At 55.8% G+C, this 67644-nt stretch overlaps 5 protein-coding genes across 14 annotated transcripts; 4 read left to right on the top strand and 1 right to left on the bottom strand.

Annotated features, from left to right (window-relative positions):
* The first annotated feature begins 9773 nt into the window (after positions 1–9773).
* Positions 9774–18048, top strand: LOC508879 (aldehyde dehydrogenase family 3 member B1-like). Of its 3 annotated transcripts, none has more exons than XM_002699367.6 (10): positions 9774–9941; positions 11954–12116; positions 12590–12700; positions 12885–13005; positions 13254–13339; positions 13433–13514; positions 13775–14161; positions 15168–15334; positions 15913–16012; positions 16329–18048. In XM_002699367.6, exons 1-10 carry the CDS (start codon positions 9883–9885, stop codon positions 16511–16513), a joined length of 1461 nt encoding a protein of 486 aa, XP_002699413.1. In that variant the 5' UTR covers positions 9774–9882; the 3' UTR covers positions 16514–18048. The 3 variants fall into 3 exon arrangements, with proteins under 3 accessions (XP_002699413.1, XP_010819484.1, XP_015316799.1); XM_010821182.4 differs by having other exon boundaries at positions 11951–12116; XM_015461313.3 differs by having other exon boundaries at positions 11951–12116; positions 15913–16061.
* Positions 18049–20252: 2204 nt separating this feature from the next.
* On the top strand, positions 20253–32422 carry TBX10 (T-box transcription factor 10). The gene is made up of 8 exons (XM_015461300.2): positions 20253–20448; positions 23247–23344; positions 28543–29087; positions 29428–29599; positions 30523–30678; positions 30981–31048; positions 31305–31399; positions 31860–32422. The coding sequence occupies exons 1-8, from the start codon at positions 20253–20255 to the stop codon at positions 32138–32140; spliced, it is 1611 nt and encodes a 536-aa protein (XP_015316786.1). The 3' UTR covers positions 32141–32422.
* Positions 32423–33583: 1161 nt separating this feature from the next.
* On the top strand, positions 33584–36122 carry NUDT8 (nudix hydrolase 8). The gene is given in 4 exon segments (NM_001101255.1): positions 33584–33870; positions 34845–34977; positions 35522–35599; positions 35703–36122. Coding segments are annotated over 4 exon segments (633 nt in total). The 5' UTR covers positions 33584–33676; the 3' UTR covers positions 35931–36122.
* Positions 36060–44651, top strand: DOC2G (double C2 domain gamma). 7 transcript variants are annotated; one of them, XM_059883038.1, is made up of 12 exons: positions 36060–36178; positions 40830–40891; positions 41103–41186; positions 41346–41425; positions 41504–41617; positions 41771–41880; positions 41971–42106; positions 42207–42257; positions 43657–43814; positions 43918–43999; positions 44157–44253; positions 44328–44651. In XM_059883038.1, exons 1-12 carry the CDS (start codon positions 36060–36062, stop codon positions 44456–44458), a joined length of 1224 nt encoding a protein of 407 aa, XP_059739021.1. In that variant the 3' UTR covers positions 44459–44651.
* A 542-nt stretch (positions 44652–45193) lies between these two features.
* NDUFV1 (NADH:ubiquinone oxidoreductase core subunit V1) lies at positions 45194–51413 on the bottom strand. Of its 2 annotated transcripts, none has more exons than XM_010821048.3 (10): positions 51156–51413; positions 49874–49956; positions 49347–49517; positions 48443–48626; positions 47484–47673; positions 46531–46743; positions 46240–46406; positions 45855–45936; positions 45455–45600; positions 45194–45342 (listed from the first exon to the last, which is right to left on the bottom strand). In XM_010821048.3, the coding sequence occupies exons 1-10, from the start codon at positions 51396–51398 to the stop codon at positions 45256–45258; spliced, it is 1566 nt and encodes a 521-aa protein (XP_010819350.1). In that variant the 5' UTR covers positions 51399–51413; the 3' UTR covers positions 45194–45255.
* Between the last annotated feature and the right edge of the window lie 16231 nt (positions 51414–67644).

Below are 67644 nucleotides of genomic sequence, written 5' to 3'. Positions count from 1 at the left end.
TCTAGAGTCATCTAGAGATGCTGAATCAGAAGCAAACTGGGTTTGGGGACGTCCCTGGCAGTCCAGTCGTTAAGATTCTGTGCTTTCTAGGGCGTGTAGGTTCAATCTCTAGTCGGGGAACTAAGATCCCACATGCCATGGCATCCCATATGGCATGGCCAAAAAATAAAATTTGATAAATTCTGCAACTGAGGTAGGTCTACATTGGCAGGATACAAAAGTAAAGGTTGCTCTTTAGAGGGTTTTAGAGTTTATATTCAGAAAAGTGAAAGTCGCTCAGTCATGTCCAATTCTTTGGGACCCATGGACTATACAGTCCATGGAATTCTCCAAGCCAGACTACTGGCATAGTCCTTCCCTTCTCCAGGGGATCTTCCCAACCCAGGGATCGAACCCAGGTCTCCCACATTGTGGGCGGATTCTTTATCAGCTGAGGCCTCAGGGAAGCCCAAGAATACTGGAGTGGGGAGCCTATCCCTTCTCCAGCAGATCTTCCCAACTCAGGAATTGAAGCAGGGTCTCCTGCATTGCAGAGGGTCAATCTAAATGCAAGTTTGCAAATGTGGACATTCTCCCGAGTATCTTGTTCAAGAGATGAGCCTTTTTTTATGAGAAGGCGGGATCTTATGAGAGTTGTTGAAGCTGGACGATTTGGCACAGGCTGAATCCCTTTGTGTTACATGTTACTGGTCATGAGGCAATACACGTCGTGGTTTTGTTTTTACAGTTGGCAAACCCAGCAGCACAGCTCTGGGATCAGGAGCAGTGTGGCTGTGGTCCTGGCTGGTCAGGGTCCTGCTCTGGTGCTGATGGTAGCGCCCACTTCGGCTGGCTGAGAGGCCCGTGTTGCTCAGGGAGGGCCCAGGAGGGGTGGAACTGCTGCTCTCAGTGAAGCCGTCTTGTTTACTCTTATCCTGTGTTATCGCTCAGTCATGTTCGACTCTTTGCAACCCCGTGGTCTGTGGCCCACCAGGTTCCTCTGTCCATGGGATTCACCAGGCAAGCATATTGGAGTGGGTTGCTGTTGTTTAGGGGACCCCAAACTGGTAATGACTCTGAAACAAGAATGGCCTCCCAGAGCATCACGGTCCTGGGAAGGGACCAAGGCTGAGGGTGGAGGTGGGGAGGGGTTGAGACTACGCCAGAAGACCCAGGTCTGACTTCACACTAGAGATGTCATCTTTACTGTAGCAAGGAGGCTTCTGTGGCCCACTTTCCTGGCCCAAGACATAAGTGCAGGGAATTTCCTCGGCGGCCCAGCGGTTAGGACACCAAGTTTTCACTGCTGAGGGCCTGGGTTCAATCCCTGGTCGGGGAACTAAGATTCCACAAGCCATGTGGCACAACCGAAAAAAAAAAAAAAGCCATTTGGACATTTATGTGGAAAGTGCTGTCAATAAAATATCACACCTGGGTTCTGGGGATCACTACCTGTGACTGAGGGCCTGTGGGCACAGGTTACCTGGGGAGCTCAGCTGGAGCTCACGATTTGTTGTTGTTCAGTGGCTCAGCCCTGTCTGACCCTCTGCGACCCCATGGACTGCAGCACGCCAGGCTCCCCTGTCCTTCATAATCTCCCGGAGTTTGCTCATACGAATGTCCGTTTAATCCGTGATGCTGTCCAACCACAGAGTAGGACTTACTTCAGAAAGACCTGTAGGGGCACCTTTCATCACACGCACTGAACTTCAGCGAGAGTCACAGAATTCCCACAAGGTTTATGACAAAGTTCGCCAGCTTGGACTGAAAGGACACAGACAATGCAAAAACAAAAAAGGCCATCAGAATGCCCCCTCCCAGTCCGTCGGATTCTACCGGCAGGAAGCAGACTGAGGAAACCACTCGGCTGCAAACACATGCTCGCTTTTATGAGAAAGGAAAGACTCAGATGACCAGGACCCAGAGATCAGAGCCGTGAGCCTTGCAGCATTCTTTCCAAACCTTGGAATCCGGTCAAAGAACTTCCCACGTGTTCCTGGCTGGATTTCAGAACTGCTTTGGACCAGCCCGGCCCACTGTGCCTCCCTTTTTCTTGCTCTTTGAGCAGGAATGCCTGTGGCAGCTATCCTGTACTGAGATTATAAGACTACAGCCAAGGCATCGGCCAGATTTCAGTCATCTCAGGGCTCTGATGGGAAAGGACCCACTTCCAAGCTCCCTCCCCTGGCCATTGGCTGGCTGTGGTTCCTTGAAGGCGGTTAGGTTGAGGGTCTCAGCTCCTCACTGGCTATTGACGGAGGCTGCCTACAGTTTCTGCCGTGTGGGCCTTTCCATAGGCAGCTGGCTTCATCAGAGTAAACAAGAGAAGAACCAAAAAGAGCATGAGCAGGTGGAATAATAACCTTTACTTTTGTGGAAGTGAAATTCGAATAACACAAAACTCACCATGTTATAGTTCAGTGGCATTTTCTGCACTTGGCATATTATGTAATCAACACCTCTCTCTCTCTAGTTTCAAAGCTTTTTCATCACCACAAGATGAAACATGTACCTGTATCCACAAAGCAATCATTCCCCATTTTTCCTGCCCCCAGACCTTGGCAGCCACCAGTCTGCTTCTTGTCTCTATGGATTTGCCTCTTCTAGACATTTCATGTAAAACAAATCATTCAACGTGTTCCCTTTGATGTCGGTTTCTCTTTTTCCACTTAACCTAATGTTTTCAAGTTCCATCCATATTGTAGCACATGTATAAGGAACTTCATTTTTTAAAAAATAGACTATTTGTTAGAGTTGTTTTAGGTTCACATTCCTTTCTAAGGTGGAATAATATTCCACTGTATGGATATACCCTATCCGTTTATCCATTCATCTACTGATGGACATTTGGGTTGTCTCCACATTTTGGCTGTTGTGAATAATCCTTCTGTGAACATTCATGAACAAATATTTGTTTGAACACCTGTTTTCAATTTGGGGAAGTATTTACACCTGCTGCTGCTGCGGCTAAGTCACTTCGGTCGTGTCCGACTCTGTGTGACCCCATAGACGGCAGCTCACCAGGCCCCACCATCCCTGGGATTCTCCAGGCAAGAACAGGAGTGGGTTGCCATTTCCTCCTCCAATGCATGAAAGTGAAAAGTGAAAGTGAAGTCGCTCAGTCATGTCTGACTCTTAGCGACCCCATGGACTGCAGCCTACCAGGCTCCTCCGTCCATGGGATTTTCCAGGCAAGAGTACTGGAGTGGGGTGCCATTGCCTTCTCCAGTCACGTGGTACCTATGCTAAACTTTTTGAGTAACTGCCAAACTCATTTCCAAAGCAGAGGCGTCATCTGACAGTCTCACCAGCAGTGTACGGAAATTCTAATGTCTGCACACTCTTACCAAGACTTGTTATTTTCTGGTTTTATGGGTTTTTTGGAGTTGTCATTTCATTATAGCTACCCTAGTGGATATAAAGTGGTACCTTATTGTGGTTTTGACTTGAAATTCCATAATGGTCAGTGAGACTGGACATCTTTTCATGTGCTTTTTGATCATTTGTCTATCTTCTTTGGAGATAGGTACTTTGCTATTCAGGTACTTTGCTCATATTTAAATTGGGTTTTTTGCTTCTTGTTGCTGAGTTGTGAGACTTCTTTATATATTCTAGATACATAACCCTTACCAGATTATATTGCAAATATTTTCTCACATTCTGTAGGTTGTCTTTTTACTTTCTTAATAATGTCTTTGATGCGTGAAAGTTGTAGATTTCTGTAAACCCCGATTTATCTATTTGCTCTCTTGTTGTTCATGCTTTCGGTGTCATATTTAAGAATCCATCGTGAAATCCAAGGACGTGAAGATTCACTCCTACTTTTTCTAAGAGTTTTATTTGTTTTAGCTCCTATACTGGGTTGTATAACACACTGAGTTAAGTTTTGAATATGGACTGAAGTAGGTATTCAACTTATTTGGTATGTGGTTAGCCTGGTGTCCACACACCATTTGTTGAAGAGGCTATTCTTTCCATAGCTTCCCTAGTGGCTCAGTTGATAAAGAATCTTCCTGCAATGCAGGAGACCCAGGCTTGATCCTGGGATGGGGAAGATTCCCTGGAAGAGGGAATGGAAGCCCATTCCAGTCCTCTTGCCTTCTTTCTTTCCATACTGGATGATCTTGGCATCCTTGTTAGAAATCAACTGGCCGTTGATATTTGGGTTTGTTTCTACACTCTCAATGCTATGTTATTGGTCTATCTGTCAGTCCTTAAGCAAAATGTCTTTGATTACTATAGTTTGTAATAAGTTCACACATCAGGAAATGTAAGGCCTCCAACTTTGTTTTTCTTTTTACATACATTTTTGGCTATTTAAAAAATGAGAGTTGGAATATACAATTACATATGAAGATGGGCTTTTCCATTTATACAAAACATTAGAGTTTTAATAGAGATTACATTGTATCATAGATCACTTTGAGGAGCATTGCCATATTAAACATTATTCCGTTTTTCATCTCTCAGGCCTTCACTTCCAAGGTGACCAAGAAAAAAATAAGAACAATAGTCGTGCCAAAAAGGGCTGTGGCCACGTGCAGCATACCCATGGCGCCAGCTGTGCCCAGTGTGTGCTCAAGGACAAGGCCATTAAGAAGTTCATCATTCAAAACACAACAGAGGCTGCGGCCATCAAGGACATTTCTGAAGCAAATGTCTTCAATACCTGTGTGCCTCCCAAGCTGTATGTGAAACTACAATACTGTGTGAGTTGTACCATTCATAGCAAAGTAGTTAGGAACCCTTCTCGTGAAGCCTGGAAGGACTGAACACCCCCACCCCAATTTAGAATGGGGGGTGCCACCCAATGCTGCTAAGTCACTTCAGTGGTGTCCGACTCTGTGCGACCCCATAGACGGCAGCCCACCAGGCTCCCCCATCCCTGGGATTCTCCAGGCAAGAACACTGGAGAGGGTTGCCATTTCCTTCTCCAATGCATGAAAGTGAAAAGTGAAAGTGAAATTACTCAGTCAAGTCCGACTCTTAGCGACCCCATGGACTGCAGCCTACCAGGCTCCTCCTTCCATGGGATTTTCCAGGCCCTATGACCTTTGCCAAATACCAAGTGGGGAGCTAAATCCTTAATGACCAAAGAAAAACTTCCCTCTGGAAAAAAGTAAAGTTAAAATTATATTTTTAAAAATATTAAGTTTTCCAATCCATGAACATGGGCTATCTTTCCACTCATTTATATATTCTTTAATTTCTTTCTGCAGTGTTTTGCAGTTCAGTGTAAAAAAATTTCCCCTTCCTTGGTTAAATTTATTCCTAGGTATTTTATTCTTTTGGATGATATTGTAAACAGAATTGTTTTTTAAATTTCCTTTTCAGATTGTTCACTGCTAGTGTATAGAAACACAGCTGATTTTTGAGTGTTGATTTTATATCCTGTAACTTTGCCAAATGTTTATTAGCTCTAGTAGTATGTGTGTGTGTGTTCTTTGGGTTTTTTTTTTTTTTTTTAACCATACCACATGGGTTGTGGGATTTTAGTTCCCTGACCAGGGATCAAACCCAGGCTCTTGGCAGTGAGAGAGTGGAGCCCTAATCACTGGATCACCAGGGAATTCACCTTCTTTGGAATTTGTTTATATATACAATCATATCATCAGCAAATACAAATTGTATTACTTTTTAAAAAAAATTTATTTAGGCTGCACTAGGTCTTCATTGCTGTGAGAAGGCTTTCCTAAGCTGTGGCAAGCAGGGCTACTGTTTTTTGTGGTGCTCGGGCTTCTTTTTGCGGTGGCCTCTCGTGCTGCAGCGCATGGCTCTAGGCACACTCTAGGCACACTCTAGGCTTCAGTAGTTGTGGCTCGTGGGTTTAGCTGCTCCACAGCGTGTGGGATCTTCCCAGACCGGGGATTGAACCAGTGTCCCCCGCATTGCAGGCAGATTCTTTACCATCTGAGCCACCAACTCTATGAAACGTTCAATGACAGTAGAGGACGCCGCTGCTCACAAAGTTATAAACACACAGCAAACGTTACGATCTGATGAGGCTGGGTGGTGTGTGTGTGTGAATGGTCGTGTGTTATCCTGTGTATTTTCTGTATGCTAGACATATTACATAAGGTATAAAGAAAAAAAGAAGACCGTTTGCACCCCAGATGCTAGAGTTCTCCATATCCTGAAGTTTAGCGTGGTTAAGAGCTTGAGCTCTCAAGACCACGCATTTCTCTGGGTCAAGGTTCTCGAACAGTTTTCGCAAACTATGATTCAAGCCCGCCCTGGGACCATAGCCCCCAGCTGTCCCTTCCACCGTGACGTGAAGGGCAGGCAGGCGCCTCTGGCCCCGCCTCTGCTCCCTGCCACACCTCGCTTGCCCCCACCCCTCAGGCCTCTCACTGCCCGCAGTGCTTTGAAGTTTCTGGAAGCATCCAACCCGCTCCCATAATGACCTTCCAGTGACCTCGTGAGATGGGTGTCACCGTTGGCTGCTCTCTCCCCATTCTGTGGATGGGGAGACTGAGACTCTGGGCATTCTGGACAGGGTTGGTTCCCAGCTGGGGAGCTTCCCTGCAGAAAAGCCAGAAGGGAGGCTGCCAGGGGCCCAGGATCTGTCACAAAACTTACTGGGTAGCTTTTCCCAGGAATGACCAGGGAGGTACCATTTGTTCCCTCCAGGGAACCCAGTGCCACTTTCGAAATCCATCTGAAATTCGCAATCATTTGGAAACTAGTCAAGGTGCTGATGCCAGGGCCCATCCCACACCTGCGGGGGCAGAAGCCCAGAGCAGGACCCTGGCATCTTCAGGTCCCCAGGGCAAGTTTGAGGGTCCCCAAATTAACCTGTTGAGTCCCACTGAGACTGGAGTCCTGGAGTCCTGGGCACTGCTATTTCTTTCCTCCCCAAGGAGGACCCTTTGCACAGGGCACCCAGCCACTCGGCCCTCTCCCCTTCCTGCCTAAGGGCTTCCCAGGTGACTCAGTGGCAAAGAAACCCACCTGCCAATGCAGCAGATGTGAGTTCAATCTCAGGGTCAGGAAGATCCCCTGGAGGAGGGCATGGCAACCCACTCCAATATTCTTGCCTGGAGAATTCCATGGACAGAGGAGCCTGGCGAGCTACAGTCCATGGGGTCACACAGACTTGGACGCGACTGAGCACGCATGCACACAGGTATGAGTTCGGGGAGACACCACTCAGACAGAAGTCTGGGAGGTCTCACTGGAAGATCGTTGTCTGGAGTCTGCTGCTCTGTCCTGAGGTTTGTCACATCCAGTCCCTCCTTCCCCTCCCCTAGCTGGTAGTCACTTCCTGGAAAACACAGGAACTACACTGCCCCCCACCCAAACTCTGCAAGACCCCACCCCCCATCCACATGGGTCACCCCCTGTGACATTCTCATCAGGGGGATCATTCCTGTAAGCACCCAGTGTAACCCCAGACTTCCCCCTCTCTACCCCACCCCACCCCTCAACCATCACCGATTCTTTGCTTCCCTGGAGCAGCAGAATTTCTTTTAAGCCTTTCTTCCCCCTGAGAACTATTTTTTTACATTCTTTGACCATTTTAAAAAAATTAATATTTTCTGTGCCATGCCGCACAGCATGCAGGAATCTTAGTTCCCTGACCAGGGATCGAACCTGCCCCCTGCTTGCACTGGAAGCACGGATCTTAACCCCGGGACCACCAGGGAAGTCACAGAACTGTTTTCAAGAATCATTTAGTGGGGTGGCTCTGAACTAGGGACAATGTCATTCCCCTAGGGACACTTGGCAGAGTCTGGCGACATTCTGGTTTGTCATAACTACGGAGGTGTAGAGCCGGGGAAGGCCAGCAGTTGCAAAAGCTAGACCCGGGAGTGGAGGACACCCCTTCCCTGGAGCCCCACCAACACATGGGTTTCGAACTTCCGTCCTCCAGCACTGGGAGATTGTAACCCTGCTGTCTCCACCCACCGCCGTTGCTGTGGTGGTTGGTCAGTGCAGCCCCAGGAAACTGATCCGAGGCATTTGCAGAGCATCTCGCCATTGTTGCACTTTGCATTTCTCAGTTGCTGTGGAGGCCGAACATGCTTTCATTTGCTTGTGGGCTATGCAGGCTTCTTGTTGGTTCAGTTCAATGTGGTTTAGTTCATTTAGTTTTTTGTTGCTTGTTTTTGGCTGTGTGGCTTGTGGGAACTTAGTTGCCCAGCCAGGGATTGAACCCGCACCCCTGGCCATGATAGCGTGGAGTCCTAGCCACCAATCGTCAGGGAATTCCTTGGTTTGTCTCGCTTTAACAGCTTTGAGGTGAATTGCACAATCCAGTGGTTCCCAGGAGGCGGGCTGTACCCCCACCCCACCATACCCCACCCCCCGGCTCTTCGATTCTTCTTGCCAGCCCTGACTTCCCTTCTGGTGTCTTGCGTGGCTCCCACTGGCCTGGTTCCCATCACAGCCAAGGAGCACCTCACACGCCTGCCTGGGGTGCAAGCTGGTTCTCACGCTGTGCCTGGACCTGCTCTCCATAGCCCTCGGCCATGGAGTGGTCTTGATCTCTTGGGACAGGCTTGGGAGTGAAGGGCAGACAGGGGCAAATCACACAAGACGGATTAGCAGTGGGGCCTGAGTGCATTCTCCTGCTTCCTAGGACCTAGCAGGTGCTCTGGAAAGACTGGGGGAAACGTTAATAACCAATACTTACGAGCACTGATTTCGCGTCAGGAGCCGTGGTATCTATATCTATTCTTTCATCTTATCATGAGATCCTCTAATTGCAGTTGTTGCCCCAGGGAGGCTCAGGGAGGTTAAGCAACTTGCCTGTGCTGTGTGTATACTCACTCACTTTGTCTTTCTAACCCCATGACTTTAGCCCACCAGGCTCCTCTGTCCATGGAATTCTCCAGGCAAGAATACTGGAGTGGGTTGCCATGCCCTTCTCCAGGGGATCTTTCCCACCCAAGGATCAAACACAGGTCTCCCGCATTGTAGGGGGAATCTTTACCATCTGAGCCAGCAGGGAAGCCCAAGTAACTTGCCTAGGATCACACAGTAAATAGGAGAATAAGAGGAACAAGGAACAAGATGTGACACCCTGTGGCCACAGGGGCCCCTGGCCCATCCACGCTCTCTCTGCAGCTGCCAGGGCCCTTTCCTCTGCCCCGAGGATACCAGTCGGGCACATGAGGAGATCGCAAATGAAGGAGCCCTTCGGGGTGGGAATGAAGGCACAGACATGAGGGTCTGGTGCGGGGACCTGGGTGACTCGAAGAGCTCTGCTGGCTGAGGGCATCCTGGAGGAGGCTGCCAGGGTCCCACTGACAAAGTTTGAAATGCTTTCAAACTGTGGTGCTGGAGAAGACTCTTGAGAGTCCCTTGGACTGCAAGGAGATTCAACCAGTCAATCCTAAAGGAAGTCAACCCTGAATATTCACTGGAAGGACTGATGCTGAAGCTCCAATACTTTGGCCACCTGATGCAAAGAGCTGACTCATTGGAAAAGACCCTGATGCTGGGAGAGATTGAGGGCAGGAGGAGAAGGGGACGGCAGAGGATGAGATGGCTGGATGGCATCACCAACTCAATGGACATGAGTTTGAGCAAACTCCAGGAGATAGTGGAGGACAAAAGAGCCTGAGGGGTTGCAGTCCACAGGGTCGCAAAGAGTTGGACTCTTAGTGACTTAGCAACCTTATCTTTTGCTCCTTAATTAGGTAACTTTCTTTTTTTTTTTTTAATCAGGTGACTTTCTGCCTGTCCTTCCCAGAAATCACAGCATCACCTGGAGTCACCTGGAGTTGCCAAACCTGTTCCGGGGGCCAGCTGTGTGTGAATCAGCAGGAGGCCAGACTAGCTGGAGCTTCAGTTTGGTGATTTGTCACTCAGGTGCCTCTCCACCGCCAGACGTGGGCACAGGGCATCCGGGGGACTGCACAGGCAGAGGCAGGGTGAGAGCGCACATCTGGAGGCAGAATGTCAGGCACAAAGCGCCCAGGTTCGGCAAAGCATCCAGGGTCGGAGTCCACACCAGGGTATGTGGGGTCGGGCCAGCAGCACAGGGTGGGGGAGTGGGGAAGACAAATGGGATCCCGACCCCATGGGGCCCCCAGGGCTGGGGGTCCGTGCGCCTGGGGCCTGGCTCAGCGCAGGGAGGTCGTGCTGCCCTGACCCCCGCTCCATGCCCCCACCTCAGACCCCAGTGACACCTGGGGGGTGGAGGCTCCCCAGGCCGAGGGAAAATGTGGATAGACAGGGGCCAGCCAGGTGTGACCTGGGCTGTGCTCAGGAAGTGCTGGAGGGGTTGGGACAGGGAAAGGGGGCAGTGCCTTGTAAAAACAACACTCACTGTTCATTTCTGATTTTGGGAGTGTTGCATTCTCATGGTAGAAAATTTGGAAGCTACTGAAAGATGTTGAGAAGTCAATAAAAAGTACAGGGCAGGACTTCCCTGGGAATCCAGTGGTTAAAACTAGCACACTTCGGTGCCGGTGGGGGAGGGACTGTGGAGTCACAGGACCCACGACTGAAGCTGCTATGTAGCCCCCATGAGGAGGGCTAAACCTAGGGCTATCCCTAACCCCCCTAAACAAGGGCTGACCTCAGCCCCACCAAGCCATCTGCCTCCTCATTTGATTGGGCAATGGTGGGGTGGGCCTGAGGATGTGGTCCCTGGGCTGATTCATTCTGGAGGTATTTAGCCCTAGAGAGGCTCTAGAGAGCCACGGACAAAGCCAGAGCTGGGCCGATGGGACCAGGCGCCACCGGAACTCCATCAGGGAAAGCTGGGTGGGGCGGGTGATGCTGGCGCCTCTGGGGCAGCTCTGGAACTTGAAGGCCTAAGAGTGCTCCTGGCCACCCTGGACCGAGGGTGGGCAGGGCGGGTAGCCAGAGGTGGCCCCGCAGTCCCAGCTGCTCCGGGACACGCTCAGGAGGAAATGGCCCTGGTTGTCTTGGCTCCGAGCCTGGGCCTGAGTGGGACTTCCTGATCTCCCTCTGCTCCTCTGCCATCTGGAGCAGGGACAGGGGTCTAGGTAGGACCACCCCGGGCCTGGCTGTGGGAGGGCACAACTCGGGTCCCCTTCCAGCCCAAGAAAGGGCCAGGATACCTGCCCTGCCAACCACAGGTGGGAGCAGGCAGGTCCTGGGTTCCCCCTAAGAGCTGAACTCCCGCTGCCCACCTGCTGAGGGGCCTCACCCACATGGCCAGCCTTCCCCCTCCCACCCAGCAGGACTTCCATGTCCCTGGTGTTCCCAGGCCAGGCCTGTGCTGTGCACGCCCACGAAGAAGTCTGTCCCCACTCCCCAGATGAGGAGACTGAGGCTGGGAGAGGAGGAGGGGGAGGTGCAGGGTGCCCAGTGGGGACGCTGAAACCTGCCTCACTCCATGGTCAGTGCTGAGGCAGAGGTCCTGGGCTCAGGCCTGTGAGATGTTGCTGGACCCTGAGGGTAGATGGCTCACATCGGCACACAGAAGAAAAGAGAGACACAGACAGACACAGAGAAACACACACAGACATGGGCAGAGAGACACTCAGACAGAGAGACACTCAGATAGAGAGACCTGGAGGCACAGGCGATGGTATGGTTTTGGGGCCCTGGTTGGGGTGCTCAGAGCCCTTTCTTGCTCCAAGTCCAGGTACTTCCCCTCAGAGGCCCTCCTGGGCTCCTTCTTCGCACCCCCATGCCCCATCTCCCTCCCCTCCCAGCCCTGCCAGGGTTCCCTTGGGTGTCAGATCAAGGCCAGATGGGCTCAAGGCTCCAGGCTGTCAGCTGCGCCTTCCCACGGATGCCCCGCCCACCCCATTGCTCCCTGTTCCAGGACCACCTCCCCAGGGCACAGGGAACAGTCCCATGCTCCGGGGCCCTGCGGCACACCCCAACCTCAGTTTCCCCCTCTGCCACTGCAAAGTTCTGTGGTCTCTGAGGCAAAGAACCCCTCGAGGCCCCGTGAGGGTGTCCGTGGGCCCACGTGGGTGCGAGTAGGGGCCTTGGAGGGGTGGTGGAGGTGGGGGCACCCCAACCGACGTTGCCCCCCACCCAGCAGGATGGACCCCTTCGCAGACACCCTGCAGCGGCTGCGGGAGGCCTTCGTCTCAGGGCGCACGCGGCCGGCCAAGTTCCGGGCTGCCCAGCTGAAGGGCCTGAGCCTCTTCCTGCAAGAGAACAAGCAGCTTCTGCAGGAGGCGCTGGCTCAGGACCTGTACAAGGTGGGTGGGGCAGGGGTGAGGGGAGGAGGGCAGGGGTGGGTGAGAGCAGGCAGGGGTGAGTGAGGACAGGCAGGGGTGAGGGGAGGAGGGCAGGGGTGGGTGAGGAGGGCAGGGGTGGGGGCTAGAGCCAGCTGCATCCCCAGCTCAGTCCTGTGGTTCAGCAGAGTCTTCCCTGGGCTGCTAGCTGCTCTACGTCAACAGTAAACCTGTGAGGCAGGTCTGACTGCTGTCCCATGTCACAGATGGGGAAAGTGAGGCACGTGAGAGTTAAGTCACTTGCCCAAGGTCCCACAGCCAGAAAGCGGCAGAGCCCAGGACTCATGCTCCTCACTGCAGTTCCCAGGGGCTGGCTGTGCTCACCCTGGAGACTGTCTCCGTGTCTACCCTGAGGACTCTTGGGGACCTCCAGCACTAGATGCGCTCCCCTCCCGACCCCGCCCAGGCCTAACCCCTGAATCTCACCTCCACCACAGACGGCCTTTCATTCGGAAGTTTCAGAGCTCATCCTCTGCCAGAACCAGGTCGACTTCGCTCTCAGGAACCTGCACACCTGGATGAAGGACGAGCCAGGGGCCAAGAACCTGGTGAGACCTCTGGCCAGGTGGGACAACTCCAGGGTGGCCCGGCCCAGGCCCTGGGGGAGTCACTGACTTTCTCGGGACCGCGGTCTCCTTGAGGGGACTCCACTGCACAGGCAGGTCGAGGGCTATGAGAGGTGGGCTTTGGGTTGATCCTTAGCGAGGCCTCACTGTCCGTCCCACACCCCAGATGACGCAGCTGGACTCGGTCTTCATCCGGAAGGAGCCCTTTGGCCTGGTGCTCATCCTGTCTCCCTGGAACTACCCCCTGAACCTGAGCCTGGGGCCCCTGGTGGGCGCCCTCGCTGCAGGTGAGAGGACACCTCCACCCTCACGCCCCCTGCCTGTCTTCCCAGCCTCCCCCAGAGCCAGGAAGGAGCAGGGAGCTGGCACCAGGTGGCTGAGAAGGCCTGCTTCCTGTCTGGCCACCATCCTTGGGGCTGTGTGGCCTCGGGGCCAATAGGGCACCTCTCTCAGCTGCACTAGGCCGGAGGACCGAATGGAGATGGGCGTGGCTACACATGGCCCCGCCCTCCCCCTGCCCCGCCCCGCCCCACAGGTAACTGCGTGGTGCTGAAACCTTCGGAGATCAGCAAGAGCACGATGAAGGTCCTGGCCAAGGTGCTGCCCCGATACCTGGACCAGGTGAGGGTGAGCCTGTGTCCCACATCCCCGCTCCCACCAGTGGGAGATCCTGCAGGGTCCCCTGAGCCGTGCATCCCTCCCGCCCCCTTGCAGAGCTGCTTTGCCGTGGTGCTGGGCGGGCCCGAGGAGACGGGGCGGCTGCTGGAGCACAAGTTCGACTACATCTTCTTCACGGGTGAGGGGGGCCCCGGCTGGTGTCCTGGGGAAAGAGGGATGTTGGAGAAGAGGCTGGAGAAGGCGGGGCAGGGAGGAGGCGATGGCCAGCGGTGTGGAGCATCCCTGATGGCAATCATCTGGGGCAGGTGGGCCTGGCAGGGTGCGGTCCTGGGGCTGCAGGGCGGGGACAGACCCCAGTGGGTGAGCCAGGATGGAGCCAGGAAGGTGGTGCCTGAACCATCCGGCCAAGAGCAGGTGAGTCAAATACCATGTCCCCAGGGAGCCCTCGAGTTGGCAAGATTGTCATGGCTGCTGCCGCCAAGCACCTGACGCCCGTCACGCTGGAGCTGGGAGGCAAGAACCCCTGCTACGTGGACGACAACTGCGACCCCCAGACCGTGGCCAACCGGGTGGCCTTCTTTCGCTGTTTCAACACCGGCCAGACCTGCGTGGCCCCCGACTATGTCCTGTGCAGTCCCGAGATGCAGGCGAAGCTGGTGCCCGCCCTGCAGAGCGCCATCACCCGTTTCTATGGCAACGACCCCCAGAGGTCCCCGGACCTGGGCCGCATCATCAGCCAGAAGCATTTCCAGCGGCTCCGGGGCCTGCTGAGCTGCGGCCGCGTGGTCATCGGCGGCCAGAGTGATGAAAGCGATCTCTATATCGGTGAGCCCCGCCCTCCCTGCCACTGTGCCGCACCCCCACCCCCACCCCAGGGAAGGCACCTCCACACTGGGGGCCACAGCTGGGCCCTGAGTCTGGGCTCTGAGGCTCCCACGACCCCACCGCTACAGCCCAGCCTGGTACCACGACTTTGTGACACTGGTGTTTCCTGTTGCTGGGGTCTAAGCCCACGACCCCACGACTCCACACTCTGGCCCAAGTTCTCCAAGCTCAGTTCAGTTCAGTCACTCAGTCGTGACCAACTCTTTGCGACCCCATGGACTGCAGCATGCCAAGCCTCCCTGTCCATCACCAACTCCCGGAGCTTGCTCAAACTCATGTCCATCGAGTCGGTGACGTTATCCAACCATTTCATCCTCTGTCATCCCCTTCTACCTTCAATCTTTCCCAACATCAGGGTGTTTTCCAATGAGTCAGTTCTTCGCATCAGGTGGCCATAAATTGGAGTTTCATCTTCAGCATCAGTCCTTCCAATGAATATTCAGGACTGATTTCCTTTAGGATTATTTGGGTCTCCAAGCTCAGACCCCAGAGTTCTAGGCTCAGCTTCCCAACTTCAGCCCCACGATCTGTTGCTCCAGGGGCTACACAATGCCAGGTGCTATGTGCCCACGATTCCGGTTCTCAGCTCCCACTGCCCGTCCTGAGCGTCCGCTCTGCTGTGAACAAAGAACCCTGGTCTCCTGAGCCGAACCACTCGAGGGTCTAACAGGCTGGGACCTGGGGCCTCAGACTCTGGGGTCTAAGATAGGGTCACCCTCTGACTGTGAGACCAAGGCTGGTTCTCTGGGCCCCACGGGCCCCGGTCAGGCTGGGGAGCCCCTCGTGGTCACTTCCCGGGGGCTGCGGGGAGAGTACCGTCCCTGGGACATCCAGGTCCCTGGCCCCTGACAGCCCGCGGGCCCGCCCACCATAGGCCCCGCCCGCCAGAGGCCCCGCCTACCACAGGGCCCTGCCCCTGGGCTGAGCCGGCCCCTGTCTCGGGCAGCCCCCACAGTGCTGGTGGACGTGAAGGAGACCGAGCCGGTGATGCAGGAGGAGATCTTCGGGCCCATCTTGCCCATCGTGAACGTGAGGAGCCTGGACCAGGCCATCGACTTCATCAACCGTCGGGAGAAGCCCCTGGCCCTCTACGCCTTCTCCAACAGCAGCCAGGTGGGGCTGGACGAAGGTGGGGGCAACAGAGGGGCCCAAAGGGGTGAGACTAGCCACCTCCCTTTTCCCAGCCCACTTACAAGGGTCAGGGAGCAGACAACTCCAGGGTGACTATAATCCAGGCCATTGGACGACGGCTCCCTGAATACAAGTGTCCCGCTGAGACAGGGGTGGGTTTGGTGAGGGCAGCACCAAGAACCTACCAACGGGTGGGTGGCCAGCTGCCTGCCCTGGCCGGGGCAGCCTCCACCCAGACAAGGAGGTGCCCTTTCTATCTGCCCTGCCCCAAACATCCTTCTTTTCCTAAACCGTGCAAAAGTTCTGTATGGGTGTGCAGAGCCCCTGAAGGCGGATGGGGTAGAGCAGAGGTGAGACCCTGCAGGCGGAGCCGGGCGGGCTGCCTGTCTGCTGCGGCTGCTAACCCTCACAGGCACTTCTCGGGACCGCGGGCTCCTCTTTATGAACTCAGAGGGGCGACACTTACTCAGCAGAGGATGGAGACCGGGGAGGCGCCTCTGCTCGCTGTGGAATGCGGAGCCTCCGCTCCACCCCTCACCCTGGCCTCCGCCTCCCACCAGGCAGTGAAGCAGATGCTGGACAGGACCAGCAGCGGCAACTTCGCAGGGAATCAGGGCTTCACCTTCCTGACTCTTACCTCCCTGCCATTCGGGGGAGTCGGTGAGCCCCGCCCTCCTGACCCTCACCTCCCTGCCATTCGCGGGAGTCGGTGAGCCCCGCCCTCTTCACCCTCCAGCCCCAACTCCCAGGGAAGCCCAGGTGGGCGCGCCAGACCCAGGAAGGCTCAGTTTGCCCTTCACTCACGGTTCAACCTTGATCCAGCCCCCTGGCCTCTCAGGACCTCAGTTTCCCTCTCTGCAAAATGGCTCTTCACGTGGCCTGGCTTTCCCTGGGCTCCCTGCTGGGTGGTGGGCTGCTGGTGGTGGTGGCGGGCTCCTCGGCCTCGCCTTAGACCCTCACTTCCGTGCCCGTGCAGGCCAAAGTGGGATGGGAAGATACCACGGCAAGTTCTCCTTCGACACCTTCTCCCACCACCGTGCCTGCCTGCTCTCCCACCCGGGCCTGGAGATGCTGAACAACATCCGCTACCCACCCTATTCTGACTTCGAACAGAAGCTGATCACCTGGGCCTTGGGCAGCCACAGCTGCACCCTTCTGTGAGCACCCTGCCAGCCTCCAGGTCTCTGTCCACGACCCCGGGTGCTCAGTGGCTCCCAGAAGGCAGGGGTCCTGTCCAGGAGCAGAAAGGTCCTGCCCTTGGGGCTTTGTCTGAATAGACGCCCGGCTGGACAGACCTCTGGGCCACCAGTCCAGCCCCTTTCAGGACCAGAGTCCCCTCTGCAGCTTTCTGACAGATTTGTTGACCCTCTGCTTGAACATGTCTGGTGACAGAGAACTCACCCCCTAGGCTGAGCAGCCCTGGTGGTTAGGAAGGCCTCTCTCATGTCAGAACTATAATTAGGCTCCCGAAGTACAGAGTAATTTCTAACGGCTCCAGCCACACCTGGTTTGGGAAGCTGGGTTTGTCTGGGTCTCAGCCTCCCCACCTGCAGTGAAGAACATGGGTCCTTAGAGACGTCTGTGCCCTCCAGGCCAGCATCTGCTGTGCCCGTGTCTGTCCTCCAGGGTTGCACCTGCCCCCTCACCCCTCACTCCTCTCAGCTGTCCCGACCCAGGAGGGAGCCTCACTCCCATCTCACAGGCAGGAGCCAAGGCCCGGAGAAGGCACCGACTCCCCAGGTCACACAGCCTTTCGGGGAGGGGGGTGTTGGAGCCAGTGGGGGCTGGGGGTCCTTCTACTTCCTGGGGCTCAGAGGGGCAATAGCTGGCCCACCTCCGGACTGGTCTCACCGCTGTGGCTTGCACACGTGTTGGTACACCTAGCACAGGTGTGAACACACAGATCCTCAGACAGGCAGACACGGGTGCTCACACGCACTTACTCGCACACTCGGTTGGGGCTGGAGGCTGCTGTTTCTGGGGGCTCTTGTGCCAGTTCCCTGATGCCCTTCCATTCTATGAATACCTTCTGAGGGTGTGGAGAAAAGGGAACTCCCCTACACTTTTCTGTGGGAATATAAATCCGTGCAGTTACTATGGAGAACAGTATGGAGGTTCCTTAGAAAAACTAGAAATAGAGAAACTGATGACCCAGCGATCCCACTAGTGGGCGTATATCTGGAGAAGACTAATTCAGAAAGATACATACAGCCCAATACTCATCGCAGCACTATTTACAATAGCCAAAAGATGGAAGCAACCTAGATGTCCAACAACAGATGAATGGATAAACAAGATGTGGTACATATATACACAATGAAATACCACTCAGCCATAAAAAGTATGAAATAATGTCATTTGCAGCAATGTGGATGAACCTAGAGATTATCACACTAAGTGAAGTCAGTCAGACCAAGACAAATACTACAGACTATCACTTACATGTGGAGCCACAAAAATAGTACAAATGAACTTATTTACAAAACAGAAGCAGATTCACAGACGTAGTAAACAAATTTATGGTTACCAAAGGGGAAGTGGGAGAGGGATCCATTCGGTGTATGGGATTAACATACACAAACTACTATATATAAAATAAGCCACAAGGTCCTACTATACAGCAGAGGGAACTATATTCAATATCTTATGCTAAACTGTAATGGAAATTATTTGAAAAATATATACATAAAACACAACATTGTGACTCGACTATGTTGTTTGGTCACTAAATCGTGTCCAACTCTGCGGCCCCATGGACTGCAGCACACCAGGCTTGTGGGCCCTTCACCATTTCCCGGAGCTTGCTTAATCTCATGTCCATCGAGTTGGTGATGGCATCCAGCCATCTCATCCTCTGTCATCCCCTTCTCCTCCTGCCCTCAATCTTTCCCAGCATCAGAGTCTTTTCCAGTGAGTCGACTCTGCATCAGGTGGCCAAAGTATTGGAGCTTCAGCTTCAGCATCGGTCCTTCCAATGAATAGTCAGGGTTAATTTCCTTCAGGATTGACTGGTTTGATCTCCTTGCTGTCTAAGGGCCTCTCAACTCTCCTTCAATCTAAAAAATAAATTAATAATAAAAAATACATGTATATATAAAAACACCTTCTGAGACACAGAAGCTGGACCTCAGCCAAGGGAGCTTAACTTTCCAGGACCCCCTAATGCTGTCCTTCCCAGAGCAGGAGGCCCCACACCTCCTGGCAGGAAGCATCCGGGTCTCCAGAAACTGCCCCCCATAGCTGGGGGCTGCTGATCAGGCCCCCCTTCCTTCCCAGGAGGCCCAGCGGCCTGGGCGGGCCCCTTGAACAAAGGCTGTGGCTTCTGACTCATAAAGTGGGTCTCCGAGGTCCCTGCCCTGGGAGAAGCAGGAAGCAGGGAGCAGGGACCCTCAGGCGGGCAGACACACTCACCCACCGGCTCCCTCCACCACCGCTGCCCGGGATCGGCCAAGTCGCTGAGCTTCTGGAGCCCAGGTCTCGAGCCGCAGTGCAGCAGGAATGAGAGCTGTGCTCCCTCTGCGGGTCTCCAGGGTCCTGGCCTGGGACCCTAATGCTGAGGCAGCCCGAGCGTGGGTTGGAAAGGAGTTTGCAGGGACAGAGCACTGCAGAAGGGACTGAGTGGACAGCAGGGGACAGAGATGATGAGGGCGCTGCAAATGCAGCCCACCGCCCCCCTGACAGGCCAGGGAGAGCCTAAAGTTTTCTCCTGTTAGTCGCCAGTTTTATAGCCTCAAGACAAAATTCCTGCTAGGAGGTTAGGTGATTGGTTAGGGCGTGGAGAGAGACTGCTGGGGTGCACATTCTAGCCTAATTTGGGGTCAGGAAGCCTACAGTGATGATGGGCGGGGGGAGGAGGCTTTGGGCAACAAAGGGGATCTGTCGGGCCCGGAGCTGACCTTGCTTCTGGGCTCCGTGTCAGTGGCCTTGGTACAAGGCCTCCCACCTGTGGCCTTGGGGCAGGACTCAGCATCTAAAGAAGGTCTCTGCCCTCCCTTTGCTCCAGATCCCCGGAGGGCGCTAGGACGGACCCCCACCCCCCTGGATGACCCAGCCTCAGACTTCAACCCCGTCCACCCCCGCCAGCTACCTTATGGAGGTGCCAGCACCCCGACAGGCCCCACAGGCCCCGCCGTCCAGGTGGAGGGGGGACAGAAGAAAGCATGTGAGCTGGGCGCTGTAGAGAGGGCTGGACTGGAGGGAGCCCCGGCTGCTGGGCTGGCTCTGGAGCCAGACCGAGACCTCCTGGGAGGACAAGGGCTGGTCGTAAAGAAGGCCTGGGACCAGCTGCCCGGGGGAGACCCAGCCTCAGGGTCCTGGCATGGGAACCCAGTAGGCGCTGGGGGCTTAGTCTTCATCTTGCCCTCCCTGTGCCTTGAGACCAGCAGGACGATGGTGGGCTCAGATTGGACACCTGCCAGTTCGGGCCCTAGAGCAGCAGACCAGGACACTCAGGAGCTGGTGAAGACACGACTGAGGTCCGGGTCTATGTCGAGGTGGCAGCAGGCCACCAGCACAGGCAGGGTGGAGAAGCTGGGTCTCTGCAGCTCCCCCAGGGCCCGCGGCCGGTGCCCGGCCGGGTAGATGCCAGCCATCTCATTGCCGCGGTGGCCCTGTCACTGCCGGGGGTGGGGGGCAGGACCTCTCAGGCACCAGCAGCGAGCACGTGGCCAGTGTGGGGGCGGCTCACCTAGAGGGTGGAGCTGCTCAGGCAACCCTGGCACTGACGCTGGACCCAGTGCCGGGGAAGGCAGGCGGGGGCGCCTTGACAACCTGGACACTCCTCCCTCACCGTGGAAGGGAGAGGGTGTGGAGCAGGCACCACCCAGTTCACCTGCTGGGAGGGGCAAATACGGAACTCTCTCTTTCATTAAACCCTCTCGTGGATTCTGTGAGCATCCCTATGCGCATTAGCAGGAAGTCCAGCGTCTCCCTCTCCCCATCTCCCCTTCCTCGCTGTTACGGGAACTGGGTCATCCTGCTCTACAACTGGAGAGGAGGAGGTTGGCAAGAAGAGGCAGCCCACCAGCTGCAGCTCTATAGGGCCCGCCACATGGGGTCGCTGTTGAGCAACACCCCTGCCCGCCATGGGCCCTCGGGTCCTGCAGTCCCAGAGGCAGGGCCCTAGCCTGCTTAATAACTGTTCCCCAGGGAGAGCTGGACCTTATATAAGGCTAAACGCCAAAGAACTGATGCTTTGAATTGTGGTGCTGGAGAAGACTCTTGAGAGTCCCTTGGACTGCAAGGAGATCAAACCAGTCAATCCTAAAGGAAATCAACACTGAATATTCACTGGAAGGGCTGATGCTGAAACTCCAATACTTTGGCCACCTGATGCAAAGAGCCGACTCAATGGAAAAAGATCCTGATGCTGGGAAAGATTGAAGGCGGGAGGAGAAGAGGGCAACAGAGGATGAAAAGGTTGGATGGAATCACCAACTCAATGGACGTGAGCTTGAGCAAACTTTGGGAGAGAGTGAAGGACAGGGGAACCTGGTGTGCTGCAGTCCATGGGGTGGCAAAGAGTTGGATACGACTGAGCGACTGAGCAACAACAGCAGCAAAGCCCCTCAACTGGCCTTCAGAGGTGGGAGGAGCTTCAGCGAGGACCAGCTGTTGGCACTGGCCCTCCCGCCCTGTGCTCCTGAGCCCAGGGACCAGCCGGAGCAGCTTCCTCCGTGGGTTTCCATCTCAGGGGCCTCCACCTCTTTCCTTCGTCAGCCCTGCTCATCCCTCCTGGGGAAGCAGAGATCTGGCTCCCACAGCAAGCCGAGCCTCCCGCCGAGGGCACAGCAAAATGGGGGTGCAAAGAGAAATATTAGGAAGAGGCTGACATGTCAAAAATATGATCCTTTTTAAAGGACCAAATAACAGTGACAAGAAAAAGTCAGAACTTGGCTGGACTTCTCTGCTCTTATTACAGCTTCAGGTTTTATTTTGAGGTGTCACGTTACTTGTAACATTACGGTGGAGGAAACGCTGTCCTTTCAGTGTTTGGGGCTACAGACCCATCTTCTCTGCAGATGCTAAATAGTGATTTTGAGTGATTTCTCCCACAATTTAAGATTTTATTTAATACACTTTTATATTGTAGTTACTACGTGTCAGACACTGGTTTTTGTTCTGTTTTGTTTTGTTTTATGTGTCCGGATTATTCAGCTTATAGGATCTCAACTCCCCAGGGATCGAACCTGAGACCACCATAGTGAGAGCACTGAGTCTTAGTCACTGGACTGCCAGGGAATTCCCCCCAAACCCTGTTTTAAGCACTATTAGCTGTTTAATTTAAACCTCAGGATGATAGGAGGAGATCGTATAATCCCAGTTTTACAGATGGGAAAGCTGAGACCCAGAGAAGTTAAATGCCTTGCTCAAGATCACACAGATACCAAGGCTTTGAAGCCAGACTTCGCCATCCGCACCTGTGACCACCAGGGCACACAAGGGCAAGCATCTTTCTGAGGTAACTGGGGTCTCCATTTCTACACACAGCCAGCTGGCGTCTCAGCAGACACCCCGTTGCGTTGACTGAGGAAGTGAAGGGGCAGGTGGGCAGGGCCATCAGTGAGGGGCATCTCTTGGCAGTCCCTGCTGGGTTGCCCCCTTTGGGGCCAGGGCAGAGGTTGGCCCCAGCAGCCTTGGCCCCTGGGTCCTCTCCCAGGACCAAGCCTTCCGGCCACTGTGACTCATCTTCCAGATGTTCAGTGGTGAGGACGTGCTCTGTGAGGGGGAGCCCACCGCATACCCCATTTCATCAACACGGCGCCAACCATGAGACGGGCATTGTCTTCATCCAAACAGAGAAGCTCACGTTCTCCAGGCCTGCCCTGCCCACACTGGCCCCCCGCCCCAGCCTGGGCCCACAACCCAGGCCACACCTGCCTGGCCTCAGACCTCCCTTCTGAGCAGTGGGTCCTGAGACACAATCTGCAGCCCAGGGCCCCTCTCTGCCCCCCACTGTGTGCCACGTTTCTTGCCGAACCCGCACCTCCATGCCTCAGTTTCCCATTCTATAAAATGGAAGGTGTCCAGGGGTCCACAGCTCCTGTCCTCTCTCCTGTGCGGGAGAGGACCCGTCTCTGTGACCTCGGGATCTGGGGCAGGTCTGCCTCAGGGTGGTCTTAGACCTGCTGTGTGTTCTGTGGCCAGGGCTGACTGTCTCTGTGCCCACACTGTTTCATCACAGCCCAGGGGGAAGATCCCATAGTGCGTGGGGGTGGGGGTGGGACTTGAAGAAAGATTGCCCTGGGGCCAGCAGGGGGGCTTTCAGAGGAGGCCATGGTCCAGAGGAGGGCTCCAAACCCCCTATGTTCACAGGCCCACAGAGTCGATCTGGGAGGGCAGAAGTGTGTGGCTGTGTATGTGCCCATGTGTGCAGGTGTCCAGGCATGTCTGCCCAGGCGCTGTATAGGTGAGCACACATTTTTCTGAGAGCCTCAGCACTTTGGCCCTTCTTCCAGAAGGATCCATATGTGGCTGGTGGCACAGCCCAGATGCGTGTTTCCAGGTGTGTAATGAGCCCAGTGCTCATGGGACTCAGGGGGCGTCAAGGCTGGGGAAGGGGTGCAGCTCAACAAGGCTCTCCCCATCTGGGACCACCTGCCCAGGTGCAGGGGTGCAGGGAGGAGGTACAGGTAGGGCAGGTAGGGTGGGGGAAGTCCCAGCAGGGAGGTTGAGACGGTCAGCGTCCGGGAGGAAGCAGGCCCAGTCCTGCCCCTGGGGTCCCCTCTGTCCTGACCAGGCACTCTCTGCACTGTCCACCACAGGGCCATGCTGGCCGGGGCGGGATGGGGCCTGGGCATGGCCTCACCGTCCAGGCCTCCCCACCCCTGTGCCTGAGAGCTTCGCTCCTGCCTGACATGGGGGCTGGAGGAGCCCGGAGCTCCGTCCTCCCCAGCTCTCCCTGCCTGGGCCCTCTACACCCTCACCCGGCCCATCCATCTCCCCGCGGCCACTGCCGCGCTGCCTCCTGCTATTGAGCAGCGAGATGAGAAGGTGTGAAGGATATGGGGGCACCCGGGACAGGCTGGCAGGCAAGATGGATGAGGGGGCAGGGGGCCAGGAGGTGCCTCGGGCAGGAAGAGCGGACTGGCTGGGGAAGAGGCTGTGCAGAAGGGAGGCGTGCCTGCGTGTGTGTGCGCGCGCATGCGTGTAAGAGACAGCATGTGTTTCTGTGCAGAGGAGAATGTGCACTTGTGCACACGAGTGGTGGCAGGTCACTGAGTCTTGAGTCTGTGTGTGCCCATGGGTTGGCATGCCAGTGAGCTCACATACATGTGGCAGGCTTCCCATCTCACAGACCAAAGGCGAGTGCAAACACGCACACACACACACACACACACACACCCAGAAGCCAGTAGGCCCCCAGGCCCCTGGGAGTCCAGGCTGAGGGGGCGCCAACCCCATCACTTCTCCCATCTCCCCCCTGCCCCACCGTGGCTCCTGGGACAGGGTAGCATGGCTCCACCTCACTAGGCGGCCCCTGGGAGCCTCTGGGACTCTCCCTCACAAGGGCAGAGGACTTGCTGCATCCTGCCCAGCAGCAGACCCCAGGGCTGGGTCTGTGCCAGGGTTGGCCCTCACTCTCCCGGTGGGATTCCTCCCAGCCTGGCCCCAGGGACCTGGGGCATGGGGCGGCGGGGGGGGGGTGGTGGTGAGGCAGCAGCCCCCCTGAGCTGAGGGAGGAGAGTTTGCCCCCAGTGTGTGGGTCCGGGAGGGGCCGGGGTGTCACGCTGTCCCCAGAGCTCGACTGTGGAGGAGCTGTGGGGTCCAGTCGACTTTGGGAACCGTGATCGGGCACGCTAGGCCCAGCCCAGTGCGCTCTCGAGCCTGGTGCCCCAGCCAGGGCCCTAGAGTGGGCCAACCCAGGGTTAGTCCGATGACCTGCGCTGGGCCACACCGCAGGAAGCAGCGTGGGGGGACCCCCCTCCCTTTCTGACTGGCCATCTGCGTGTTCCGTGAATGCCCCACTCCAGATAGCCAGGGGCTGCTGGGGAAGGTGCCCGGTCAGGACTTGCCCCCAAGGCCTCTGACCTGGGCCAGCCTTCCCCGACCCTGTGGGGACCGTGTAGGCACCATCAGCCAAGATGGGGACAGCTTACTGCACCCCCCAGACGGGGCCAGCCCATCCCAGGCAGAAGCGATTATGCACTTAGTTCAGTTGGGGAAACCGAGGCTCAGGGCTGTCAGGTCCTGCCGGTGTCACAGCTCATAGGCTGAGCGGTCAGGAGGACCTGGCCTCCCACCCCCCAGTCCAGGGTGGGACTCTGCTTCTGCTCATACACGTGGCTGCTGCCCCCTTGCCTTTCCGGCCCAAGGTCCCTGGTGATTGCATGACAGCAGCTCCCGGTCAGGGGTCTGGGTCCCGGGAAGAGGGCAGCGCCTCTGCCATTCAGCCTTCCATGCTTCTACCGCAGCTCCTCGACCTCCCCGAGGCCCTGTCAGCCCTGGCCCCTCCATTCAGCCGGGCCCAGACCCCTGCGGATCTCCCAGCCTGTCCTGGAGATGGGCCCCGGCCCTGCGTGCATCTGGGCCCATTGATCAGGAATGGCTGGGGGGCTCCAATGGGAGGGGAGGAAGCCAGGAGCAGGGACCGGGAGGGGGAGAGGCGGCCTCGCCACGTCAGCGCTTCCCCACCTGCCCTCCTCCCGCACAGCATCGCGCCTGCAGCTGGAGGAGCCCAGCCCGGGGCCTCGAGCAGTCCAGTCTGAGGGTGGCTTGCAGAAGGGGCTCTGCACACCCCAGAGCCGAGGTCCCACCTGCAGAGACCAGGTGCCTGGCTTGAGGAGAGAACCAAGACGTAGACGATCCAGGAAGGAAGGACAGACCTGCCAGGAGGCTGGGGACCGAGGGAGGGCCTGAGCACCGAGCGGTGCTGCCGATGGACCGGGAGACCAGGAGAGGCTGACCACCGGGGCGGCAGGCAGGGGCCCCAGCTGAACCACTGTCTCCAGGAACCGGAAGTCCGGGCTGTCCCATGGCAGGTAAGGGGCAGGCGGCCAAGGCAGTCCCACAAGTGGGTTCAAGCTCCGGGGTGGGTGGGGTGGGGCTGGGTCTAAGCTTAGGGGACCAGGGAAACCCTACTGTACCCAGGGCCTGGGCAAGAGGATGGGGCAGAGGCAGCCCAGGCTGAGGCCTCAGGCCCCACCAAGGCGGGGCCCATGCAGCCATCCAAGTGCAAATGTGGGAGTGCTGATAGGCAGCAGGATAGAGCCATTTCTGGGAGGTGAAAGCCTTATCAGGCATGGGGGACCTTGGGCCTGGCCCCTCCTTTCTATGGGCCTCACCCCTTGTGTATCAAGGTGGACAAGGAGCCGCAACTTCCCCTCCAAATCTGACTCCATGTCGGTGGAAATTGGCAATCAAGAGGTGTTGGCTTTCAGAGGAAGTGGGCAGAGGACAGGCCCCTCCCCAGAGTTACTGAGGGCAGCACAGGGCAGCATGTAAACCAGGAGGGGCAGGGTATAGGCTCAGAAGACTGGGGAGCCAGTAACCAGCCTGCGAAGCCCCCAGGCCCAGCAAAACCATGAGCCTCTTTCCCCTGGGACACATCACCAAAGACGCTGGGGCTGGCGTTGGTTATCTGGATAATGTACCTGCCCCAGCAGGACAGCTAAGTGATGGGCAGCTGCCCACCTGATGGCCTGGTCCAGGTGATGGGGGACATCGGCCCATCCACCCTTCATCTCTGGGGGATTTAGACCTGATATGGCCCGTCCCCTTTCAGTAAGACCCACCCATCCCCAGACTGCAGAGCTTCCAGGGACTTTAGTGAGGTGCCACTTCTCACACGTGGCTCTCAGGGCTGCTGAGGATGGGGCCACTGACCTTGGACCCCACACTCTCACCTGGTACCTGCTATGCACTGGCTCTGGCCAGGTGCTGCCCGCCTGTCAACTCATCACAGGAAACTGTGATCATCCCAGGAAACTCCCTCCATCCATGGATCTGTCCATCCATCCATCCATCCAGCACCATAATTCTACGTCTGCCCAGGGGATCACACAGTTTTACTAGGTTCTCAACCCATGTGGGGCTGCTAGAAATGAACAGTCTGCTTTTCAGGATGTCTTTTCTAGTTTTAAAATTTTGTGTTAAAATATACATAACATGGGTCTTCCCTGATGGCTCAGACAGTAAAGAATCCGCCTGTAATGCAGGACACCCAGGTCTGATCCTTGAGTCGGGAAGATCCCCTGGAGAAGGGCATGGCAACCCAATCCAGTATTCTTGCCTGGAGATTTCATGGACAGAGGAACGTGGCAGACAAGAGTCCATGGGGTCTCAAAGAGTCAGACATGACTAGCGACTAACAGTTTCTTTTTCACTTTTTCAAACATAACATCAAAACTATCATTTTAAGTATTTTTAAGTGTTCAGTGGCATTAAGCACATTCATATTGGTGTGCAACCATCACCACCATCTATCTCCAGAACTTTCTGCATCTTGCAAAGCTGAAACACTGTCCCCATTGAACATTAATTCATTCCCTCTCCCTGCCCCTGGCAACCGCCATCCACTTTCTGTTTATGAATTTCGCTACGAGGCACCTCTTATGAATGGAATCATACAGTCTTTGTCCTTTTGTGACTGGCTTGTTTTACTTAGCATAACATCCTCAAGGGTCATCCATGTCATGGTCTGCATCATAATACCCTTCCTTTCAAAGACTGAATAATATTTCCTTGTCTGGATACACACGTTCTTATCCATTCATCCATCAGTGGACAGACACTAGGTTTGCATCCACATTTTAGCTGTTGCGAACAATGCTGCTCTGAATACCAATGAACCCGTATCTGTTCAGCTACTTGCTCTTGGTTCTTTTGGGCATTCCAGTATTCTTGCCTGGAGAATTCCATGGATAGAGGAAGCTGGCAGGCTGTAGTCCACAGGGTCACAAAGAGTCAGACATGGGCTTCCCAAGTGGCACAGTGGTAAGGAATCTGCCCGCCAATGCAGGAGACTCAAGGAGTCAGACGTGACTAACACTTCCACTTTTCGTAGTAATTCTATCTTTCATATTTTGAGGAACCATCAGTGGTCTTCCACAGGGGCTACACCGTCTAACATTCCACCAGCAATGCACAAAGGTTCCAATTTCTCTACATCTTCACCAACACGTGTAACACTCTTTTGGTTATTGTTTTTGTTACTTGCTTTGGTTTTTGGTAATAGCCATCCTCGTAGGTATAAAGTATCTCATTGTAGTTAAAAGAAATTTTTTTTAATAAGAAGGATGGAGCCATGGCAAACTTTTGCACAAGCCATGTGCCAGGACTGCAGACCAAAAATGGGCTCTTTTATCTTTTTAAGATTTATTTTTGGCTGCTCTGGGTCTTCGTTGCTGCATGCAGGGGTCATTCTTTGTGGTGGTGCTTGGGCTTCTCATCATGGTGGCTTCTCTTGAGGCAGAACACGGCCTCTAGGGTCCGTGGGCTTCAGGAGTTACGACACACAGGCTTAGTTGCTCTGTGCCACGTGAGATTTTCCCGGACCGGGGATCAAACCCGTATCCCCTGCATTGGCAGTTGGATTCTTAACTACTAGGCCACCAGGGAAGCCCAAAAGAGGGGCTCTTAAGAAAAAAGTGAGGAGGCCAGAGAGGAAAGATGTTAGAACTGGCTTGGAGAATCCCATGGACAGAAGAGCCTGGTGGGCAACAGTTCATGGGGTCACAAAGAGTCAGACGTGACTGAGTGATTAACACAACTTCAGGGTCAGAGATAGGTAAGAGTCATTCACAGTAATTTGGGGATCTCCTTCAGCTCAGTGTTCCTTAAGCAGCAAGAGGAAGCCAGGTCTGCACAGAACTGAGAAAGACTCCCCCACCCCCACCCCCCCACAACCCCACCTGTACCATCATCCATAACAAGGTCCTTTCTGAAGGGCCTACTGCGTGTCAGGCCCTGTGTGTGTCTTCATGAATCCTCATGTCAGCTCAATAAGACAGATTTAAGAACTCCTTGGGACAGATGTGGAAACTGAGGTTCCAGGAGGTGAAATAATTTGCTCAAGGCCACACAGCCTCCTGATGGCACAAAGATTCCCTGGGAAGCCAGACAGGTCCTGTCTCTGGCCTCCAGGAGCTTTAAGTGAACATTTACCTCATGAAGTGATGCTGAGTTAGGGATACTATGGGAACACAGGCCTGGCGATCAGGGAGGGCTTCCTGGAAGAAGAGGCATCTTAGTGCAGCCTGAAAGATGAAGGCTGGCCAGGTGGAGTGGCGGGGGGTGAGGAGAACAGAGGCCAAAGGCCCACATCCTGTCCTCTCTCCCCAGCCTTCCTCTCTGCTAGCCTTGGGGTATTTGCCCCCTCAGAGACCTACACACTGCCCACGACCAGCTCCAGCTGGGAGCCCCAGCCAGACTCCATGTTACCATCAGGCCCTTCCACCGCTTCCACAGGGGCCCCAGCGGTGGCTGAGCCCACTGAGCAGGGCCCCAAGAACCCACGTGTGTCCAGTGTGACGGTTCAGCTGGAGATGAAGGCTCTGTGGGAAGAGTTCAACCAGCTGGGCACAGAGATGATCGTCACCAAGGCGGGCAGGTATGAGCACGGGGGCGTGAGGGGGTGGTGGGAGGGGGGACAGGCTGGAACCATGCCGGGGCTGCTGAGCACCCCCTCCCGCAGGAGGATGTTCCCCACCTTCCAGGTGAAGATACTGGGCATGGACTCGCTGGCTGACTACGCCCTGCTCATGGATTTTGTGCCTTTGGACGACAAGAGATACAGGTCTGGGGCTTGCAGCTTAGACTTCAGGCACTGAGACGGGGAAGCAGAAGCCCACCCGCTCCCTGGGTGAACAGGGGCCAGTCGGAGCCATGTCGGGGGTCTATCCCTGCCAGGCAGGGATGGAGGGGGCTAGCCCGGGGCGGCAGGCGTGACTGCGGGGACCCCAGACCGGACACCCTTCTGGAGCCTCTGGTTCCTCTTGTGCATATGGGCCAGCACGTGGGCAGTAGGGGACATGTTGACCCCCGTCAGTCTTGGCTCCAGGTGGGGGCAGCAGAGAGACGAGGTAGGCGCCCTGGGGTGCAGTCAGGGCGCCCTCGCCACCTCGCTCCGTCCCCAGGTATGCCTTCCACAGCTCCGCCTGGCTGGTGGCAGGCAAGGCGGACCCGGCCACGCCCGGCCGCGTGCACTTCCACCCCGACTCACCGGCCAAGGGCGCGCAGTGGATGCGTCAGATTGTGTCCTTTGACAAGCTCAAGCTGACCAACAACCTGCTGGATGAAAACGGCCACGTGAGGCCCGGGCCACCGTGGGGAGGGGTTGGGCCAGGACAGGGGACACTGGGGCCTGAGTGTGATGGAGCCTGGGGCCAGAACCGGCTGGGGCTTTGATGCCCAATTCCACCTGGCCAGGGGGTCGGACAGCAGAGGGAACTGCCCAGGCCCACCACAAACGCAGGAACATAGCATCGTTGACACTTTGTCCAAGGCAAAGATCAGGCTGATGTCAGGAGAAAAAGGAAACAGGGAAGGGGTCTCAGACAGAGTGGCAACTGAGGCTATTTGAAGAGAAGTCTGATGGAGTGGAGGAGGGAGCCTGTGTATATAGAAGAGGGAGCTATGGCAGGCAGAGGAGCCAGCGAGTGCAAAGGCCCTGAGGCAGGAGGATACTGGGGAGTCAGAGGACCTGCAAGGAGGCTCCGTGTGGCTGGAGTGGAGCGAGAAGCGGCAGCGGGAGGGGAAGAGATACTAGGGGTGGCCTTCGCTGATCTGCAGGACCAGCTGGCTGTGGAGAGGATTCAGATCTTTACTCTGTGTGGGGTGGGAGACACGGATGGGGGGTGGTGGTTCTGAGCTGCAGCTCATGAGGGCTGCTATGTGGAAAATAGGCAGAGGCACCAAGTAGAGGCAGGGAGCGCAGCTGGGAGGTGGCTGCAGAAATCCAGGAGGAAGATGGTGGTGGTTGGGCGGCGTGGAGGCCACAGGGTAGGAGAGGTGGTCAGATCCCAAACCATCCTGTGATGGCTGGGATGTGGGAGTGAGAGAGGCCAAGCCTCCTGAAAGCTCAGACACAAAGGGGCCTTTGACTCAGAACTGCAGACTCGCAACCTCACACGCGGCACCAGCAGTTATGAGACGGGGCGGGGGTGGGGGGCCCTGGAGGAAGGGCGTCAGCCTCAGTGAAGGCTGGCTGCCGCCGCCTGCCCGCCCCACAGATCATCCTCAACTCCATGCACCGCTACCAGCCGCGTTTCCACGTGGTCTTCGTGGACCCGCGCAAAGACAGCGAGCGCTATGCCCAGGAGAACTTCAAGTCCTTCATCTTTGCGGAGACCCAGTTCACGGCCGTGACGGCGTATCAGAACCACCAGGTGCGTCAGGCCACAGTTCCCGACCTGACTCCCCTAGTCCATCACGTGGGAGAAACTGAAGTACCAGGTTCTTAGGCCCGACAGGCGCACAGAGCCCTGCTCATCTCTCCTTCTGGGACTCCATGGGCATCAGCCCACAGTCATTCCCCTGCCTTCACGCCCACTGTCTCTGTGGTTCCTGGACTGAGAGGCCCAGGGCCTCCAGATTGCGGGGATCCAGGGAGGAGAGGGTGGCTAGCCTGGGGCCCCACAGCCTCTCCCCAACTCAAGGCTGACCTCTAACTACACTCTCTCCTCTGCAGATCACCCAGCTGAAAATTGCCAGCAATCCTTTTGCCAAGGGCTTTCGGGAGAGTGACCCAGACTCCTGGTACCGTCTGGCCCCATCCTCTCACCCCATTTCTATCCCTAGGCATCTATTAAGGTCTCAGCTCCTGACCCTTCCTTCAGGCTCACAGCCACTGGCTTGTCCTGGGGTCCCACTGCCTGACTCAGACCATGACCCTTGCCCTGGGCTCCCCACCATGACCTCTGCCCCCATTCCTGCTTGCCCCACCTCCAGGCCTACATCTCCACGGGCTCCCCACCATGACCCCTGCCCCCATTCCTGCTTGCCCCACCTCCAGGCCTATATCTCCACGGCCCCTGCTCAGCGTCCCGACCCGGAGTCGCAGCAGCCTCAGCCCCCGCCTGCTGAAAGGCTCCACTGAGCGGGAGAAAGGTCAGCCCCCAGGCCCACAGACACTGTGGGACTGGAGCCCGCTGAGTGGGAAGGAAGGGAGGGGACAGGGCCACAGGGCCCTGAGGAAGGAGCTGTAGACTGCTCAGCAAGCTCACCAGGCATCTGTGTGGACAGAGAGGGGAAGCAGAAATGTCTGAGACAATTTTGGACCCAGGGCAGGGAGAACAGTTGGGTAGGGACTAGTTGTGGAGAGCAGGGGTGGTAGGGGGTGAGGGTGGAGGTCTGGTAGACTTCCTGGAGGAGGCGGTTCCTGAGCTGGGCCTTGGAGGACTGAGAAGGAGGGAGGAGGAGGGGAAGAAATTCCAGGCAGAGGCAAGAGCAAGCACAGAGGCTAAGCGCTGGGCAACTTGAGAAAGGAGAGCAGCAGGCTCTTAGACCAGTGGGCTGAAGGCGTGAGGGGAGGCCTGGGGTCCACTCAGACCACGCCCTCCCCCCTTAGACCCCAACAAAGCCTTCACCTCCAGGATCCCCGCGAGGCTCCACCATCAGCTGCTGGCCCGCCCTGAGGCACTGCTGGCCCCAGCCACCTACCCGCCCCTCACCTACCAGGGCCTGTACCCTGGAGCCTCAAGCCCTGTCCAACCAAGGGCCCGACCAACACCATACCCCCTCCCCAATATCCAGGCCGACAGGGACCAGGGAGGCCTGCCCCTCCCAGCGGGGCTGGGGCTCCTCGCCCCCACTGCAATGTGCCTGGGGCCTGGCCAGGACCCACAGTGACGGTGGGGGCCCTGTGGACAGAGTCCTCTCACCCTGGGGCCCACTCTCTTCAGCCTTACTTCTGCAGAGACCCCCCGCCCCCACACCTCCCTTGACCAGGAGAGCAGGGCAGGTGGAAGCCCAGAGAGGAAAGCGACCTGCCCAGAGTTACCAGGCTGAGGTGGTGCCAGGCTTGGAACTGGACCCCCTATCTCCAAGCTGCCCCCTCTGCCCTGGGGGCGACTCCTCCAAACCCTGCTTTACCTTTCTCTTCCCTCCAACATTAAACCATACGGAATGGGTGGTCAGAGCACTTCTGTCCTCGGAGGTCAGGGTGGAGGGCCTCAGGAAAGCCCACACCTCAGAGTCTGGGCTGCAGACATCACAAAGCTCTGCTCCGTGCTGCTGGCATCCCAGGGAGCAGAGTCATGGTAAAGTTGGCAACACAACCTGAGTGGCAGGGCTGTGAGGGAGGTTGTAATCCTGCCCTCTGCCTCGCCGCCCAGATGAGGACCAAATCTGCAGCTCAGGGAGGCACTGCTCAAAGTCGAAGCAAAGCATGGGACACCTGCCATTTCACGTTTAAGTGCTGTGTGCAAAACCAGGGTGTCTGGTCCTTGGCGGGGGGAGGGGGGTTGCCACAGTCTGGCAGAGGGGTGCAGCACGCCACTGGCAGTGACCACAGGGGTCAAGGTGGGGGTGGCGCGATGAGTTTGAGAATTCAATCAAAATTCCAGGCAGGAGAGCTTCTAGAGAAAATGACCAGCACCTGTAAGAGTAGAAGTTGTGGAGGAGACGGGAGAGGAGAAGAGGCCAGCTCCTGGAGGTGGGAAAAGCAGGGGAAAGGTCTGGGGCTGGAGTGGGTCCCCTGGAGCGAGAGGGCTCAGCTCATGCCACCCAGCGGAGCCAGGAGATAGGGCCCGGAGGGTGGGGAGGCATCTCTACCCGCTAAACGCCGACTCCAAACATCCTGCAGCACTTGCGGGCGCAGAGAAATGCGGGGCCTCAACAATCAGACACCCCAACTCCCAAACCCCGCGGTCAGTAAGGCCTACCCCGGGCGCCGGCCAGACACGAGTCTAGTTGCACTAGGCAGGGGACACTCTCCAGACCCGTCGGGCCAGCCCCGCCCCAGCCCCGCCCCTACCTGCCCCAGACCCGCCCCTACCGGAAGCCCAGGCTCGCCCCTACCGGAAGCCCAGACTATCGAGTCACGCCCCTTCCCGCCCCGCCCCAGGCCAGGCCCGCCCCGCCCCAGGCCCTCTCCTACCGGAAGCCCAAGCCTGCCCCTGACGGAAGCCCAGGCTATCGAGCCCCGCCCCTTCCCGCCCCGCCCCACAATTCTCAGAGGGGCCCTCCCCTGCCTGAGTCCGCCCCTTGGTCGGGCCCCGCCCTCGTAGGCGTGGCCTGTGCCGTTACCTCTCCCCACCAAGGCGGTCAGACTCCTCCCACGGCCCGCCGGCCAAGTTCCCGAGAGACCGCCCCGAGTGTGCTCGCCTGAAGTTCTTCCCTCGCGCCGCCCGGTGCCCTCGGTGTCCCCGCCGCGCTGGACCGGACATGCTGCCCGACTGCCTGTCGGCGGAGGGCGAACAGCGCTGCCGGCGGTTGCTGGCGGGAGCCACGGCTCGGCTGCGCGCGCGGCCTGCGGCGGCCGCGGTCCTTGTGCCGCTGTGCTCGGTGCGCGGGGTCCCGGCGCTACTCTACACGCTGCGGTCCAGCCGCCTGGCCGGGAGGCACAAGGGTGACGTCAGGTACACCTGCCGGGACCTCCTCTCCCTTCTAGGAGGGCGCCGCTAAACCCCGGAGACCGCCGGGTCGTGGGCAAGGCACTTAGCCTCCCCGAGCCTTGGTTTCCGCCTCTGCAGAATGGGTCTAAGTAGAGCCCGTCGGCCAGCCGGCTGTGGAGGCAGTCAACTATTCACATCCCTCCGCCCGGAACCTGGCGCCGCAGGTACTCCTGCCCCGGCGCCGCCGCGCGGATCGCTCGAAGCGCGGGCGCGGGACATACGGTAGCTCAGCTGATAAAGACTCCGCCTGCAATGCAGGAGACCTCGGTTCGATTCCTGGGTCGGGAAGATCCCCTGAAGAAGGGACAGGCTACCCACTCCAGTATTCTTGGGCTTCCCTGGTGGCTCAGACGGTAAAGAATCCGCCTGCAATGCAGGAGACCTGGGGTTCGATTCCAGGGTGGGGAAGATCCTTCTGGAGGAGGGCATGGCAACCCACTCCAGTCTTCATGCCTAGAGAATCCCCATGCACAGAGGAGCCTGACGGGCTGCAGTCCACGGGGTCACAAAGAGCCGGACACGACTGAGCGACCAAGCACACACACTGAAAAGGCAGAACTTCGCCTCTTGCCTGCGACTGCAGGAGGATTCCCCTCCGGGAGCCAAGGGGGAGCGCGGGGCGGGGCTATCTGGCTTCCCGCACAGGCCGCGACCCCCCTCCCCCGGCGGAAACGGGGAACACCCTAGGGTCGCTGTCAGCACCTCTGGGGCGACCCACGATAAGCCCAGTTAGCGTGTCTAAGCCCCGGGGCTTCTCCCCCTTACTCCTGTTGTTCAGGGAGGTAAACCGAGCCTGCAGAGGCCGTGGGGCTTACCCAGCCCTCTCTGCAAACTAGGGGCAGGGACGTTTTTTTTAAAGCGAGTCCCTGCCACAGCGGCCACCCCCAGCCCTTCATGGCCCCAGTGGCCCAAGAAGCAGGCTCCCTCTACCTGTTCAGTTTCCCAGGCGGCAAGTGTGACCCCGCTGACCGGGACGTGGTGCACACGGCCCTGAGGGAGACGCAGGAGGAGCTGGGCATGGCTGTGCCCGAGGAGCAGGTGTGGGGAGTCCTGCGGCCAGTGCACGACCGGGTAAGCCCTTCAGGCCCTCACCCCGCTCGGCCTCTCTGCTTGCCCCGGGCTAGGAGCAGGGCGCTCAGGGACCAGGAGGGTGGCTGTGGGGACTGTGGTAGTCACCGAGGGCGGTGGGGTCCCAGACAACCTGCCCAGCCGTTGTGTTCCAGCCTCCCACACCCATCGGGACGGGGCCAGGGGCATTTGATTCCCCTTTCACAGGGGATCCTGAGGCTCAGTCCTGGGATGGAGGTGGCTCCAGGTGAACCAGCTCCACTCAGCTTGGTGGACAGAGGTTGGGGAGGGTGTTGAAGGCTAGGCAGGGGAGATCTGAGGGTGGTAAAAGTAAGGGAGAGCAACGGCCCAGAGGCCCGAGTGGGTCTAGTGTGTTGAGGGGGCCTGAGCCAGTCAGCATGGCTGGAGCAAGTCCATGAGCAGGGCCGGGTGGACCCAGCCTGCACAGCTATAGGCCCCAGAGGCCTCCCCTCAGGCTCCCCTGGCCCAAAGCCCCGCCAAGCCCAGCCCAGCCCTGCCCTGACAGCCTGCTCCCCTCCCACCACAGGAAAAGGCCACAGTGGTGCCAGTGCTGGCTGGCGTGGGCCCGGTTGATCCCCAGAGCCTTAGGCCCAACCCCGAGGAGGTGAGTGGGGGCATCTGGAGGAAGGGGGAGGGTGGGTTGTCCTGATGGGGGAGGCTGCAGTGGCCAGCGCTCTGTCTGCCCTCTCACTGCCCCCTGCCCACAGGTGGATGAAGTGTTTGCCCTGCCCCTGGCCCATCTGCTGCAGGAGCAGAACCAGGGTTACACCCACTTCTGCCGTGGTGGCCACTTCCAGTACACGCTGCCCGTATTCCTGCACGGGCCACACCGGGTCTGGGGGCTCACAGCCGTCATCACTGAGTTCACCCTGAAGCTGCTGGCCCCTGGCGTCTACCAGCCCCGCCTGGCTGGCCCGGAGCTGCCCCGGGGCTGAAGGCCTGGCCCCGAGCGGGCCCTGCCTCTGCCCGGCCAGGCCGGCTCCTCTCCAGGACTGAATAAAGCCTTTCCCAACACCGTGGCAACTGCATCTTCTGCACTGGAGCCCTGACCTTGGGCAGAGTCCATGGGACAGCTGGCCTGCTGGCTGGGGCACTTTGGGATAATCACGCTGTCACCTGCTATCGCACATACTGTGTGTCTGGCATCTTTTCTCTCATTTCACCCTCGCCACGGCCCTGTGAGGTGAGACCACGCTGTCCCTGGGTAGTGAGATGGGATCAGGGAGGGCAGACACCTTGCCCAAGGTCACCCCAGTTTGGGATTTGAACCAGGCCCTGTCTGGCACCAGAGCCCAAACTCCTAGCCACTACAGCCACCGCAGAACTGTCTTCCGAGCCTGGCTGACGCTGTGCCGGGCAGCAGCCATCCAGAGAGGAGCCCTGCATGTTACTGCAAACCTGTGACGTGCCAGGCTCTCCCTGTGCCAGGAACTGTGCTGGGGCCACATCTGTGCAGCAGCCAGATGCTATCCTGCCCTCTAGGGGTGCTCAGTCTCGGGGCAACCTTAGACCAGGCCACATAGATAATCATGTGATTACACATTAATTACTCACAGATGTGTAATGGAATTACATATCCATCTTGTAAATCTCTGTGAGTTGAAGAGGTGGGCAGTCTGACCTGGAGATGGTGGACTGGGCAGTATCAGGTAGGACAAGGGATAGAAAACGCCACTCAGTGGCTGAGTTTGCCAAAGGAGGAATTCAGTTCAATTCAGTCAGTCGTGTTGGACTCTTTGCGACCCCAGGGACTGCAGCACGCCAGACCTCCCTGGCCGTCACCAACTCCCGGAGTTTACTCAAACTCATGTTCGTTGAATCAGTGATGTCCTCCAACCATCTCATCCTCTGTTGTCCCCTTCTCCTCCCGCCTTCAGTCTTTCCCACATCAGGGCCTATTCCAATGAGTTGGCTGTTCCCATCAGGTGGCCAAAGTATTGGAGTTTCAGCTTCAGCATCAGTCCTTCCAACGAATATTCAGGACTGATTTCCTTTAGGATGGACTGGTTGGATCTCCTTGCAGTCCAAGGGACTCTCAAGAGTCTTCTCCAACACCACAGTTCAAAACCATCAATTCTTTGGCGCTCAGCTTTCTTTATAGTTCAACTCTCACATTCATACATGACTACTGGAAAAACCATAGCTTTGACTAGACAGACCTTTGTTGGCAAAGTAATGTTTCTGCTTTTCAATATGCTAAGTTGGTCATAACTTATCTCCCAAGGAGTAAACGTCTTTTAATTTCATGGCTGCAGTCACCATCTGGAGGAATAGTGATTGCAAACTTCACAGACAGACTAGCTTCAGGCATAGCTGGATCCAGGAGCTCCAGGTGCTCTTCTTTCCTTGCTTTCCACTGTATCAGCCTCACCCTCGGGAGTATTCTCCACTCCCCAGAGCTGAGAGGCGAGGAGAAGACGACAGCCGTAGGACGGAACAGTACCAGCGTCAGCATCCCATCAACAGAAAACAGCTTCTCTTTCTGGGCCAGTCTATCCCAGAGTTACACTTTCTTGGCTGACTTTGGTCCACAAGACCTTCCCTGAGCCTGTCACTTGGCTGCTGGACTTGGAATTCATTGATCAGCCGGGTCTGGGGCACAGGCCTGGGGAACAGGGTGAACCTCCTAGAATGAGAGTAGGGAAGGGGTGGCCCCCCAAAGGACCCCTGGAAAGAGAAAGGGAAGGTGAGCAGGCAAAAGGCAGCCACATTCCCCTGCAGAGAGTGACCTTGAGACCATAGATAAACAGGAGCAGGGCAGGTCAAAGGGCAAGGGAGGGAAGTTGGGGCAAAAGTGCAACCCAGATTAGGACTTGAGCCCACAGTCTTATAATTGGAGTCACTTACCTGGTGTCTCAACGTACTGAGGCTCAGGGTCTCATGTTTCAGCACAGAAGGAATTCAGTGAGAGACAAAGTGCTAGGCAAGAAGTAGATTTATTAATATAGAACGCTTGTGAGACAGGAGACTCTGCGCCAAGGATTAAGTGGGTTACATTTTTATAATCGAAGGAAAGTTGGGGAGAGGGGAAAGACTGCCTTCTCATTCTTCGAGTAGACCTCAGGCTTTCATCACTAGGTGGTCTTCCCTGATAGCTCAGTTGGTAAAGAATCCACCTGCAATGCAGGAGACCCCAGTTCGATTCTTGGGTTGGGAAGATCCACTGGAGGGGGGATATGCTACCCACTCCAGTATTCTGTCATGGAAAATTCCATGGACTGTATAGTCCATGGGGTCCCAAAAAGTTGGATACGACTGAGCAACTTTCACTTTTCATCACTAGCTCCTCCTTCACATCGGACAGGAGAGTATCTGACCCTAGAAGGTCAAACTAGGACTGTCTCAGTGCTTACTTAAATCAGCAGAATAATTTTTTTCTTTCACTTAATGACCTGAGGCATATCTCATGCTTCCATTTATGGCTTTATAGTTAAGCAAGCCTGCTTCGTCCCATGATGTTCTGATAGCTTTCTTGAGTGCTCACTAACTTGCAGCAGTCCCCCAGAGTTCCCTGGGTTCCCTCTGTCTCTAGTCCCCTACTGGGACCTCTGCAACTGCTTGTGTAACTATCCTTAGTCTATCCCTCTTAGAAGGAGGGTCATTGACTCAACGGACCTGAATTGGAACAATCTCCAGAGATAGTGAAGGACAGGGAAGCCTGGTATGCTGCAGTCCATGGGGTCGCAAAGAGTCAAACACGACTGAGCGACAGAACAACAATCAGAAGCAACACTGTACAAAGCTTGGCGTGTTCAAGGAAACGTGGGGGCAAAGGGGCCCACCGTTCAGGGGGCCGTAGCGAGGGGCGAAGCCTCAGTGGTGGGTTAGGATTTTATTCCAAGCTGGGAGAAGGGGGAGAGGAGCCGAAGTGATGGGTTGATGTTTTAAAGGCTTGAGTGGCAAGGGGACCAGGTTGCCTTACCCCTCCTGTCTCCATGGAGCACTCCCATCTCGCCTCCCCACTCCCCGCCCCTCCCCCTCCCGCATGACTCCCTCCCCTCCCCCAGCCCCCTCTCTCACCCCCCCTTTCCCCCCACCCTGCCTCCCCAGCCCTCCCTCTCACCCCTCCGTTCCCCCACCCTGCTCCCCCAGCCCACTCTCTCACCCCCCTTCCCCACCCTGCCTCCCCAGCCCCCTCTCTCACCCCTCCTTTCCCCCCACCCCCGCTCCCCCAGCCCCCTCTCTCACCCCTCCTTTCCCCCACCCCGCTCCCCAGCCCCCTCTCTCACCCCTCCTTCCCCCACCCCCGCTCCCCAGCCCCCTCTCTCACCCCTCCTTCCCCCCACCCTGCCTCCCCAGCCCCCTCTCTCACCCCTCCTTTCCCCCACCCGCTCCCCCAGCCCCCTCTCTCACCCTCCTTTCCCCCCACCTGCCTCCCCAGCCCCCTCTCACCTCCTTCCCCCCACCCCCGCTCCCGCCAGCCCTCTCTCACCCCCACTTTCCCCCCACCCTGCCTCCCCCAGCCCCTCTCTCACCCCTCCTTTCCCCACCCCACTCCCCCAGCCCCCTCTCTCACCCCTCCTTTCCCCCAACCCTGCCTCCCCCAGCCCCTCTCTCACCCCCCTTTCCCCCCACCCTGCTCCCCCCAGCCCCCTCTCTCACCCCTCCTTTCCCCCCACCCCCGCTCCTCCAGCCCCCTCTCTCACCCCTTTCCCCCCACCCTGCCTCCCCCCAGCCCCCCTCTCTCACCCCTCCTTTCCCCCACCTGCCTCCCCCAGCCCCTCTCACCCCTTCCCCCACCCTCGCTCCCCCCAGTCCCCCTCTTCTCACCCCCCCGTTCCCCCCACCCTGCCTCCCCCCCAGGCCCCCTCGCTTCACCCCTCCTTGTCCCCCCAACCCTGCCTCCCCCAGCCCCCCTCTCTCACCCCCTCCTCCCCCCACCCTGCCTCCCCCAGCCCCCCTCTCTCACCCCTCCTTTCCCCCCACCCTGCCTCCCCCCAGCCCCCTCTCTCACCCCTCCTTTCCCCCCACCCCCGCTCCCCCTGCCTCCCCCCAGCCCCCCTCTCTCACCCCTCCTTTCCCCCACCCTGCTCCCCCAGCCCCTCTCACCCTTTCCCCCACCCCTGCTCCCCCAGTCCTCTCTCTCACCCCCTTTCCCCCACCCTGCCTCCCCCAGCCCTCTCTCACCCCTCCTTTCCCCCACCCTGCCTCCCCCACCCCTCTCTCACCCTCCTTTCCCCCCACCCTGCCTCCCCCAGCCCCCTCTCTCACCCCTCCTTTCCCCCCACCCTGCCTCCCCCAGCCCCCCTCTCTCACCCCTCCTTTCCCCCACCCTGCCTCCCCCCACCCCCCTCTCACCCCTTTCCCCCCACCCCGCTCCCCCAGTCCTCTCTCACCCCTCCTTTCCCCCACCCCCCGCTCCCCACCCCCCTCTTCACCCCCCTTTCCCCACCCCCCGCTCCCCCAGTCCTCTCTCACCCCCCCTTTCCCCCCACCCTGCCTCCTGTTGCCCTCACACCTCTTGTGTCACCTCTGGCCCTCCAGCCTCCTCCCCTGGGAGCAGAGCCACATGATGGTGGTGAAAATAACTCTCCGACAGAGTGCGAACTGTGGGGGGAAGGGACCCTTGGGGTGGAGGGCAGGGAGCTGCGGGCTCCTGGGCTCCTGGGCTCTGGGGGGGCCCCGAGTCCCGCCCCTTCTGCCTCCCCCATGGCCACCAGCTGGCTCTCACGGGTCACCTCAGTCAGCAGCAGCCCCCAGCAGCCACCCAGGCAGGTGCAGGGGCTCTCAGAGCGGTAAGTGGCCCCGCCGGCCTAGCCGCTGGCACACGGGGTGCCCCCCCCTAGGCTGGAGGCCCCCACCCCACCAGCCTTGACACTGTGCTCTGTCCTCAGGTCCCGACTGCCTCCTAGGACCCTCCACGACGCCCTCAGTGATGCCCGTTGGCCCTGTCTGGGTGGGTCAGTGCCGCCCCCTCATCTGCGGTCCTCGGGGGCTCCTCTGAGTCCCTGCCCATGCCTGCGCCCCCATGGCGGGCCGGGGGCGGGTGAGCATGCAGGAGCACATGGCTATCGACGTGAGCCCGGGCCCCATCCGGCCCATCCGCCTCATCTCCCACTACTTCCCACACTTCTACCCCACCGCTGAGCCTGCCTTGCACCCCCCAGACCCACGCCCTCCAGTGACCCCGGTCTGCTCTGCACCCCAGCCCCAGCTGGACCCAGAGCCAGAGGGAGACTCAGACGACAGCAGTGAGTGGGGGCGGGGTGGGGGAGGGACACTCTGGGCTCCGCCCATCCAGGAAGGGGGTCTGGGGCAGGCGGGCCAGGCTTCAGACCAGGGAGGACCATGAGGCGTGGTGCCCGGCGGGGGTTGACGCAGACGCTGACCTGCCTGCCACCTGCCCCTAGCCGCCCTCGGCACCCTCGAGTTCACGCTCCTTTTTGACACGGACAACAGCACCCTGCACTGCACAGCTCACCGTGCCAAGGTGAGGAGGGGGCGGGCGGCGTCCCCGGGGCTCGGGCCTGCGCCCCGGGCCTCTCCCACAGCCACTCTCCCTTCCCAGGGCCTCAAGCCACCAGCCTCTGGCTCCATGGATACCTTCGTCAAAGCCAACCTGCTGCCCGGAGCCAGCAAGGTGAGGGCGAGATGCAGGCCCCCACCGCTGCCCCTCGGCCAGGTATCCAGCCTGGAGCGCCCACCTGGTCTGCCATGCCCCTCCTCCCCAAGGCCTCCCCCCTCAGGCAGGGGTCCCCCATTGCTGGGACGGGGGGGACCCAGGTGGGGCGCCGGGGCCCGAGGAGGGCTCTGACACTCCCTGCTTGGCCCTCAGGCCAGCCAGCTGCGGACACGCACGGTTCGGGGCACGAGGGGTCCTGTCTGGGAGGAGACGCTCACCTATCATGGGTTCACCCTCCAGGACGCCCGGCGCAAGACCTTGCGGTGAGGACGGGGCCTGGGCCACGAGGAGGGGCTGGGGTGGGGGTGGGGATGGGGGGCTGGCCTGGCCAGGCTGACCCAGGTGGCCCCCAGGCTGTGTGTGTGTGAAGACCCATGGCTGCGGCGACGGAGGCGGGCGCCTCCCCTGGGAGAGCTGCGGGTGCCCCTGAGGAAGCTGGTGCCCAACCGGGCCCGGAGCTTCGACGTGTGTCTGGAGAGGCGGAGGCTGGTGAGTGGGGCTGGCGCACAGGGTGGGGCTGGGTGGGGGTGACAGGGAGGGAGACCCAGGCGTCGTCTGGCCCAGGTGACCGGGCTCTCTGCTGTTTCAGACCAAGAGGCCCAAGAGCCTGGACACAGCACGCGGCATGTCTCTGTATGAGGTCAGTGAGACGTGGGACCCGGAGGTGGGTGCTGGGCAGGGCTCTGGGCCCAGGGGAGCTCAGAGAAACTGAGGCCTTTTCTCTCTCTGGGCCCATGAACACTCATAGTCTCAGGAGCACAGGCCAGCTTGAGACAGAGGCTGGAGCTGGGCAGTTGGTCAAGTGGCCTGCATGGGCGGTTCAGTTCTCAGTATGGGCGGTTCAGTTCTCAGTATGGGGTGGGGGGGTTGTGAGTGCCAGCCAGGGGCCAGGGGGCTGCTGTCGGGGGTTGGGGGGGGCGTTCTGGGACGGGAAGGGCTTGTAGTAGGGCTGCTCTCCTGGGAGGGCTCCCTAGCCTGGACTTGACTAACCGACAGTCGCAGGCTCCCACTGGGCTGCGTGGGCTGCTGGGCCCACGGCTGCTAGGCCTGCCCCTGGGGCAGCGCAGGCAACGCTCCTGGGCTGGGCGCTCTGGACTGGCCCTTGTCAGGAGGGGTGAAGGTGACCACAAGGGATTGGCAGAATGAAACCAGAGACCTGGCCAGAGCCACTACAGCCCACGGGCCCCAGGGACCCGCAGAGCTGGGGCAGGGCCCTCCCCGCCCCAGCTCCCCCAGGACCTAAGGGCCAAGCGCTGCTGCCCTGCCCCCTAGTGGAGCCTGCGACTGTCGGTTAGTCAAGTCCAGGCTGGGGAGCCCTCCCCGGGGAGCAGCCCTACTACAAGCCCTTCCCGTCCCAGACCCCCCACCCCCACCTGACAGCAGCCCCCTGGCGCCTGGCTGGCACTCACAACCCCCCCACCCCATACTGAGAACTGAACGCAAGGCAGATGGGCTTTCTGCAAATCACATTAGGGTGGGAGAAGCACATTCTTTCCATGGTATCCTCCGAGTCCTTCTGGAAGCACCAGGGGCCGGGGTGGGGGGTGGGGGGTGGGGGGGCAAAGGGCATTCAGCATCTGACTCCCGGGGTGTGGGGTGTGAGGGGGGAGGGTCTTGCAGCTGACGAGGCCTGTGTGCACTTTGAGGAGGGACAACCCTCTGGGAGCTGCTTCCAGGCTTCCCTGAGAGGCTTCCCCAAGAGGGAAGAGACAGGCCCCTAATGGAAGGCCACCTAGGAAGCTCCTACACGTTTGTGACCCTCAGAGACATCAGTTCCCTCCCCTTCCACGACAAACAGAGCCGCAAGTGGCCGATCACGAGACCCGGACAAGCCCCCTCCCCTTCTCAGGCCCGAGGGTAGAGTGGACCTGGAAGTCTCATTCCAGGGAACTAAGTCAGTGACAGTATCGGGAAACTGGACCACGACATCGGACACTGGCCCCTGATTTCTTTGAGGCCAGTCTGAGTTCTCCCGCGGGGCTGACCCGGCCTACCCTGTGGGCGCTGGGCCACCAGGCTGACCCGGCCTACCCCTGCAGCAGGAGGTGGAGGCAGAGCTGGCCTCGGAGGAGCGCGGGCGTGTCCTGCTGTCGCTGTGCTACAGCTCTCAGCGGGGGGGCCTGCTGGTGGGCGTGCTGCGCTGCGCCCACCTCGCCCCCATGGACGCCAACGGCTACTCGGACCCCTTCGTCCGCCTGTGAGTGTGAAGCAGGTGGCCGGGTGGGCAGTGGGGGTTCCTCAGAGTGCCCCCGTGGCTCACCTCTCTGGGGCCACACCGAAACCAACCTCATCTCTCCCAGTTTCCTGCATCCCAACACAGGGAGGAAATCGAAATACAAGACCAGCGTTCGGAAGAAGACCCTGAACCCCGAGTTCAATGAGGTAGGCTGGCCCGAGAGAAGGCAGTCCCGGCTGCTGGGGGAGGGGTCGGCATCCTGTCTCACAGTACAGGCCCCAGCCACCCTGGGCCACTCGCCTGAGTCTGTCCCTGAAGCTGTGAAGGACTAAGGCCTCCTCCTTTTCACCGCGTCCCCTGCAGGAGTTCTTCTACGCAGGCCCACGGGAGGAGCTGGCCCAGAAGACACTGCTGGTGTCTGTATGGGATTACGACCTGGGCACGGCTGACGACTTCATTGGTGAGCGGGAATGCGGGGGAGCTAAGTCGGGGGGTGGGACTCCCACCTGGCTCCTGACCTGTCCCCAAACCCAGGTGGAGTGCAGCTGAGCAGCCGGGCCGGCGGGGAGCGCCAGCAACACTGGCGCGAATGCCTGGGCCACAGTGACCGCAGGCTGGAGCTGTGGCACCCGCTGGACGGCGCGCCCCTCCAGCTCAGCGACTAGTGGGGCCCCCAGCCTGGCCGGCTCAGTGCCCCTTCCCCAGGCTGACCCACAGCCTCTCTGCAGAGCTGGAAGGCGCTGGGCTGCTTCACTCCCGCTATCCAGCCCCTGGTCCGTTGTTTCCTTCCTTCCCCACTTCCAAATTCACCCCACCGTCAAATCACGAAGCAAGAATAAACCTCTCCTCCCAACCAGACCAGACAGTCCGTTTTTTCCCTGCCATCGCCTCACAGGGCAGAATGGGCGCTGCTCTCCTTGCTCCCACCCTCCAGAGGCCTGCACAGGGCCAGGACCAGGTCTGGACCCCAGGCCAGTTTTCCCCTCCCCACTCTTGATTGCTGCACTGAGGGATAAATGCTCAGGGAGGTCTATGACAGGGGCTTCCCTTGTGGCTCAGCGCATAAAGAATCCGCCTGCAATGCAGGAGACAAGGATTCAATTCCTGGGCCAGGAAGATCCCCTGGAGAAAGAAATGGCAACCCACTCCAGTATTCTTGCCTGGAAAGAATCCCCTGGACAGAGGAGCCTGGCGGGCTTCAGCCCAAAGGGTCCCAAAGAGTCGGACATGACTGAGCACGCCCAGTCTGCGACAGGTTGACACACAGGAGTCAAGGTGTCAACTCTCAACATGACCTTGTCCTGACCTATTCCCCGCCGTCTGAGAAACAAGCCTCTGTGAGTCACAGGCTGCAGCAGCAGCATGCAGGCAAGCAAGGCCACAGAGAAGATGCAACGAGAGAGTGGGTATCGCTAGCTTTATTGTCCAGCCATCCAGACAGACGGACACCAGCCCCGTGGGCTCAGAAAGCTGCTTGCCTGGCCTGGTGCTGCTGGGCAAACTGCTGCATCCGCTCCTCGAGCTCCGGCCGGAAGTGTCGGATCAGGCCCTGGGGTGGGGGTGGGGATGCAGGGAGCGCTGTGTGAAGCAGGGTGTGAAAGCCCCGCTGCCCCCCCAATGCCTGGGCACTCACCCCCCGTGCCCCTCGTGGGGCAGCATACCTGCACGGGCCACGCAGCCCCATCGCCCAGGGCGCAGATGGTGTGGCCCTCGATCTGCTTGCTGATCTCCCACAGAGAGTCGATCTCTGCCGGCCGGGCATCTCCCCTCACAAAGCGGGCCATCACCTTGTTCATCCAGTCCACACCTGTGCCGGGGCAGCAAGAGATGGCCTGCTGACCCCCCGGGCCGGGGTGCAGGGGATGGAACCCAAGGGGTGCAGGTCATGGGGTCGGGGGGCTGAGAGAAGCCACAGCAAGCTGGGCGCCTGCAGCAGTGCATTCAGGGTCCGGAGCCCACGCCACCTGTGCCCCGTGCCCCACCCACGCCACCTGTGCCGCGTGCCCCACCCAGGCCCGGCATGAGCCACAGAGAAACCCTCAGCCTGCCCAGCACGCCTACCCTCGCGGCACGGGGTACACTGGCCACAGCTCTCATGCTTGTAGAACTCGATGAGGCGGGCGATGGCTTTCACAATGTCCGTCTGCGGAGACAAGGGGCAGTGAGGAGGTGCCCGAGCCTGAGCCTCAGCCCCTGGCGGCACACCCGCCCGATTCCAGCAGTGCTCTGGCCACCTCCACTCACCCCAGGCATCCTGCGCTGCCAGGCTCCATGGCCGTTCCCCATAGAGAAGCCTTGCCCCCCAGCCTCTCCCACCTCCCTTATCTTGGGTGACAGGAATCGGGACCCAAGAACTGGCGGGTGTCTCTGAGAAGCTCGGGCTGGGTTACTAGCCAGGCTGGCCTAAGGCAGGCACTGGGTGGGAGCGTGGGCAGCCCTTCCTTACCGAGCGGTCCATGACGATCACGGCAGCCGTGCCCAGCCCCGTCTGCGCCTGGATCAGCGCGTCGAAGTCCATCAGCACCGTCTCACACACGGACTTGGGGATCAGCGGGGTGGACGAGCCGCCAGGGATCACAGCAAGGAGGTTGTCCCAGCCACCCGTGACACCCCCTGGGGCCCCAGCCAGTCCCCGAGAGGATGGATGGTCAGGGCAGGGGCCGGCACGCCTGTCAGCCCCCACCCCAGCCCAGGCCCCCGAGGCCCGCCCACCCCGCTGGGTGGCCCCGGGCCTCACCGGCGTGCTTTTCAATCAGCTCCTTCAGCGGCACAGACATCTCCTCCTCCACGGTGCAGGGGTTGTTGACGTGGCCAGAGATGTTGAACAGTTTGGTGCCTGAGTTGCGCTCTCGGCCGAAGCTGGCAAACCAGGCACCCCCACGGCGGCAGATGGTAGGGGACACGGCCACAGTCTCCACATTGGCCACAGTTGTAGGGCAGCCAAACACTCCTGCGGGGGGCAGGGTAAGAACCTGGTGGATGTCACATCCCTGGTGGCTCAGTGGCAAAGAATCCACCTGCCAATGCAGGAGACGTGGGTTCAGTCCCACGTGCTGAGGGGCAACTAAGCCTGTGCGCCACAGCTACTGAGCCTGCCCCCAGGGCCCGGGAGCTCCACCGCTGAAGCCCACGCGCCCTGGAGCTTTCGCTCGGCAGCAAGAGGCCATCGTGATGAGAAGCCCGTGTACCAGAACTAGAGTGGCCCCGTTTGCCACAAGGAGAGAAAAACCTGCCCAGCAACGAAGACCTGGCACAGCCAAAAACACATTTTTTTTTTTTTTTTTAAAAAAGAAAACAAACCAGTGGCTGCTGGAGGTTGGGGACAGTTGGGGTGGGTGTCCTGGAGGTGGCATCTGTCCAGGATCTGCTTCTGCGGCAGAGAGCCCTGCTTCCACCCGTGTTAACTCTCGTCCCCCGGGAGCCCGATTCCAGCTGTGCTGCATCTCTGCCACCCTGCCCCAAGTTCCCGGGGGGTAGGAGCGCACCCGGGTGTGTGGCCTGTGCCCTGGGGCAGGATGAGACTCCTGGGGGCACTGGTGCAGCCTCTATGTTGTTCCCACCTACTCGGTGTCAGGCCCCCCAGTGCAGAAGGGACTCAGAAATTCCCCAAGAATGATAAGTGGCGACCTGAAGCCAGATCCCAGGTTCCACAGGACAAGGCCTGGGACGAGGCCAGGCGCCAGGTCGTACCCACGTCTGCAGGGAAAGGCGGCTTCAGGCGGGGCTTGCCCTGTTTGCCCTCGATGGACTCGATGAGCGCCGTCTCCTCCCCGCAGATGTAGGCCCCGGCCCCACGCACCACAAACACGTCGAAATCGTAGCCGGAGCCGCAGGCATTCTTGCCAATCAGACCAGCCTCGTAGGCCTCTCGGATGGCTACCTGTGGGACAGGGGTGTACAGACACAGTCCCCACGTGCCCAGGAACACTGCGTGTGGGAGGGCGGGGTACAGGCCCAGGGAGCTCATCACCATAGTCCAGGGCCAAAGCTCCCTCTGGACACAGGCAGAAGACGTGCTGGGAGAAGGGTAGGGATTTTTACAATGTGTGTGCTGCTTGTGTGATAACATTTAACAAAATCTCTAACTATATGTATTTTTTAAAGACTTTACGGAATAATGAAAATTTCAGCAAGTAGTTTCTCTAGGTAGTCTATGGGAGATTTTTCTTTGGTGTGTGTGGATTCCTGTCTTTACAATGAGTGAGTACTGCTTCTGAGTAGAGGAAAGGACCCTGGAGGCTGATTTTTAAATATGTAATAACACACATAATGCTACCATGTGCCAGGTTATGAACCTAATAGAAAAGTGAGGCTTCGGCCCTAGACCAATTACTATAGGCGTCACTGGGCTGAGAATTACTGACGTGACCTCTTGACCCTTCAAGAAAAATGCCCACGTGTGAGTTCTCCAGCCTACCGCCACCCCAGGAGCCCTGGAGCCCTGGAAGACCTCCCAGGCTGAGGCTCTGGGACACAGAGCGAGACAGAGGCTTTGGGGTGCACGTCCCACTCAGGACACAGGCCAGCTCAAGAGATCCCCACCCTCCCAGCACAACTCCAGATAGATCCCACGTGAGAACCTAAGAAGAACTCTGCCTGGGTTGGGGTATGAGAGTGCCCACTCAGCACCTGGCCCTCCCCCTGCCCACCTGCAGATTGGAGGCCTCGTTGTAGAACTCCCCGCGGATGTAGATGTAGGCGGCACGAGCGCCCATGGCCCGGCCCCCTACTAGGCAGCCTTCCACCAGCTTGTGGGGGTCGTGGCGGATGATCTCTCGGTCCTTGCACGTGCCTGGCTCCCCCTCATCCGCGTTCACCACCAGATACTTGGGCCTGTAGGGGCCAGCAGGGCAGTTGGGCCACAGGGCCACCAGGGTCAGGCCTTCAACCGTATGCCACCCCAGTCTACCAGGAAACCTCAAACAGGTTTTATCTGACAGCCAATCCTTCTCTGTCCCCGCAACAAGTCCCCAGGGCTCTGCTTGCTCACCACCAACGACGGGGAGCTCACTGCCTAGTCCACACTGGGGCAGCTATGAGCACAGGCAAGGTCTTGGTTCTACTCAGCCCAAATGCTTCTCCCAGTGCTTTCTCAAGAGCCCACATCTGCTTTTGGTCACGATGAGCATTCCGTGAACCTCCATCATATCTCTGGAGCCAAAAGGAGGCAGAGCTGACATTTATCATTTACTTTCTACACGCAGACCAAAGGGCAGGCCAAAAGCTGGAAGGCACAGTATCTCTCTAATCCCTGCACAATACAATACACATTTACAGAACAGAATACTGAGGTTCAGAAATACTGCCCAAAGCTATATGATTAAATGGCAGAGCCAGGAACTGATCAATTAAGTCTGCTGGGTTAAAATCTTGGGTAGACTCTGCTGCCCCCAAGACTCCTGAGGAAGACGATGGAACCGAGTCCCTGCTACTGGAGCTCTGGTAAGGTTTTCCTACTCCATTCACTCTTGGTTTCCAAGGAAACAGCCCCAAGGCCCAGATAAGCCCCAGCCATCCAGAGGTGCAACCCCATTTCTGCCTGCCTACACACACCTGCCATCTGAGGGCTTATTCATGAAGCTCCATTTAAGGCCAGTGGGGAAGCCAGCACCTCCACGGCCCCGCAAGCCCGACGTCTTGACCTCACCCAGGATCCAGTCAGGCCCCTTCAGCAGAATCTCCTTCGTCTTGTACCAGTCACCTCGACTCTGGGCACCTTTAAGCCTGGATAGAAGGAGAAGGCGATGGCACCCCACTCCAGTACTCTTGCCTGGAAAATCCCATGGATGGAGGAGTCTGGTAGGCTGCATTCCATGGGGTCACTAAGAGTCGGACACGACTGAGCGACTTCACTTTCACTTTTCACTTTCATGCATTGGAGAAGGAAATGGCACCCCACTCCAGTGTTCTTGCCTGGAGAATCCCAGGGACGGGGGAGCCTGGTGGGCTGCCGTCTATGGGGTCGCACAGTCGGACAGGACTGAAGCAACTTAGCAGCAGCAGCAGCAGCAGCAGGGTGGGGAAGGCAGTGAGGAGGAGGCCCTGCCTGGGGACCCACCAGCCTAAGGGCACCATCTCACCTCCAGTCATGGCGGCCATACAGGTTGGTGAAGATCCGGTCTTCGTCCTTCAGCGAGCCAAATGAGGTTTTCTTGGGCGCTGTCTGGGGACACAGAGAGTCAGTATGCCCAGGAGAGCTCTGGGATTATGAGGGGCCAGGCCAGGAGCTACAGATTTTTGGGTCCCCTAGTTAAGGAGGGTTGGACTGGGAGGAGGGCAGGGGCCAAAGCTTCAGAACCCTTCGTACGGTCATAACTACCATTACCACTTAGTAAGCACTTTCTGTTAGCAGGCACTAGGCTAAGCTTTTTATATCCAAGATCTCATTTCATTCTCCTAACCCTGAGATAGGAATGATTTCCTCCATTTCACAGAAGAGGAAACAAGACTCAGAACAAAATGAGCTTACAAAAGGCACACAGCCTGAAGGAGCAGATGGAATCTAAGCACAGGTCTGTCTGTGGCCAAAGCCCACACAGGATCCACAGAACAGACTACAGCCCTGAACCCAGCGTGATGTCACGTCCATTTATTTACTTGTATGGCTCTGCTGGACCAAAACTTAATTTGGCCAAAGTCTTGTTTATATGACTAAACTCTGCTGGAGACAAAACGTGTTTTCTGAAGGAAGAGGAATGCTTCACTGAGGCTGGGACACAAGATGATGGCGGGAGACCTGCTCGGGATAAAGCTGTTGAGGAGAGATGGCTCTGGAATCCCATGAGACATAGAGAGAACCCCAGCTGAGGGCTAAGGGGACCTCGCTTCCAGACAGCCCAACCCCTTAAGGGCCAATACAGGGAGCAGAACTTTGGACGAGGAATGAACGGCCCTCTCCAAAGCTGTTTCTGCATCTGTAAAATGGGGCAGTGACCCCTTCACGCGCTACAAGGTTGTAGCGAGGAAGGAATGAGACAAGGACGCTTTGCCACCTGCAAAATTCTCCGTTAGGTCGCGCAATTGTTAAATAAGGGGAAGCCAAGGAGCCGGAGGGCTAGGGGGCCGGGGAGAATCAGCCTCCCGTTTGGAACCCGTCCCCTCCTACATCGGCAACCTTCCTGTCAGACGGGGGAGATGAGAGGCTTCTCCAGAAGGCACTACGGACCCAGGTATGGCGCGCGCAGACGCGACAGCGAGACCCGGCCCGCGAGCGCCCCTGGAACGAGCCAGGTCGGGCCTCACCGTGTCGCCGCTGAATCGCACAGACACCCGCGCGGGGAGCGACCCGCCGAGCAGCCGCCGTGCCGCCAGCATCGCGGGGATGGGGGGGGGAAAGGCAAGCCAGTGACCGCCCGCTGTCACCTTCACAGCTCTGAGGCTCAGAACCCGGCACGACCGAGACGCTAGGCGGCGCACAGGAAGAACGTCACACGCGCCCTGACAGGGCGCGCCCCAACTTCCCCGCGCCGCTCCCGCCCCGCCCTTGGCCCTGCCTCCTCGAGGGAGCGCGGAGAGGCCGGAAGTGCCCTGTCTGGCGCTGAGGCTGCTGGGAGATGTAGTCCCGTGGGCCTCCGGACCGCCTTTCTCCTGTCGCGAGGCTGGCATTTATTTACTGTCTTGCTCGCCGGCTCTGTTCTTTCGCATTTGCCTCCGGACTCTCAGCCTTTGAGCCCACTATGCAGCTGGACCCTCCTGCCTGCCTTGTACTGCTCTGGCCCTGTCCCAGCCCTGCCAGACTGTGACTTTACGCCCACCCACCTCGGGCACCCCTGGGCTCAGGGAAGCCGGGAGGCGGGGCAGGCGGGGGCTCTGGGGCAGAGTCTCCCAGAGGAGGGACGTCTAGAGTTCTAGGTTGGGGTGAGGCCAAGAGGGTGGAGCTGGTCATCGGGCGGCCCAGCCTCTCCCCGGTGCTGCTGCACTCTCCGCACCATCCCTCCCGCGGCGCGGGTCAGGAGAGTTTGGCATTTGGCGCTGCTGCTCAAGATCCTGGCGTGGTCCCCGCTGCCTTGGCAACCTGGCCCTGGCCTGAATGGACGGACTCTGCCTCTCCCTCGCAGGGTCTTCTGGCCCAGGCCACGTCACGCCCCGTTCTCTCCAGGACCTCTTCCGCTTGGGACTTTAGGGCCTTTCTGTCCCCAACACCCCCACCCCCACCACCACCAGGCTCCAGTGACCTGAGAAGGTCTTCTGATCTTCGCCTTCCCCTGAAGTCTCCGAAGCTTGATTAACTTTTTAATCAGTTTGTCAGTTCTCTGGATCGCTGTGGCTCTGAGTCCCAAGATGTCTGTTTGGGTCTTCTCTCCCCAGCTCCTCTATTCTCTTATCCTGTGGTCATCCTTTTTAAAAAAATTAAATTAATTAATTAATTTATTTTGGCTGCACTGGGTCTTCCTTGCTGTGCACAGGCTTCCTGTAGTTGCAGGGGGCAGGGCTGTTCTCTAGTTGAGTGCTCAGACTTCCCCTTGTGGTGGCTTCTCTTGTTTTGGAGCAGGGGCTCTAGGGCACTCGGGCTTCAGTAGCTGCGGCTCATGGGTGGCTTAGTTGCCCCACGCATGTGGGATCTTCCTGGACCAGGGTCCCCTGCATTGGAAGGCGGATTCGGAACCACTGGACCGCTAAGGAAGACCCATCCTTTCTTATCTCTCAAGAAATGTGCCATTTATAAAGTAATAGGCCCTTAATTTCTCATATATTTCCCATAGTAGCCCCGGGTACTGGTAATTCTTTTTCCCCACGAAGAAAAGGGAGGGCCACGGTGGTTTCATCTCTTGTCCAGGGGCGTGAAGCTGCTGTGTGTAGATCTGGAAAGCGACCCAGGCCTTTCTTGCTTTTCAGAGCGCCCCAGACACAGCAGACGCACAGAGCAACTGGCGCACACGTGACAATCCTTTCAGGGAGTCAGTGGCGTTTCCAAAAGAAGAGGCAAGAGCAGGGCACCTTGTCTGAGGGCTCCCAGAGGGGTGGGGCAGCCCCAGGCCCAGGGCCCAGCAGTCCTGACTCCCACCCCCAGGCCCCCTCTCCCGGGCAGGAAAAGAGATTGTCCAGTCAGAGCTGGGGATTACACAGCTAATCCGGGGCTCAGACCTGAGTATGTGGATCCCTCCCTCTGGGGTGGCAGAAGCAGGGCAGGATGGAGCCGGAGGGTGGATTCTCTCCTCATCCCTGCCTAACTGGGTCAGGGGAACACAAAGCCATGGGGAGAAGGCAGCCCGGGGATGCTGCGGATGGGAGATGCTGGGCATGAGGTGATGGGAAAGTAAGAACAAGGGTCAGGGCCCCCAGATCATCCCGTGCCAGGCTCAGTGCCAAGCACTTGCTATGTGTTATCTCCTTAATCCTCCCTCAACCCAGAGCATAGGAATGATGGGCCCCTGTTTTCAGAAGAGGACAGAGAGTATTAGCCATGCGGAGTGGCCTGCCTAGGACAGCATAGCAGCCAGAACTCGGCCTGAGGTCTCCTGACCTGCAGTCCCCACCCACGCTTGCCAGGCTCCACTGGGTATCACCTCTTCCAGGAAGCCCTCTTCTAAGGCATCCCAGACCCTGGCTCTCGGCTGTCTCATCCTGCGCCACTGTCTCCCCTGCCAGCCCCCAGGCCAGAAACTGGGAGGCATCCGGGATGCCTCGTTGTCCCCAGATCCATTGCATCCTGCCAGCCCTGCCTTCTGCGCGCTCCTGTTCCCATGCCTTCAGGCCCCACCCCGCAGCCATGACCCATCAGCTTTCATCTGCAATTTTGCAAAGCCTCCTTGAGGTCTCCCAGCCTCAAATCTTTGCCCTGTAATCGCATCTTCGCACCATGGAACGAGCAGGACTGTTGTAAACCTGGGATCTGCCTTGCTCCTCCCCTGCCTGAGATCCCTCGTGGTTCCCCATGTCCTCAGGAAGAAACCCAGGCTTCCTGGCGTGGCACTCAGAGACCAACTTAGCTCAGCTGGCTCTGCCCACGCCAGCTGGCTTTGCACCGGGGAACCCATCTTCCTCCCCTTCCTCCTCCGCCTCCTCCTCCCCAGAGGATCCCTTTGGCTGTCACCTCCCAGGAAGCTTTTTTCCACCACTTCATACAACTCTTGCATAACTACTGCCATGGGACCAGCGTGACTTCAGCTTGATCTGATCTTCCGTCTTCTCCAACCCCCAGGACAGAGCTTCTCCCGGGAGGGGCTTACTCAATATTGTAATCTAATTTTATATTTGGAAAATGAAAAAACTAGATGCTTTTCCCTTGTTGGAAATTTAAGAAATACAAACTAGCAAAAGAGAGTAGTAACAAGAGAAAGTTGTAACATGTTTTCAGGGGCTTCCCAGGTGGCGCTAGTGGTAAAGAACCTGCCTTCCTGGTCGGGAAGATCCCCTGGAAAAGGGCATGGCAACCCACTCTAGTATTCATGCCTGGAGAATCCCAGGGACACAGGAGCCTGGTGGGCTATGGTCTGTAGAGTCGCCAACAGTCAGACACGATTGAAGTGACTTGGCATGCATGCCACATATTTTCACTGCCCTGACTTAGTCCCTGTTAGTATTGTTGTTATTCTGGCTGTGCTGCGTAGCATGCAGAATCTTAATTCCAGAGATCGAACCTGTACCCACTGCAGTGGGAGTGTGGGGTCTTTACTTCTGGACCACCAGGGAAATCCCCCCAGTAGTATTTTTGCTTCTTTCCACTGTTTTCTAGATGGTTAAAAAACATTTCACAGTAGCATATGAATATGTGCTAAGTCACTTCAGTCGTGTCCGACTCTGTGACCCCACAGACTATAGCCCACGAGGCTCCTCTGTCTGTGGGATTCTCCAGGCAAGAACACTGGAGTGGGTTTCCATGCCTTCCTCCAGGGAATCTTCCCAGCATATGAATATACTAACCCTTAAAAATTTAGACTTTAATAGAAAAAACTAAAGTGCCTCCACTCCAGAGCCAAATACTGTCTAATCCAATTTTATATTAAATCCTTTAAAAAAAAAAAAAGCAACTTTGTTTGTACATCACTTACCTGCAGAAAAATGAGTGTTTAGTGCTTTTAATTTGTAGAAACAGTGTCGAACTATAACACGATCTTTCACCCTGCTTTTTCAATCAAAACTGTGTCTGAGAGTAGTCCATTTTACAAATAGATTTAGAAACCTAGTTATCTACAGGTTACACCAGAGCATCAAGGTTAAAGACCTGGATTCAAAATCCTGCTTTCCACCACTTACTTCCTGTGTAATTTTATGACCCATGCCTCTATTGGGAAATTAGGATCACATACATCCCAAAAGAGCACTGTTAGGGTTGAGGAAAGTAAATGAGCAGTGTCTGACACAATGCCCTAAGAATGTTCAGCTAAATGCACTGGATTAGATTAAATAGATTAATTCAGAAAATCCGCATCTTTACATTATTGAGTCTTCCCATCCAGCCATGTGATATGATCTTATTTTTTTCAGATCTACTAGGTCCTTCACTAAGCATTTAAAATTTTTAAAAATTGTACACATTTTAAAATATAGGAATTTTATGGGATGTTTTTGTGATCTCTGTTCTGATAACGTTTTCTAATTGACTGTTGTTTGTGAATGTCATGCTCAGTCACTTCAGTCGTGTCCAACTCTTTGTGACCCCATGGACTGTAGCCTGCCAGGCTCCTCTGTCCATGGGATTTTTCAAGCAAGAATCCTGGAATGGGTAGCCATGCCTTCCTCCAGGGGATCTTCCTGACCCAGGGATTGAACTGGTGTCTCCTGCATCACAGGCAGATTCCTTACCATTGAGCCATGGATGTTTGTGTTTAGTACACTGTTATTTTGTCTTAGTTGATTTTACATCTGGAACCCTTAATGGAATTCCCCGTGAGAAAGTTTGTCCGTTGAAGCTTTTCTATTTTCTGTGCTGATGATTGTATTGTTGAGAAATGATGAGCCTAGCATGTTTCTTTCTAATGCCAGGTTCTAGTTTATTTTCTTATTTCATCAACTAAGAGCTTCAGAATAAGATTGAATAGTGTAGTAGGCTACCTGATGCTAAGAGTCAACTCGCTGGAAAAGACCCTGATGCTGGGAAAGACTAAGGGCAGGAGGAGAAGGGGACGACCGAGGACGAGATGGTTGGATGGCATCACTGACTCAACGGACATGAGTTTGAGCAAGCTCAGGGAGATAGTGAAGGACAGGGAAGCCTGATGTGCTGCAGTCCACTGGGGTTGCAAAGAGTCAGACACAACTTATCGACTGAACAACAGAGCTTCCTTATATGGGGTGTAACTTTAATGGGAGTGGTAAAAACTTAATATTGAAATCTCCAATTCCATTTGTTAGGATTTTTGTTTCTCCTTTTCACTTCATGTGCCTTTAGATTTCCTTAGACCAGCACATTTTAACTGGCAGCTCAGAAACAGAATTCCTACCGTAAGTGTCTATTTCCCTCCTAATTAGTAATAGCTACTCGTGAAAATGAAAGCAGAGTGACTGCAGAAAAGAGCCACCAATGCAGGTGCAAAAGGAGATGGAATTCTAAGCAACAACACCTAAAAACCTTTCTAGATAAAGTTGGAGCCTGGAAATACCCACAAGAGCATCAGTCCTAGTCTTTTCTCCAACATCCTTTATTGCCTTGTTCTGTCACAGACCTGGATGCTTCCCTGGTGGCTCAGTGGTAAAGACCCCACCTGCGATGCAGGAAATGCGAGTCAGGAAGATCCCCTGGAGGAGGAAATGGCAACCCACTCCAGGATTCTTGCCTGGGAAATCCCAAAGACAGAGGAACCCGTCGTGCTACAGTCCATGGGGTCACTAAGGAGTCGGATTCGATTTAGTGACTAAACAATCAATAGCGATAATCAGATCGGCTTCTTCCCTAGTCAATCAGAGGTGTGACCTTGAACCTCCCAATGGCTTGCTTCCAAACCATGCAGTGGGTGGGAGGAGGGTGGATCTGAGCAATAATATTTGGATTACCCTACCAGGACTTCCCTGGTGACTCAGATGGTAAAGCATCTGTCTACAATGTGGGAGACCTGGGTTCGATCCTTGGGACGAGAAGATTCCCTGGAGAAGGAAATGGAACCCACTCCAGTACTTTCGCCTAGAAAATCCCATGGATGGAGGAGCCTGGTGCAGGCTACTGCCCATGAGATTGCAAAGAGTCGGACATGACTGAGCAACTTCACTTTCACTTTCACCAGATCTGGGCGTGGTTTTATTAGTTGCCCCAGGGCACCAGGCAGGATTGTAAAAGTCCTGAAGACTTTGGCCCATTTTAAAAACAAGCGTGTGGTGTGGTCAAAAGGCAAAAAAAGCTAAGTGTGACAACTGTCAAGACAGCCTGTTAGTATGCAGTTTGCTGAGGCTTTTGATAGAGATCTTGATTGTATTAAGGCTCAGTTTCACCGAATGCTTCTTCTGTGTCTGAGATGGTACTATTGTGTTTCTTCTTTCTTCTTAATTACATCAGTCTTTTTCCTAATCTACTGAGTTATTTTTGACCTAAAGGGGTGGCAGAGTGAGGTCACTAAGGGAACAGTTGGATCTTGGGTTCTGTCACCTACCAGCTGCCTGGCATCCGACAAGTTTCTTGACCTCTCTGTGCTTCATGACTAGTTTCAGTGGTGACCTGCTTTAATCTCCGTGAGGTCCTTACAACGGGGCCCTGAACGTTGTAAGTGCTCTGTGTTTGCTGTCCTCGTTTTTTATTATTCCAGGGACAAGGCTTTTGGTCATGCTGTCATATTTTCTCACTGGATTGACAGCTGCGGCGTGCCCCTTTCCCCCTTTTCCCATTTGCACGAGTTTTCTGAGGGTAAAAGTCATCGTATCCTGAAGCATCACTAGGACTTACCGTAAGGCCATCTGGAGCTGGGGCCTCTGCTAATGGGTGAGCTGACCACTGTTTCCATTTCTTTTATGGCCATTTGTTTATTTCCTTGAGTCATTTTTGAACACCTATATTTTAAAGAATGTTTTCTTCATGGATTGTCCCTTTTTCTAATATAAAATATTTCTCTGCTTTTAACGATTTTGCCTTGAGGTCTAGGGTCTCTGATATTACTATTGCTACCTAAGCTTTCTTTTTATTAGTATTTGGGTTTTTCTTTTCTTTCTTTCTTTCTGTTTTTGGCTGTGCTATGTGGCATAAGGGATCCTAGTTCCCCGACCAGCGATAGAACCTGTTAGCCCTGCATTGGGAATACAGTCTTAGCCACTGGAACACTAGGCAAACCCCAGGGATCTTTTCTTTTTATTTTCCATCTTTCTCTTGTTTTAGGGATGACTTTAAAAACAACCCATATTTAAATTTTCATTTTGTTTTACTTTAACCCAATGTCACTGTCTTTTAAAAAGAGTCTGACCTATTTACATTTATTGGTATTTCCACTGGAACATATATCTGCCATATTATATTATGTTTTCTACTTAGCATTCTTTCTCTTGATTACTTTTTCTTCTGTTTTCTGAATTTCTATTGAATTAACTGAGTTTTCTTTGTGCTATTCCCTTCTTCCCCAGTATTGGTTTCAAAGTTATACATTTTATTTATATTTTTAGTGGTTTCCCTTACATTTTTAACACTGATGGAAATTTCCTTTTCCAGCAAAAGCTAATCCATACGTCTATCCTCCTGCTGAATTGAAACAAAAACAGGTGGTCCTGCATCTCTCTGTACTTACCTCTATCACAAGTTCTGCATCCCTGTTTTCTGGGTTGGCCCTGTTTATGACCTGGCAGGGAGGGCATTTCTGGCACCATGCTTCATGCTCTTGGTGGAGACCTGGCCTCCATCACTGAAGCCTCTCAGCCTTGTTCACCAGCACGGGTTACAGACTGAAGACTTGGCCCCAGGCCCTGTGCGTTCAGCTTGGCCGTACTCCCACTTCCTGGCTAAGTCACAAGGCTTCAGCTCCCACCCCAGGCTGGGGGTTTCTTCCTATTTCTTTCCTTCAAAGAGAGCCTTATTTCAAGTCTACACAGAATTCCCTTGTTCATTTCTATGTGATTGGCATGTCATTACTAACGCTTTTTTCCCCTTCTCTGTTTTGAGAGGGAAACGGTGCATGTTCGGTTCTACTCTAATACCTTCAACTGGATAGCTCCCTATTTTTTTCCCACTAATTTGAACTTGAGAAAGTCAGTCAGCCTTCGCTGGTGAGGCACACATGGGACAAGGTGAGCGCGAGCAGCGGAATTAACGGCTCACGTGGCCCAGCCTCCCTCACTGCTCTCCAGGGTAGAGCGCCCGCACATGCCCTGCAGACCGTCTGGTCCTGGCGTGAGAACCTGTCGGCCTGCCAGGGTCCCAGGGTCCCTCTTTGGCTTATACTGGTCCTGAAGCCCTGGGCACCGTCTGCAGCCTCCATCAGGGAGCTCCGTGAAGTCTCAGTCCCAGGGATCAATACAGTCCCCTCAGCCCACCCACCCTGGCACCTCCTTGGTGGCAGACGCATACTCAGACACCTGGTGGATCAGGTCGCGGTATCTGCAGGGTGTCAGCCCCTTTCCCGTCTTCACGTTGCCCCTTGGCATTCTGCCTACACCCCCTTTGGCCCTTAACACAAGAGCTCTAGTCTCTTTTTTGCCCCATGTAGCCCTTGACTGCTATTTGGGATGACAGGCACCAGGAAGAGCTTACACACCCCTCGACTAATCCCAAGCCTTTAGAAATACGAGACTCAAGTTTCAGTTTTTAGAAATGCCAGGACCTACCTTATAAATCAGCAAAAAGCAAAACCTGTTGAGTGTTTATTAGAAACAGATTGAGCCGTTCATCTTCTGTTACATGTTCTTCCTCCCATGACCACTTTGCACCTTCCAAAGACAATTTCCTCGCAGTATACAGAACTCAGAGCCATGAAGGACACATGGTCGGGGGCGCCGCTGTTGCAACGGTCATGACGCCATAGCCAGTATTTATGGCTTCCTTCCTCCTTCCTGAATCCCACGTTCCCTCTGCCTCCAGCCAGTACTGCAGCTGCTCAGGAGACTTTACCAGGTGGGTTGACTTAATATCATAAAGATGTCACATCTTTCCAAGTTAATCTACAAACTCATTGCAATTCTGATCAAAATCCCATCAAGGCTTTTCATGGAGCTGGGAAAACTGGTTCCAAAATGGATACAGGGTCTTCCCTGGTGGTCCAGGGACTAAGACTCCATGTTCCCAATGCAGGGGGCCCGGGTTTGCAGGCTGTAACTAAAGATCCAGCGCAGCCAAATAAATAAATATTTCTTTTTAATAAATAAAATGGATATAGAAGAACAAAGGGCCTAGGATGGCCAGCCTCATCTTGAAGATGAACAAAAGAATTGAGGGGAGATCTGCCAGAGAGTAAGATTAATTATAAAGCTAGAGTGATCAAGACAAGGAGACCAGGCTTCCGAAGTATTGTGCTTCTTCATCATCATTTTCTAGAAGTTCTGCCACCTTGATTTCTATTCCTTTTTTTTTGAAATTTTACTTATAGAATAAAGTTATTTGTATTTATTTTCGGCTGTGCTTGGTCTTCATTGCAGCATGCAGGCTTCCCATTGTGGTGGCTTCTCTTACTGCGGAGTGCGGGCTCTAGGGCGTGGGCGCTTCAGTGCTGGCAGCACGTGGGCTCCATAGCTGTGGCTCCCAGGCTGCGGGATTTTCTCTCAGCTCCTGTGCCATGTAGGATCTTTCCAGATCAGGGATCAAACCCATGTCTCCTGCATTGATAGGAGGATTCTTTACCACTGAGCCACCAGGCGAGCCCTCGGTTTCTTTCTTGACATGTCATTTTAAGAGAGATTTATAAATATACTTATAAATATAAATATTATATCTATAAACATTAGGGTCTTTGTGTTTCCTGAGGTTTTTTTTTTTTTTTTTTTCATTTTATCACTTATAAGGAGAGACTGTTGTCTTACTGTTTCTTTCTCTCCCTCTGGAATGTTGTAAAACTTTCTCTGAGCCATGATATATAGTTATTGAAGCAAATATCCCAAGAACAGTTGAAAGGACGGTGCCTTCTCTGTTTCCTTATTTCAGAGTTTGACATTTGTTGTTTCCAGATGTCTCAGTCTCTATCTTCCCATCAGCTTTCTCTTTATGAAAGTCAGGGTATGTGATTTGGTGCATAGAAGCTCATAACTATAAACACTTCAGATGTTTCCTGCCAACATGAGAGATGGAGTGTGTATTTGCTTTTTATGCTTTTTGTGGCTTTGAGGGGATTCTGAAAGATTTGTGGGAACACCATCTGCAACATCATAAACCACTGGGCCCCCTCTGGCCGTCAGATGGTCCAAATATATCTCCTTTATCATGTCTCTAATAACTGATAATAGTAGCTATCCTCGTACAAGAGAAATCCTGAGTTGTTTTGTTTTTTTTTGGCTGCACCACATAGCATGCAGGATCTTCGTTATCTGCCCGGGGACTGAGCCCATGCTCCCTGCAGTGGAAGCCTGGGGTCTTAACCACTGGACGACCAGGGAAGTCCCTGAGAAATCCTGAGTCTTGATCTAGTCAAGTTCATTCATTTGAGGGCCTCATTTAAGGAATTCATCCCCATTCCAAGGTCACAATGAAAAATCTTATATTTTTTTTGTTGGTATTTTATGTTTATTGTTCACACATAAGTGAGCCCTATGGCAGTGTTTTTGAACCTTGATACTATGGACATCTGGGGCTGTACAATTTTTTGTTGTGGGTGGCTTTCCTGTGCATTATAAGATGTTTGGCAGCATCCCTAAGTGCCAGCAGCGCGCCATAAGTTGTGGCACCAAAAATATCTCTACACAATTAAAAAGCCCCACTCGTCAGTTGATGGCTGTTTGGGTTGTTTCCAGTTCTTGGCTGTGATGAGTAAAGCCTCTATGAACATTCACAGGTCTTTTGTGGACACATAATTCCATTTCTCTTGGTTAAATACATCAGAGTTGAATGGCAGGATACAAAAATATCTCTAGACATGGTCAAGCATAATCTGGGGGACAAAATCACCCCCAATTAAGAACCACTGATCTATCTGGAGTTTATTGTTGTAAATGGCATGAGGTAAGAAGCCACTCATTTTTCTCAATACAGTCAATCAGTTTTACTAAGCAACTCTTCAGACATTTGTGATGCTACTACTATTACACACCAGGTTCCTGTATATGCAGAGATCTTAAGCAAGATCAAACCAGTCCATCCTAAAGGAAATCAGTCCTGAATATTCATTGGAAAGACTGATGCTAAAGCTGAAGCTGCAATGCTTTGGCCCCCTGATGGGAAGAGCCAGTGCTGGGTGTTGGTAATGGACAGGGAGGCCTGATGTGCTGCAGTCCATGGGGTTGCAAAGAGTCAGACATGACTGAGCGACCGAACTGAACTGAACTGAAAGTTGAAAAATATGCATAAAAATAGAAAAGATAAAAGCATGAAAAATGAGAAAAATAGAGTATTAGTCGAGGAAATCTGGAGAGGGAGAGAGACAAGGGAAAAAATAGTAGGGGACAGATTATCAGATGAATGTGCTTCTCTTGTGGCTCAGCTGGTAAGGAATCTGCCTGCAGTGCGGGAGACTTGGGTTCGATCCCTTGGTTGGGAAGATCCCCCGGAGAAGGGAAAGGCTACCCACTCCAGTATTCTGGCCTGGAGAATTCTATGGACTGTATAGTCCATGGGGTCGCAAAGAGTTTGACACGACTGAGCCACTTTCACTTATCAGATGAATAATACATATTCTCAGGCCTGAAGAAGGTGAGCTGTCACGTTGAAAAGCATAATAAGTACCCCGCACATTGAATGAAAACAGACCCAAGACTGATACACGAGGCAACCGTGAAATTCCAGGGCCCCCAGGAGGCAAATGCAACCTTGCGAAGAGAGAGGGACACCACACACAAGGCATAAAAAACTTGAAACTGCATCTTATCTTGTGGTGATGACGAAACAAGTGCTTTGACACTTAGGCATCTCCGTGCCCTCCCATGAAGCTGGGCAGGTCCTTGCTGTTGCCTCAGTGAAGACAGAGGATGCCACACAGTGGGGCTTCCCAGGCTAAGTTCAAGAAGGTCACACAGCTTTGTGGTGTCTCTGGAGACACTCACTCCAGTCATTGTGTCAAAGGTCCTGAGGCTGCCACAGAGAAAGCGCAGGTGGAGAGAGCAGAGCTGGAGAGAGAGGGAGGGGAAGGAGGGAGCAGGGATGAAGAAACACCTGCTCCCACTGCCCAGCCCTGGAGCAACACTCGTCACTTCCCCTGCGTCCAGATACAAGGGGGCTCTGTGCCAAGGAAGAGGAAATGACTGACTAGATATAAAGCACCAGTTCAGTTCAGCTGCTCAGTCGTGTCCGACTCTTTGCAACCCCATGGACTGCAGCACTCCAGCCTCCCTGTCCATCACCAACTCCCAGAGTTTACTCAAACTCGTGTCCATTGAGTAGGTGATGTCATCCAACCATCTCATCCTCTGTCATCTCCTTCTTCCTGCCTTCAATCTTTCCCAGCATCGGGGTCTTTTCCAATGAGTCGTTTCTTCGCATCAGGTGGCCAAAGTATTGGAGTTTCAGCTTCAGTCCTTCCAATGAATATTCAGGACTAATTTCCTTTAGGATGGACTGGTTGGATTTCCTTGCAGTCTAAAGGACTCTTAAGAGTCTTCGTTTTTCAACTTTATTTTTTGAGATTTTTCATTTCTGTTATCATATTTTAGGTTTTTTTAAAAAGTACTTTCCTTTTTGAGAACTCGTTTGTTTGTTTCGTTTTGGTCACACCATGTGGCTTGTGCATCTCCTGACCAGGGATTGAACCCACACTCCCCGCAATGAAAGCTGATCCAGTTTTAACCACTGGACCTCCAGAGAAGTCCCAGTGAACGTTCTTTTTTATTTTTTTATTTTTTTTTTGCCTTTTCCACACCGTCAGCTTGATGTCAGCCTGGTGCAGGCCTGGCTTGAAGGAGATGGGGCTGAAGGCACCTTCCGAGAGTCGGGCCTGCTGGAGCTCTGGTCTGGGCCTTGTCAGAAATGCAAGTTTTCTTGGGTCCCACCCCAGATCTGCTGACTCAGAACTCATGTTCTTTTTTAATAGCCTCAGTTTATCTTCCGGGTCCCTTGGACTGCAAGGAGATAAAACCAGTCAATCCTAAAGGAAACCAACCCTGAATATTCATGAGAAGGACTGATGCGGAAGCTGAAACTCCAACACTTTGGCCACTTGATGTGACGAGCTGACTCACTGGAAGAGACCCTGATGCTGGGAAAGATTGAAGGCAGGAAGAGAAAAAGTGACAGATGACAAGGTGGTTGGATGGCATCATGGACTCAATGGATATGAGCTTGAGCAAACTGGGAGACAGTGAAGAACAGGGAAGCCTGGAGTGCTGCAGTTCACGGGGTCAGAAAGAGGCATACAAGACTGAGCAACTGAACACCACCACCATCATCAATCTTCTGAGTTAATAACTTTTCTTATCTCCCTGAAGATAATCATTAAAGTTTATTTTTAACTCAAGTTTTCTCATGCACAGTCTCTGCCTTCCCAGAGTTCCTTCCTCCCTCCTATTCATTGTTATCTTTTTTATGCTAGAGATTTCTCTCAAATATCTGGCCATTGTTGTCTGTTGATTTGCGGTATTAGGATTGAGCAGGAAGTTTGACGGAAGTTCAGAAGTTCAGGAGTTTGAGTAAACTCCGGGAGATAGTGAAGGGCAGGGAAGCAGATCTGCCTCCTACAGTCCAAGGGGTCACAGAGTCACGACTTAGCAACAGCAACCAGGTGATCGAGGGGACTGTGATCTGCGTGGCAGGACTGCGGCCATCGGCTCAGTTTCCATTTCTCACGGATGCCCCCTCTGCACATGCTCCGGCTGGAGCCAGCCTGGTGATGCAGGTGGAGCTTGGGGGCCGGTGCTAGGGCTCGAAGGCTGCCAGCCTCACCCACTGCCTGTCGCCAAGCGCAGGAGGCCAACCCAGATCTCCACCAGGCCTGGATTCCTGATAGAGCTGGGGAGGGAGGAAGCCAAGAACCTTCTAGAGGTCAGCGCCTCCAATAGTTCGGAGCTCTTTTCCTGCAGCAGGGTGATCCCACCAGCCACCCTAAGGTCCTCCCTTAACCCTTTATGCCAACAGCCTCAACGCCACCATCCCCCCACCCCCTCAATCTTACCCACCCCTCAACCCTCAGTCTTGCTCACCCCCACCCCCCAATCTTGCTCACTCCAAGTTCCTGATCACTGGCCTCTGCCCCGGACTCTGGACACTGACCTTGGCTTTCTCTCTTTTCCTGGCGAAGTGGGCAGTGAGAAGTGCCACTCAAAGTTCTTCCTTGGAGAGCATCCTTCTCCAGGGTCCTTCAGGGCAGCCCACCCCAGCCAGAAGCCCAGCTCTTTCTTAGCCCCCAGGGCCCTCCAGGTGGAGTGGGGCAGGTATAGGCATGTTGGCAACGTGAATCACCAACTCTTGCAGCTTCCCGGGTCCCTCAGTAACCACGTGCAATGGAAGCAGTGCCCTTTAGCACACCATCTCTGTCTTGGTGTTCGCAGGGGCAAGTCAGACTGATCCTCTGGTGCCCCGAGTATTCAGTCTCCTCCAGGGCCCAGAAATGAGCCAAGAACTGTTCCTGGAAAGAGATTGTGTGGGCTCCTGCTTTCTCCCAACAGGTTTTCTCCACTCGAGGAGGAAGATGACAGAGGAAAAGGCTTCCAGTTGCTATGGCTGGGTCACCTCTCTGCAGAGGAGATTGAAAACACAACAGACAATGGCCAGACTATATATGGAAGTAGAATCTGACCCACGCCTGCAGCAACCTGCCTGAAAACCAACCTCTTATTTACAATAACCAGACAGGAAGCCACCCCACAATAGGTCAGACTTGTAGGAAGCCTGATGACTATCTCTAGGATGATTTAGGATAACCCTTGTAATAATTGCCCCAATAAGTGACTGCTTCCTTAATTTTCATCCCCTCTTCCAACTTAGGGGGCTTCCCTTGTAGCTCAGTGGGTAAAGAACCTGCCTGCAGTGTAGGAGACCTGGGTTCGATCCCCAGGTCAAGAATATCCCCTGGAGAAGGAAGTGGCAACCAACTCCAGTATTCTTGCCTGGAGAATCCCATGGACAGAGGAGCCTGGTGGGCTACAGTCCATGGGATCACAAGAGTCGGGGACACGACGGAGCAACTTAACCATCACCTTCCAACTTAGGACCAACCAGAGGAAGCCAAATCTGCTCCCCTAAGCAGTGACATAGGATGTTCCACTTCCGGTCAGCCCTCCCAGAGCACCCCAGGCCGACAGCCTCCATTCAGGGTACACCTGAGTCTCCCCTTTTCAACCCCATAGGCTTTCCCACTCCTCTGCCTGCCTTTGAGCTCTGCCAATCAAGTGGCTGTGGCTGACTCCCTTGCTGGAGCACTCCCTGCCCTGAGGACACCCACCGCTTGTTCTCAGTTGCTGGTCTTCACTTTCCCAGAGGGCTGCTAGAACCAGCTAGGAGGAAAGTGGGGTTTCCGAAAGAGAGATGACGGAGGTGCTGCGGTCAGGGGTTGCTGGAGCACCGACAGTCTCTGTCCATCCGCCGGGAGTGGACTAGGTGTGCAAGTGCAGTGAGCTCCCGGGCAGAGGGAGCAGCCCAGCCCAGCTCTGAAACCATCCTCTGCTCTCCCCAGAGGCCAAACTCTATCCCACTTTGGCCCTGTAGCCGAATGTCCGTGCCAAGGAGAGGGCTGTGCCCTTTAGTCGCTCTGATCAGCTTGGTGTCTTCCTCCCAACCGCCCTCCAGATAGACATTTTCTCAGACATTTCCCCATCACTGACAGCTCTCGGGGCCTGATCTGAGAGAGCCTGAGAGACCTAGTCCTGGGCTAGGGAGAATACCTCAGGGTCACAGCCCTCTCTCCTCCCCTGATCACTTTCAGAGGCAGGACAAAGGTGGGAGGTGACTGGATTCCCTTTGCCTGAGCTGAGAGTAAAGGGTAGATCAGACAGGTTGGGTCAATTATGCTGCAGTAACAGGCAACTCGAAAATGCCAGTAGCGGGACTTGCCTGGTGGTCCTGTGGTTAAGAATCCACCCTACAATGCAGGGGACGTGGGTTCGATGCCTGGTCAGAGAACTAGGATCCCACAAGTCTCAGAGCAACTGAGCCCATGCTCTTCAACCAGAGAGAAGCCTGCACACTCCAACTAAAACCTGATGCAGTCATAAATATAAAAAATTAAAAAGAAAATGCCAGCAGTGTAAAACCACAAGGCCTCTGCTCAGCCACTCCACATGCCTTGCTCTATGCTGTCCTTGGAAGTGAATTACCCACTCTACCCACAGTCCAGCATCAGAACCTGTTATCTGGCCCCTCCCCACTGCAGAGGGGACAGGGAAGTTTGATTTTCCTACGTTATGGATGTGCAATAGAAAAAGTCTCGCAAAGAGGGCTTCACTGTTGGCCCAGCCTCCTGTACTCCGTAAGAGTCTAATCCTGACCTCCTTTCTCTTTTTCATAGCAGTAAAATCCACGGTGCACCAGCAAGAGCCATTGTGTGTGCGCTGAATGTGCTCAGCCAGTCTCCTGTTGATGGACACCTGGTGTTTTCAACCTGCGTGTGATCACAAGCAATAAAATGAATAATCTTGCTTGCGCCTTTGTTCACACATCAACAAGTTACTTAAACTTTCTGTGATTCAGTTTCTCATCCATAAATAGGGATAAGCGTACCTACTCAAGGGTGTTAAGAATTAAAGGTCATATATACTGAAGCATTTAGTATGATGCCTGGCATTCAAGGGACTCGATAAGCTTTAACAATTATTATCATTATTTGCAAGGGCAGCTATAGAGGGCTGGGGGACGAATGCCTCTTCAGTTTTGATCCACACTCCCTGAACCCAAAGTCCCCAGCTGGCAGTGCCCATTCAGGCCTCTAGTCAGTTT

Source organism: Bos taurus, chromosome 29 (genome assembly GCF_002263795.3).
Source record: "Bos taurus isolate L1 Dominette 01449 registration number 42190680 breed Hereford chromosome 29, ARS-UCD2.0, whole genome shotgun sequence".
In the NCBI taxonomy this organism is placed as follows: domain Eukaryota; kingdom Metazoa; phylum Chordata; class Mammalia; order Artiodactyla; family Bovidae; genus Bos; species Bos taurus.
Note: the sequence above shows the minus strand (reverse complement) of the source record. Positions and strands in the feature narration are given on the sequence as shown.

Coding starts and splice junctions, on each gene's coding strand:
- LOC508879 (XM_010821182.4), top strand. CDS start 9,883: ATGTCAGGCACAAAGCGCCCAGGTTCGGCAAAGCATCCAGGGTCGGAG. Junction 14,162..15,167: donor TGAAAGCGATCTCTATATCG/GTGAGCCCCGCC, acceptor TGTCTCGGGCAG/CCCCCACAGTGCTGGTGGAC. Junction 16,013..16,328: donor CCTGCCATTCGGGGGAGTCG/GTGAGCCCCGCC, acceptor GTGCCCGTGCAG/GCCAAAGTGGGATGGGAAGA.
- TBX10 (XM_015461300.2), top strand. CDS start 20,253: ATGCGCATTAGCAGGAAGTCCAGCGTCTCCCTCTCCCCATCTCCCCTT. Junction 31,049..31,304: donor GAGAGTGACCCAGACTCCTG/GTACCGTCTGGC, acceptor CCCCACCTCCAG/GCCTATATCTCCACGGCCCC. Junction 31,400..31,859: donor CTCCACTGAGCGGGAGAAAG/GTCAGCCCCCAG, acceptor CTCCCCCCTTAG/ACCCCAACAAAGCCTTCACC.
- DOC2G (XM_024987343.2), top strand. CDS start 40,505: ATGATGGTGGTGAAAATAACTCTCCGACAGAGTGCGAACTGTGGGGGG. Junction 41,187..41,345: donor GGGAGACTCAGACGACAGCA/GTGAGTGGGGGC, acceptor ACCTGCCCCTAG/CCGCCCTCGGCACCCTCGAG. Junction 41,618..41,770: donor CACCGCTGCCCCTCGGCCAG/GTATCCAGCCTG, acceptor CTTGGCCCTCAG/GCCAGCCAGCTGCGGACACG.
- NDUFV1 (XM_010821048.3), bottom strand. CDS start 51,398: ATGCCAGCCTCGCGACAGGAGAAAGGCGGTCCGGAGGCCCACGGGACT. Junction 45,937..46,239: donor TGATCGTCATGGACCGCTCG/GTAAGGAAGGGC, acceptor TTGTCTCCGCAG/ACGGACATTGTGAAAGCCAT. Junction 45,601..45,854: donor GTGTACCCCGTGCCGCGAGG/GTAGGCGTGCTG, acceptor GCCCCGGCACAG/GTGTGGACTGGATGAACAAG.